This window comes from Entelurus aequoreus, linkage group LG04 (genome assembly GCF_033978785.1).
Source record: "Entelurus aequoreus isolate RoL-2023_Sb linkage group LG04, RoL_Eaeq_v1.1, whole genome shotgun sequence".
Classification (NCBI taxonomy): Eukaryota; Metazoa; Chordata; class Actinopteri; order Syngnathiformes; family Syngnathidae; genus Entelurus; species Entelurus aequoreus.
In genome coordinates this window covers 65,005,070-65,077,158 of record NC_084734.1, presented here as the reverse complement: position 1 = coordinate 65,077,158, position 72,089 = coordinate 65,005,070, and the positions used below count along the sequence as shown (strand labels likewise).

Sequence of the window (72,089 nt, the reverse complement as noted above, 5' to 3'; positions counted from 1 at the left end):
CAAATGCCTATGGTGGATCTACACCTAACATCCACTGTAATGATACCAAGTACAGTAGCGTATCTAGTCGATACTACTATGATTACGTCAATATTTTTTGGCATCACAACATCTTCTTTCATTTTTAAAAAAATGTATATTATGTTTATAAAGTCAGGAAATATGTCCCTGGACACATGAGGACTTTGAATATGACCAATGTATGATCCTGTAACGACTTGGTATCGGATTGATACCCAAATTTGTGGTATCATCCAAAACTAATGTAAAGTATCAAACAACAGAAGAATGAGTGTTTATTACATTTTAACAGAAGTGTAGATAGAACATGTTAAAAGAGAAAGTAAGCAGATATTAACAGTAAAAGAACAAGTAGATTAATAATTCATTTTCTACCACTTGTCCCTCATAATGTTGACAGAATAATAGAATGATAAATGACACAATATGTTACTGCATATGTCAGCAGCTAAATTAGGAGTCTTAGTTTGCTTACTTACTAATAAAAGACAAGTTATCTAGTATATTCACTATTTTATTTAACGACAAACGTGCAATAAGAAACATATGTTTAATGTACCCTAAGATTTTTTGTTAAATAAAGCCAATAATGCCATTTTTTGTGGTCCCCTTTATTTAGAAAAGTACCAATAAGTATCGAAATAATTTTGGCACCGGCAACGGTACCAAAATATTGGTATCGGGACAACACTAGCTTGTTGAATCACTGTAATAAAGTAGCATAGATATGCTGTTAGCATAAATAGTTCATGTATTTACTAATTCAATGCTAAAACTCACTCCTGTTACTTTCAGTCCTGTAACTCAAACGAGTCAACTTCAGCGTAGGAACCGTATCAAAAATGTATTGAAGTTTCCTGGGATAGACCAACACACATTTAGTAGTTTAATGTGCGTGTCATCAGATTAAGGGTTGAAAACAATATTTTGAATGTAAGTTAGCATTAGTGGAATGTCCCATTTACAAAACTGCCATCAGTGAGGAGGTCTGGCATCTCTTCATCGTCCTGCTCGCCCACTGACCCACCTTTAACAACACAAGACATTTTTATAGGAAGTGTCAGCTGCACCACTGTCAGATGTTTCCACAAAGAAGCCGTCAGCTGTTCTTTGCCCATAGCCAAGCATGTCTTCATATAAAGTAGCACCACATTCTTGCAGCAGATGACAAAACAATCGAGATTCTCTGCATTCATTGGATACGTAAATAGAGGTTTATGAAATTATTCTGAATCCTGATGCGAGAACAGTAGTTCACCAAGTACCACTTCAGAAAACACTTGGCTCTCCCAAGCACCACCATAATGACCAATGTTAAAACCCAGTAGCGAAGTAGGCCCGAGTACTCGTTAAAAACAAGGCAGAGATTTTATTTAACAAGCATATTTAATATTTTTGGCCCACTGTAACATTGCATACAATTTGAACAGTAACACGGGTATGAATATTTAATTAGGTGATACTTTGGCGTGCCACTAGATGGAGCTTGTGTACGCCACAGTTTGAGAATCATTGTGCCAGAATAAACATGAACTCAAAAACTAAATATCCTCAGCTAACGGTCCATAATTTATTCAAATGGTAGGTCTATTTATTAATTATAATACCACTTTTACTGACTAAAAGTCAATAACAGCCAAATAACCGTAGATACGCTTATATGATACTACTATATGTAAAATGTTACATAATAATCCAAGAATGTATGTAATATTTAACCTTGACTGATTTAAAATGATATATTATATAATCTCCATGGTTTACCCCGGGGGTCGACAACGCGCGGCTCTCGAGCCACAAGCGGCTCTATAGCGCCGCCCTAGTGGCTACCTGGAGCTTTTTAAAAAATTTATGAAAATGGAAAAAGATGAGGAAATGTTTCGTTTTATATGGTTTCTGTAGGAGGACAAACATGACACAAACTGTCCTACATGTTAGAAATCCCACTGTTTACATTAAACATGCTTCCCTGATGAGAGTATTTTGTGCCCGCCATTTTGTCCTAATTTTGAGTCCTTGAACGCACCGTACTTTGTTTGCATGTACAACTTTCCTTGACGCTGCCACAGAAAGACGTGTTTTATGCCACTCCTTCTTTGTCTCTATTTGTCCATCAAACGTCTTATGCTGTGCGTGAATCCACAAAGGTGAACTTTGTTGATATTATTGACTTGTTTGGAGTGCTAATCAGACATATTTGTTCACTGCATGACTGCAAGCTAATCGATGCTAACAAGCTATTTATGCTAGCTGTATGTGTAGCAATAGGAATTGCTTGTATGGCACAGAGGACGTACATGCAGTGAAACATGCGACAAAAAAAGTCAGGATTAATGAAATATCTTGCAAATACTGTGGAAAAACACATGAAAGGCTCAAGAAAAAGTGCCCAGCTTTTGGGAAAAAATGCAAGAAATGCGGCAAAGACAATCATTTTGCAGTGGCATGCAGAAGCAGTACTGGTATGAAAGAATACAACAAGAACAAAGTTCACACAATAGCAGAAACTGATTCAGATTCATGTGAAGAGATAATGACAGTCACAGCAGCAACAACAAAAGCAGCAGAAGTGAACCAAATAGCAGAGAAACAAAACGGCAAAACAGAGCAACTGAGCAGAGTGAGGTCGCTGTGGTGTTGTCATTTTTTTCTTGTCTTGCCTCTCACTTTCGTAGGCACATGCAGTATTCAGTTTCTCAAACAGGAGTTCATCAGAAACACGAGCTTGCTCTAGATATGGCTGGAGATCCCGTTTGATATTATCATTCTGCAAGCCAGTCATAACTGAGTGAAGGAACATGTTCTGCACTAGCACTGGGTCGTACCTTAAGCCTGACTCCGCCTCCTGTGAGGCAAACCGAATCTTCTGTCTTAGATCGAGAGCACGGATGAGGAAGTTTTGAGAAGTCTCTTTTGTGCCTTGGACTTCAGATGACAGCCGCTTATATAATTCTGTGGCACTCTTTTGTTGGTAATGACAGCGGAGTATTCTTCTCAAAGTCGGTAACGTGAGGTCACTTTTCCCCTCTAAGTAGCTGCGTAACTGCATTCCCGGAACAATGGCTCTTATGACAGCATCAACAATTTCAGTCTCTGGGAAACCTTTGAGGAGGCCATGCTCAATCTGTCGGGCTAAGCTGGAAAATGTGAGGCGGTCTTTTTGTCCTGGTTCTCCAATTTGTCCAGCTATTTTAAATTATTTGTGCCAGGAGATAGGTGTTTGACCTGGAACTGGTCCTTTTGGCTCTTCCTTTGGTGCTACCTTATTACAGATCTTGTCTACTTCGTCTTTGAAGGAGAGGAGCTCTGCCATTCCCATATCCTTGAGTTGCTCTAACTCCTCTCTCTGCAGGTGGTTACTTATCATTGTAATTAACAATGCTCTATTTTTTCCTTCCACATGTTTAAGAGCATCTCCAGCAATAGCAAGAGAGACACATAGTTCTTTTAGATTGTCTGCTGACAGTTTACATAAAAGTCCAATTAGTTCCAACTGCATTGTCTCAGTCTCAGTTGACTCCATTATTGCTGTGGCAACGACTCAGTGTACTGTTGCAGTGGTAGTTTGTGTGCTAAACCTTGGCAATGGCGCTCCTGGTGCCTTAAGTTCACCTCAAATTGCTTATGCTGTGTTGTAGACACTCCAACCGTCACCGTTTCAGTCACTGAATGCTGCCTCCCTGGGTAAGTTGAACGGGATGAATGAGAGCTGGGGACGTCTGTCGCTGGCAGAAGTCGAACCTCGTCTCACCCGATCCCAGCGGTGCCTCCAAAATGTTACACCCCTGTAGAGGGGGGAATATTGAACAGAAACACGGACACGATGTTCACGATCAGTGACTAAAACAACAACTAAGCATTTTTCAAATGCAGGTACTAAAGAAAAACAACATAAAACCAGGAAGTATTTTCCAAACAAACATTAGAATGTTTTTAACACAGATTACTATTTTTTTCATTTGTCTTTTTAGACTCTTCTGCACCAGGCAACAGTAATAGATGGCAGATCACCTTATCACAGCTTTGTTTGTCTTCATACCCTTTTTTAAACTTTGTAAAGTAATTAGTTATGATGTTCTTTCTCCCGTTTTTCTTACTTTGACCAGATACCATAATGAATTAAAGCTTTGTTTTTCTTTCTTCCTGTTTACTGTCTGCATGTTCACATTTACAGCAATTTTATAACTACTACAGTTGCTTACAAGGTGAATATAAACTGGAAATCGACGCAACTGTGCAGCCCGTCAAACTTCCAAAACGAAGAGTTCCAGTGGCAATGATGAAACCACGTAAAGAGGAAATCACAAGTCTTGTAGACAGACAGATAAACGCACCAGTGGAAAGCAGCACCGAATGGATCAGTGGCATGGTGTCGGTACAGAAACCCAATGGCAGGCCCAGAATTTGTATCGACCCAAGACCACTCAACAAAGCTCTATAGAGAAGCCATTTTCCACTTCCGACAATAGATGACATTTTACCAGACCTGGCAAAAGCAAAAGTTTTCACTGTGTGTGATGTGAAGCACGGCTTCTGGCACGGGACACTAGATGAAGAGTCGACCTATCTGACGACATTTGCAACTCCCTTTGGTCGATTTCGGTGGCTGAGAATGCCAATGGGCATCAGTCCAGCGCCTGAAGTTTTTCAATGTAAACTAACGCAGGCAACTACATCATCGCAGATGACATCCTGATTACAGGAGAAAGAGACACAAAAGAGGATGCAGTCAAGAACCATGACAAGAACTTGAGACTTTTTCTAGAAAGGTGCAGAGAAAGAAACATCGAGCTGAATGCGGACAAATTCATGCTCAGGAAACAGGAAGTACCATACATTGGTCATCTGGTAGGACTAGTGAATTATTTGTCCAAGTTTTACGAGCATCTGGCAGAGGATTGTGAGATACCAAGACAACTCACACACAAAGAGAGTGTAAGGGAATGGACAGACGTGCAGGAAAATGCATTCAGAAGAATCAAAGACAAGATAACACAAGTTCCAGTGTTGAAATACTACAGCCCGGAACAAGAGTTGACGTTACAGTGCGATGCAAGTGAAACAGGACTAGGAGCAGCTCTAACACAAGGAGATAAACCAGTGGCATATGCAAGTCGTGCTTTGACGATGACAGAAAGAGGCTATGCACAAATTGAAAAAGAATGTTCGGCATGGAAAAGTTTCACCAATACACCTATGGCCGTCTAGTCAGAGTGCAGCCTTTTGATACAAACACCTTATGAAGAAAGGCTACAGTGAGCACTCCACTTGGTAACAGATCCTATGCAGTGGAGCTGGACACAGGCAGTGTTCTCAGAAGGAATCGTCCCCGTCTGAGAAAAGCTGTGGATACGCAACCGGACAGGTCAGAACAATCCCAATTTGAGACGAGACTCGACCCAGTGTCTCAAAACACTGAGAGCTCACAAACCACTACACGGTCAGGACGTGTGGTACAGCGTCCAAGGCATTTGAATGACTTTGTGTGTACTGAGCTTCAGAGAAAAAAAGAAAGAAATGTGAGCTGAAGTTTAGGTATGATGAGTAAAGGCTCTTATGGTTATGTTCTGAAAATAAGCTAAAGCTAAGGTACATTGTTCGGTAACTTAAAAAAAAGAAAAGTTATGCTCTGTGAAACTGAATGTAATATTTGTTTTGCACTAAGAATGTTTTAAATAAGTAGCAATTTGAAAATGCATACTATTTTGAGTTTGTATAGTAGAAACTTAAAAGTTTATTTAGTTTGATTTAATATTTGAAAAGAATACTTTCTTTTTGAAAGAAAAGGGATGTAGCATCAGGAATTGCTTGTATGTGTTGTGTTCCTACCCGGACGTTTTAAAGAGATGCACCGGGAGAAGTGTGCCGTACGTGTTGAATGGCAACTGTTGAATAAAAGTTCCCTGTGAGTAGGATAAAGCTCAACCGTCCAGTTTGTATAGTCATTGAAAGACAGAACAAGCTGAAACTGGATGTACATAATGCATCATTGTGCCTCGTATTTTAGGTTTCCTTCAACTTGAACACACACATCTTTGATTGATTGATTGAAACTTTTATTAGTAGATTGCACAGTACAGTACACATTCCGTACAATTGACCACTAAATGGTAACACCCGAATAAGTTTTTCAACTTGTTTAAGTCGGGGTCCACGTTAATCAATTCATGGTAACCTTTGGCCATCGTAAGTCAGTAATTTCCAGGAGTTATCACAGCCTCTGAAAAGCCTCGGTTATAATAATGTTTTCCAATGTTGTAAAAATGTGTAGAATAAATATAACATTTCAACATTTCTGTCAAGGAATATTTGCTTCAGCCTGCGACACAAGTCATTTAGATAGTAGGCTAATATAGACACTTACATCATGTCTTGCCTTAATTTTAACACTTATATAAGGCTTTACATTTTTGCTCCAGACAGATTTTTTTTTCTATTTTTGGTCCAATATGGCTCTTTCAACATTTTGGGTTGCCGACCCCTGGTTTACCCACAACTCGGTCCAGTACAAATTAATTAACTTGCATTATTCTGCTTGTCCACTAGATGGCAACCATGACCCACTGATTTCAGGGAGTGTTCCGGTTCTAAAAACCAAGAGAAGAAAGCGCTTCAACTAAAACAAACAAAAAACAGGAAAAAGTTGTTAAATAAATGTCACACCTTGCAAAAAAATATATAATATAAAAGGCAGGGGTATTTTATAAGTGTATTCATTTGTCTTCAATTCAATTTATTGAGCGATGCTGCACATTTCGGTATTGATATGATATTAAGTAAATACAGGGTCAGTATTGCACATACCGATACTAATTATTTTCTAAAAAGTACCAATGGATTATATTTGTCTTTTAACTTGATGATTTTGATTATAATGAAAGTAGACGAAGATTTTAGGCAAATAACTTTTATTTTAAATCAACCGTTTTATTTGTGAACAATTGAATACACACGGTAAATACAATGAAATAATGTAAAGCCAACCGTACAATTATTCCCCTTTATGCTTGTTTGAACATAAAATAATGAACACTCATTTTTAAATAGTGGGCCATGTCACAGTTATGGCTGCCTTCAGAGGCTGCTTGACACTGCAAAACATATGTAATACAACTATATAAATGTGGAATGTAATCGCCTCATGATAATAAACAATTACCCCTTCATTGTATTATTATTGTTATTATTATTATTGTTTAGCAACAAACTGATTTGGGATCACAAGTTACACACGAGTGACAAGCAGAAACTATTGTGGAATTTAATTAAAAACGAATAGCTAGTTGCCTCAAGCAATGAAACAATATTCAGTTAAGAAGAACTGCAGCCGCTTGCACCACACGTTTATTTCAAAACTGAAATGAATTCAGCGAGAAAGGTGAAGTCTCATTACCGGGCCGGCAAGCCGAGTTTGACTCCTGTGACGCACATTGTTGAATAAACCAATAAATAACACAAACAAAGCAAAAGAAACAATTTATTGTCGATTAACACGTCATCATTATTAATCTGCTTTTGAAAATGTAACAAAATTAATAGATTTGTAGCACGGAATGACTCAAACTTCCTTAAATGTATCTGGCAATACGTGCCGTGCAGTTTTAGTCCATGCAAGTAGTGTCCTGTAGTGCAAGTGTCAACATGCAGAAGCAAACAAGTCACTATGGAAGACACTAATCAGCATGTTGGTCCTCTCCAGTGACAATTTAAGACAAATAAGATAATGATGAATCTTACATAAAGTATTATGAAAAATTAATTGTCTTTTCACCGAAGCCTTTTCCTCATAAAATAGCACATTAATAAGAGAAAAGGAGTAACAGGTCCACATTAATGTTGTTTAAATGCATTCAATAATTGCTTAGAAAAACAGACGTGAACTTGAGAACTTCCATTTTCTTTCTTGGGTCTCTTTGCACACGCAAAACGAAACACCATTAATTAATATCACAGTAGGACGTCAACTAAGAGGAGTTAAGAGCTGTGTCTCGGCTAATTGTTATCCTTTAAGTTGCAAGCAAAAATTGGAGTTACAAACATCCCCGCCGTCAGCTGGCGTAGCAAATGTGAGAGTGAACCCTGTGAGATTTGACCAAAACATCCTGCGTTTCATTCGCTGGCATTAGCTTATAGCTAGAGATCGACGAAAGTGAGTGTGAAGGACGGTGATGAGATGATATTCATTGAATTAAAGAAATAAATCATCAAAAATATGACAGCGTGTAGTCGACTTGGCGAGTCTGCGCCATACTGAAGCAGAATGAGTCCAACGCCAGCCAAGAATGTTAAAATGATATCTCACTGGCAGACATGTATCCATGAAAATATGGAAAAGCTGCTGACGGTGTGTTTGATGGAGAAGCAGCTGGAAGTAGATACTGCAGAAGTCCACTCTCCGAGGTAAATGTTGTACATTATTATTATTATTATTATTATTATATTACTTCATGAAACTACTGTAGTTCTTTACAGAAGTTATATTTTCAATCGTATTTGATATGTATTTTGTGTCGTGTTGCTTTTGCGCGATGAGAAAAATGCCACAAGATCACCAAAGAGGCTTCGATCAAGCTGAGCTGATCTGACAATAAAATTGGACCCTCAAAATCTTAAATTCGTCATAGGATTATCTTTATTCTTTCATTATTATTTGTATTATCATTATTATTACCATATTATTATTATTATTATGAATAACATCATAATTCTTAGAGCAATATGTTTTTTATATTATCTCAACTTACACAGTAGGCTATCAGAGCATTTATGTTATTCATCTCCGTAATATCGCTAAAATTCGTCCCATTTTGTCCACAAGCGATGCTGAGATCATTATCCATGCGTTCGTTACATCTCGTCTCGATTACTGTAACGTTTTATTTTCGGGCCTCCCTATGTCTAGCATTAAAAGATTACAGATGGTACAAAATGCGGCTGCTAGACTTTTGACAAAAACAAGAAAGTTTGATCATATTACGCCTATACTGGCTCACTTGCACTGGCTTCCTGTGCACCTAAGATGCGACTTTAAGGTTTTACTACTTACGTATAAAATACTACACGGTCAAGCTCCTGCCTATCTTGCCGATTGTATTGTACCATATGTCCCGGCAAGAAATCTGCGTTCAAAGAACTCCGGCTTATTAGTGATTCCCAGAGCCCAAAAAAAGTCTGCGGGCTATAGAGCGTTTTCTATTCGGGCTCCAATACTATGGAATGCCCTCCCGGTAAAAGTTATAGATGCTACCTCAGTAGAAGCATTTAAGTCTCATCTTAAAACTCATTTGTATACTCTAGCCTTTAAATAGACTCCCTTTTTAGACCAGTTGATATGCCGTTTCTTTTCTTTTCTTTTCTTTTCTACTCTGCTCCAAACCCGGGGTGGACCGCTAGCCTGTCCATCAGATGGGGACATCTCTACGCTGCTGACTCGTCTCCACTCGGGATGGTTCCTGCTGGCCCCACTATGGACTGGACTCTCGCTGATGTGTTGGACTTTCACAATATTATGTCAGACCCACTCGACATCCATTGCTTTCGGTCTCCCCTAGAGGGGGGGGGGGGGGGGGGGGTTACCCACATATGCGGTCCTCTCCAAGGTTTCTCATAGTCATTCACATTGACGTCCCACTGGGGTGAGTTTTCCTTGCCCGTATGTGGGCTCTGTACCGAGGATGTCGTTGTGGCTTGTACAGCCCTTTGAGACACTTGTGATTTAGGGCTATATAAATAAACATTGATTGATTGATTGATTGATTATTATTTATTGGAAGCTGCATGTTGTTGTCTGATGTGTGTTATTGACTGTTTAATGATTATTCAGTAGGAATACATAAAGTTATTTTATTCGAATTTAATTCAATTGTATTTTTTTCATTAAATATTCATCAAAATGTTTTTTGTTTAGTTTCATGTTTGATTGATTTCAATTCACTGCAATGGCAAATGTTGATTTGAGACACAAGTGTTTTGAGTTAAGAGCTCCGTCAATTAAGCTCCTAAATTCAGGTATCACTGTATATTGAAAAGGATTTATAACATATATCTTGCTGTTTGAAATGCACAACACAAAAGTATTTGCAAAAGTGAACAATATGTGGTGTTGATCCAATAGCTGGTATCGACACTCCAGATAATTGGAGCGATCCACCTGGTTTCCTTCTTGCATAGAATGGAGGACGAGGAGAACCAGAGAGGTCAGTGTGAGGCCTTCGAGGATGGAAAGACCTTCCGGAGAGACAACGAGTAACAATTTACTCTCAAAGAGAAGAAGACAAGGGTGCAAAGTCGCTGATTGGAGACGTAAACCAGTCTGGTCTTTTCTCGGGTGTTCTGTCTGCTGTGAGTGACTTTTAATGTCGTCAGGCCCTCGGTTTCCCACTGTGAGGAGAAACAGACTTCTGCGGCCTTGAAAACTTTTATCAGGCTTTAAAAAAAAAAAGACACAATTGCCGTACCAGACACTGAAAGACAGACTAAATACGCCCATGAGCCATGGCCACGCTCCAACCCTCTCCACTGTGTTTGCTTGACATGAATATACTACTCCAATTTATCAAACTCCATAACTTTTTCCTTTTTTTTTTTTAATCTGGGAAGCATGCCTCCTGAAACGCTTGGTCGCCCTCCAATGCCTCTCTCTGGATTTGGGAGGAACTACTCGGTGGAAATATGCGGGTCACAGCAACCTGTGGTCGCCTTAGCAACTACGAAGGAACGTGGAGTTGCCCTGGCAACAGATGAAATGAGGGGGTTACTGTGACAAAAACACTACAGGAACTCATTTAGCAGGACCTCGCTGTCCTTTTGCAGGCGGACGGCAGCAGACCTGACGGGCGCAGGGTTTGTAGGATGTAAAGAACAATGCTGTTTCATGTTTAGTATGCAGGCCACACCCACCGATGTACAGCTCGTCAATATGTCAGTCACCCATTTCCTAATCTGCTGACATCTTTGGGGTCTGTGAGGGTAGACGAACGGTCTAATTTTTATCAAATGTAGCTAGCGGGGGAGGGTCAAAGATTAATCTTGCATTCAGGGATGATCCAGTCATTGGATTTGCTCAATTTAAAAAGCACATTTTGCACTGTAAAAACGGTAAAAGCTTGGTAACTCACTAGCCAACATTGTTCAGTTGTTTTTACTGTAAAAGGAACAATTGTACCACTGTTTATTTTTTTGGTAAATTTCTGCCGACTTAGATGCCAGTTTTTTTTTTTCCTATGGTCGTTTTTCCGTGAAGTACGGCAAAAGAAAAAACGGTATTGCATAACATGACATTCTGGCAACTAGTGATGTGGATCGATACTGAAATAATCAATACCACCGACTGCAGATCTTTCTGCTCTAATATCGATTCTTAAATCACAATATTGATACTTTGGTTCAAACTTTTCCCACCAAGGGCCGCAACTCTCTCCTGGTTGGTCTCCCTCACAAGTCACTTCACAAACTTCATGTTCTCCAGAACACTGCAGCCCGGATAATCACCAGAACCCCTTCAATCCAGCACATCACCCCTGTTCTGCAGCAACTCCACTGGCTACCCATCAAACATCGTATCCACTTTAAAATAATTCTCCTCACTTTCAAAGCCATCCATAACCTCTCCCCGTCATATCTCTCTGACCTGATCCATGTCGCCACGTCCTCACGTTCCCTAAGATCTTCTCCATTCATCCATCTCACTGTCCCTTTATTTAAACTGTCCACCATGGGTGCCCGAGCTTTCAGCCGCTCTGCCCCACATCTTTGGAACTCTTTACCACCAGACCTTCGTAACTTAGACTCAATATCCCTCTTCAAATCAAGACTCAAAACACTGACTGCTTATTCATTGTAATCATCTTATCTTCTCTATCTTTGTTGTTGTTGTTTTTATCCAATTTGATTTTATTGTTTTGATTTTGTACGGTGTCCTTGAGTGCCCAGAAAGGCGCCTTATAAGTAAAATGTATTATTATTAGTATTACTTTAAAGTCAAAGTATCATATTGATATTTTTTTGTATTTAAAAAAAGTGACATAACTTTTTGTCAGCTTTGACTAAGAATATTATCATTAATTATTAGTTAGAACATTTCAGCTTATTTCTAATTAAATACAGATTTTTTTTTTTGCTCTTTTTTTCTTACATATTATTTTTTGTCCCATCTGAGAATAGAAGAAAAATAATACGATTGTGTAACTGCATAACTCATTCATCCATCCAATTCCTACCGCTTGTCCCTTTCGGGGTCGCGGGGGTTGCTGAACCTAGTATGTCAAAAAATTCTGCCTGTAGGAAAAAGTTACTTTATTATTGTTGTTGTAATTCATAAGTTAGTATACTTTAATGGTGTTTAATTAAACGTTGTTTATATTTTAAATATATTTCATTATTTTGAGAGCTTCTAATATTTTAGATCAGGGGTGTCTTAACTTTTTCCACCAAGGGCCAGCTATTATTTTGATATTTTATAATTATTTTAAAAATGCTATAAACAGATATTATATATATTTAAAGACACAACTTTGCGTTATAGGTGACTAAGTATATTACTGTTAAATATCAGTTGAAACATTTCAGCTGTTTTCTAATTACATGCCGATTTTTGCTCTTTTTCTTCTATTTTTACTGTTGTTGTTTTTTCAGATAGACATGTAATGATTTGAAAACCCATAATTGTTTAAATGTTAGCAGACACATTACGTTTGTTTGCACAAAGTATCCGTATGTCGATGCAGGCGTAATTTTTATCCGGTATCAGACCGGAAAAAAACGGTGGTATCGCACATCACTACTGTCAACCGAGCTGCCAGCAATTGACGGCAATATCTACAGTCGTCGTCGTTGCATTGTATTACTGTGAATGGAAAAAGGATACCTCTTTAATTTTTTTAGTAAAATTCTGCCGATTTTTATTCCACCGTAAAATCTAGATCTTTGTTTTTACAGTGTCAAGCTTTTTACGTCTAAGTCGAGACCACATAATGTATCAATCAGGCACCTCATCTTTCTTACTAAATGCATTTATTTTTTAAATTTCAACAGAAAAGTTTCATGTTTTGCATGCAAACAAATGTCTGATCATGCCTCAAACATCCATCCATCCATCCATTTTCTACCGCTTGTCCCTTCAAACATATTTACATATATTCCATAAATAGTTCAATCTGCTTGTCACCTTGACTTGTCATTTTAATGCAAGTTATCCATCAATTTATACAAACAAATATATTAGTACAATTGTGTAAAAATACCATGATATTCATATTTATATACATAATGTATGTACTTACTGTTTCATGTGGCCCACAAAGGTCAGCCATTATTGCGATGTGGCCCTCAATGAAAATGAGTTTGACACCCTTGTGGAAATGGAAAAAAACGGTTCATTGTTATTTACATGGCCAGTTTTTTGTTGCTACACCTACAGTCAATGTTAAACAGTGCATTACTGTAAATGTAAAAAACGATACAAATGTTATTTCTAACAGTAACATTCTGGCGACCGAGCTGCCTGTTTTTTTTAACCGTAAAATCTACTGACTTTGTTTTTTTTATAGTGTAGTGGTAATTCACTCCAAACATTTTCCCCTGAGGGCCGCTCACTAAAACATCAAAGCAGGCGGGGGCCATTCTGATATCTTTCATTTTCAATACCAATACAATACAGCTCTGTGCTGCTGTCTGTCCAACTATTGTGACACAGCACTTCGCCACAATGATTGACAGCACACAGCTGCTGACCAATCAATCAGTGCGCAGATGCAGAGAAAAGTTGGCCTCCAAACAGCAATGTAAATCTGGAGCAAGTAAAAGAAGGAAAGCGTCAGAAGCAAGTAGACCCTTATGCTCCACGATAAGGGGGGCGATGTTGTAAAAATCCAACTTAGTGGTTTAAGTTTCCCGATGACACCATTAAGGAAGTAGGAAAACATTTTTTTGTCGTCGTCCCTGGTCATGCACTGGTTTAATTTCAGGCTTTTCCATGCAGGGCGATGAGTCAATCCTCAGCATACGAGGTAAACCGTAAACCAAATCATCAACCTTGGAAACACTTTTATTTTTCTTTCCACCGGTAAATGGAATAAACCAGGGTTTCTTAAATGTAGGGCGGCCAAAAAAATCTATTTCTAAACTGTGGGCTTAGAAATGGGCTGCAGCGGTACTCAGTTGTAATACACTTTTCCACCCCTTGTGGCAGTAATGACAGTATCAAACAGAAGAAGTCTAGAGCTAAAGTCATGAGTTTTTTTAAACGCAAAAATTATGACTAAATTAGTGAAGCTGTATTTTAATTTGCACTTAAATGTTATTGACAGTTTAGTTAGAGAAAATTATTCATTATTAATTTAGTGTATTCATTTTAGCACAACATGATTGTATGGACATGTATTTGTGGTAGTTATTTATGAGTACCTTCTTATGCGGTATGTTTGGTTCGTATATATTTTTCTAATCAGCATGACCTAAGCCTAAAGTGTACGTGTTAGATCAATAATAACATTTGGGATTAACGCATGATTTCATATAATAATTAAAAAAATCAAAGGCATAAGATTACTAATTCAGTTTTATTATTTGAGTGGACCAGTAGTGGAAAAGTATGGCCTCAAATTCAAAAAGGTTAAAAACCCCTGAAATAAATTATTTAAAAATGTGTTTCCCATGTACCGTATTTTTCGGACTATTAGTCGCAGTTTTTTTCATAGTTTGGCCGGGGGTGCGACTTATACTCAGGAGCGACTTATGTGTGAAATTATTAACACATTACCGCAAAATATCAAATAATATTATTTAGCTCATCCACGTAAGAGACTAGACGTATAAGATTTCATCGGATTTAGCGATTAGGAGTGACAGATTGTTTGGTAAACGTATAGCATGTTCTATATGTTATAGTTATTTGAATGACTCTTACCATATGTTACGTTAACATACCAGGCACGTTCTCAGTTGTTTATTTATGCGTCGTATCGTACACTTATTCAGCCTGTTGTTCACTATTCTTTATTTATTTTAAATTGCCTTTCAAATGTCTATTCTTGGTGTTGGGTTTTATCAAATAAATTTCCCCAAAAAATGTGACTTAAACTCCAGTGCGACTTATATGTTTTTTTCCTTCCTTATTATGCATTTTCAGCCGGTGCGATTTATATTCCGGAGCAATTTATACTCCGAAAAATACGGTATTTATATTACCGGTGGATCTAATCCCTTCATGCCATGCCCACCATACTCAAACCAGTAATGTAATCCCTAAAGAGTAGTCAGTGTACAGATGGGAAAGCAGTATAGATTTACTATCCTCTGCAGTGTTCTCTCTGTGAATACAGTAAACACGTCCAAATTGTACCCAAAGTATGAATATTACATGATTACCTAACGCTGTCTTAATTTCAGGTATGGAATTCGTCAGAGCTGCCCAGGTTGTTCCCAGAATCCTCTTCCACTCCTCCATGATGATCTCACTGGTGGATGCTTGAGGAAAACCTCCAGGTCATCTCAGTGGGAATGAGGTCTGGAGGAAACATCCTTGGCCACTCTTTCACTTTCCTAGCAAGACATTGGTCATCTTGGGAGTTGTGTTTGGAAATATGCCGTGCATCCCAGGATCTACTTCAGAAAGTCATGTTTAATGAACCACAGCCCGCCAGTGCCAGCAGCACTCGTGCAGCTACAGACTATGACACAATGAAAACAATGCAAACATTAGAATCCTCCAAGTTGTTTTAATCATTGTTCTTTCCCCATTCAGTTTAACATACCGTGTGTGTGTGTGTGTGTGTGTGTGTGTGTGTGTGTGTGTGTGTGTGTGTGTGTGTGTGTGTGTGTGTGTGTGTGTGTGTGTGTGTGCTGGCCGCTTTTTGCAGGTGTAAAAAGCATTTGTGCTCCTGTGAAGTCGCTCTGCCTTTGATTAGCAGTGAAGGCAGAATGTGTCTTGGAGCTGTGCCACTAGCAAGAGAACTTTGGTCTGGAGGCACAGCCTGACTGATAAAACGGAATACAAACCTGCCCAGTCCAAACAGTTTTTATCTCCAGGTTTTTCCCTTCGCTGGCTTTAAATAATAAAACATGTTTTAGTTAAAAAAAGAGACATTTATTTGTAATATCACTGTATTAAAACGTACAACACAATTTAAAGCAAAAGACCCCTTGGAGGTCTGTGGTCACTAAAAACACTGTAAACAACAATATCTAATTTAATGTAGCAATGAAACCTATTTTTTGGCACGAATCACAATACCATGGAAGCACGCATGCACAGAAATAGTAAATAAAATACAGTACGTTGACTAAAAATGATACTGAATGTTTTGTTAATGTTATTGCAGTTACACGGCTGAGGGGGGGGCTAATAGACCTAATGAGGAAGTCATACAGTTACATATTAACACGCCAATAGCACTGAGAGAAACACACACACCCCTGATCCTGGTTCAGTGGTAGGTTTAAAGCGATTTAAGTACTAATAATACATTTAGTCAAAGTTGTCCTAATGCGTTGAGCTGTCACTTCTGTGCGCAAGACAGATCCTGGATCAGCGTACTGGGTCTGTTAGTTGCGAACAGGGAGCAGAGTCTACTCGTCAGGCTTTCGTTTGGGCTTCTTTGGGTTGCGTGAGCGACTCTTGGCCTTGCACAAGGGGCAGATGGGAGCATTGCGATGAATCTGCTGGTGGCACGACAGGCAAGCCTGCAGGGGGAAACACAGGAGCTTAGGTCTAAGGTCCAGGGGTCATTTTCACAAGACCGTTATGGTTGTTTGTTTACATGACAAAAGTATGTTTTTAAAGACAAAAAAGGTCATTGTCACAGGTAATTACAGATGTCATTGTTATGTAAACATACCTTTAGGCTGGATTAAACAGAGCGTCTAAGTGCCCAATTCCAGTGTAATACCCATATCTGATATCACTGTTAAACACATTAAACAACCTTTGTTACTCCTGTTAACTTAATTTCATTTTCGCAACTGCTGGTAGTGATCTTGAGAGCACAAACTTTGACCCCAATATGACATCAGAGTAAAATAATGTTGTATAGTTTTTTATTTAAATAAAATAACCACCCTTATTTCCACAATAATGTGCATTTGCTTAAAAATTGATGCGGTTATTATTGAAATATGTATTTTTTTAATGTAATTTAGTGTTGACAATTAGCCTATCCCCAGGTGCATGTCTTTGGAGGTGGGAGGAAGCCGGAGAACTAGGAGAGAACCCATGCAGTCACGGGAGGAACATGCAAACTCCCCAAGCCCAGCAATTGAACCCAGGACCTTCACGCTCTAACCACTGCGCTATTGTCAGATTTGGGACTTTTAAAGACCATGATTAATACAGTTTAAGACTTTTTCAAATACATTCTGACAAAAAGTAGTAAGACATTAAGGAAAATCAGAGGAACGGAATAGATTCTAACTACTGTATATTAATTAATTCCCTGCTCTTTCACGTTGGAAAACAACATGCTTAACCTAATTAAAAACACTAGAAGACACACTATTGTAAATTAATATTTGTTTGGGGAAATTATTGGCAAACATTGCAACGGCCATTTTTCTAATTTTCCATTGAATTCCAGAGACTTTCATGCCCAATGTTCCAAAATGTTCTTGCCAAAGGTGCAGTGTGCTTCATATTGAGTGTTTTCACATAACAACAACAACCGGAAAGCCGGCCATGGTGGAGGATAAAGCACAACAATATATTTTGTGTGAAAAGACATCTCTGCTAAAAACTGAATGGGCAACTTTTGCAGTGTTTTCAGCTGTGTGAATTGAGCAAACAGAGAACAAACATCTAGAGTACCACCGTTTAACCATTGTTTTGTTAACAGGGAGCGCAGAGAGAACAATTGTCTTAAATGGAAGAAGGCAATTACGATTGCAAGGCTCAAACAGAATATTAATAGGAAGAATGCGGACAACATTCATACTTTCTGAGTTCACTTTGTATCTGTTAAGTATTCAATATTGAGTACTTTTTTGTGAATGGTTGGCATATATATTGCTAATAAACAAAAACTAATAATTACCGTACTTAAGCATGACAAGATAACATTCACATATCTTCCTAGCTTCCGGGTCCTCACCCAAAAACAAACTGATTGTAAGCAGACAACCTTTAAGGCTTTTAATGTCCGTTGTTGCTGTATAAGGCTTAAAGAAAACCCTAGGTTGTTTACAATGTCCAAGAATCTGACCTAAAATTAAGAGAATAATAGAAATAATAGAGAATAAAATTGTATTAGTCATACTGCTGCAAGGGCCTTATTCTCCTGTGTGTTGAAATGAAAAAAGGTGCCCAACTGCATGGATTCTGCTTGCGTAAAATTCTCTCGCACAACTTCTCTTTATCCAAGATGCGCACTATGGGTGGAGCAACCCTTAAATAAGGGCAATCTCTGTCATATCTGACTTTCCATGTTTTCTCCCATTAAGCTAAAGTACCAATAGAGTGGAAAAACAAACTGCCTCTATATTGAAGCTATCGTCATATATATCTGAAGTATGACAACGAAAAACTTCTAAATTTTGAGAGTAAATAGATATGATCAAAATAGTATTAATCTCAAGGAGATTCCAGAGCCATTTTGAGAGATAATGAGGAAGCCAGTCACGTCATCGCACGACGTAGGGTTAGGAACTGCAGATCCCTTCATCACCAACCACAATGCAAATCATGCAGACTTTGTGAGAGCCAACAACAATTACTTTGGGAAAAACTATGATCCAGAAACGTATTATTGTTGATTCTGAATATAAAGAGGATGAGCTATGAGTTTTAGAAACTCTGCTAAAACAGATCCAGCTTTAGTGAAACACTAAGCATCATGTGGCAGTGTTGCTAAGTGCTAAACAAGAAATACAAACTACAAACATAATAAAACGATAGCTTACTGTACAATGTCTGCTCTTACTTCGAGAACGACTGATAGGATGTCCATATCTTCCCGTTTAGATGAAGAAAATAACCATGATGCAAACAGAGGGTTAACAAGTAAAAGTCTCCCTGCAGACACTGTCTTTGAGTGTGTGTGTTTGTCTCCATCTCTGTGTATGAATGGAAGGTCACAGATGAACAACTTCTAGATTTATGGCTAAATCCTCTTAATATCCAGATGAGGGGCATGATTTATAATCTAGAATTACTTTAACGAGCCGAGACACAACGCTGCGGGAGCAGCAGGACATCGCGGACAGCTGATAGTAAAGCAGCAGAAGGCTACTTAGCTGTGGGTTATCAAACCGCCGATAAAAATAGTTTATCTGTGTTAGCGTTTATAATAACATCGCTAACATTTGGTTAATATTCAGGTCACGATATGTATATAGGGTAATGTTGGCGGGTTTTGGATGGTTATTTATGAGGGTTTTGTGGGCGGAATTGAGAGCCTCCATTGACTACATTGTTGGCGGAATTTTTATGTATTTATTTATTTATAGAATGCATTAAAAAAAAAGAAAAACATAAGTGTTCATGTCTTATATAGGGATTGTGAATAATAGACAGCACATCTCTCTCTAATTTTTGGCATATTTCCAGTATGACTGATCTGATACTATGGTCAGCGTGCAGAAGTGTTACTATAGGGACGTCAATCTATGTAAAATATCGAAGACGTTCGGTGCAGAATATTCAAAATGGCGGGACTGAATTTGTGGCATTTTGTAATGTTTAGACGGTATTTTCACATACTTTGCGAATTGTAAATTCAATTGGATATGGTTTAATATGGTTCAATTGATACAATGTAACACAATAAAGCATATAAAGGCAACTTATTTTTCCACTCTACTGGTACTTTAGGTAATTTAGTTCTTATGCGCTTCTGAGGCTGCAATAAGTGGAGCACCCCGAGAAGGTGAAACGTTACATCCCGCCAGGAAGAAGACACTGTTGTAGCATTTTTACACACTACATCCCCATGGTAACACTTGTTCACATGACAAGCACTACCGGTATTTGTACTTACCATCTTACACAAATAACTTTGCATTGCTGTGTGCTTTCATAATCACCGCTCGTTGCTAAACTCTGTTTTAACATACCGTTCCGAGCTTTGTAATTATGTGTTCATTAAATTCTGACCGGGCTGTAAAGCTACTTAATTAGTTCCATTTTGTAGTTATAAGTAGTGCCCTCATAAATGTAAACATTTAAAGCTTTCATGGTCATATTTAAGGCTTTTTATGAGATTTTGATACAATTTAAGACCTTTTAGGGCTTTAAATTCTAATTATTGGACTCTGTGAGTATTCTGTAATTATAGAGGAACACACAAACCCTTTGTTGCTAAAATCACAATTATTGAAATTCACCAATCTGTACTTTCAAACAGCTAAAATCACGCACAAAGCCAATCATGTTTTTCAAAGCCAAAATTTTTTTCAACACGAGAGGAGATATACGACCTAAGGAAAAAGTTTCATTTAAAACATCTGCACAGATGCACAACACTAAAAACATTTGGCATGTCCGTATGTGCCGTTAAATTATGGAACAGATTGACTAAAGAACTCAAACAATGTACTAACATAAGCCAGTTTAAGAAACAGTACAAGCAGATGGTGTTTACGAGGTATAACAGAGCTGACCATTATCTTGAACTTAATTGATGAAAATGGCATTATCAGTTAATCGATTGCGTTAATCATGTCTTCTTTGCACATTAGTTAGAAATGTCCTGTGTTCGTACAAATAATTGGAGTAACAAAAAAAAAAAGTGTACTCCATAAACATACGTTAACACCAGACAAGAAAAGTGACGTCATCTTTGAGATCTGATCATGCAATAAACCATATCGGAGAAACCAGATGAAAATTCAGCACCCGCAGGAAAAAAAAAACATCAAAAAGAATGTGAGACTAAGACAGTTGGAAGCTTCACCAGAAGAGAAAAACAAACATCAGAACAAAAAAATCTGCCATAACAGACCATTGCAGAAGGAACAACCACATCATGGACGAGGGGAAAGTCATCCCATCAGAGAGCAATAAATTCAAAAGATGGATCAAAGAGGCCGTAAAAATAAGGAGGCATGGGAGCTGCCCCATCAACAGGGACAAGGAGGATTACATGATCCCTCACACCTGGGACACCATTTTTACTACTGAAACAAAGGTGGAGAACGGACACGGCAGGGTAAAGGGAGCTTTAAATTTTCCGGCCAGACCAGCTGTTTTAGACACCAGGAAGCAGTGACAGCTCCGATGAAGGTTGAAGTCACAACAAAAACTATCAGCAGGGAAGTAAACATATTCGCTTAAATATTTTTGTCTGAACAAAAGAAATCTCAAACTAATATTTTTAATATTCTTGTAAAAGCGATCTACACATTAACTTCACTCGTAATAATTTTAAAATAGGTACATATTATGCAAAGAAAATGAACTAATTATTAATACATCCTGCTACTGTGCTATACTATCCTTTATTTTTATGTACACACTAATTTCTAAAAGGGGTTTGGAGCATAATATTAGTTTTACAGCTTTTTTATATATCATTTTTCAATGTACAGGTATAAAAGTTTTAAGGTTGTTTTGAAGGAAATTTTAAAGATCTGTCCAAGGACAACGGATGAAAGCATTTTTTAGGCTACTTCCGGTGCATTTTAAGCAATGCTAATCAACCCATACATAAATAATATACTTTTTGCGGACAGTAAACTGTAGACAAGATGTTCTCCAATATAATCTTGTACGCATATTCCTATTTAAATAAACGATTACCTTTGCATACAAATACAATGTTACTTTAGGTAAGTAATTAGTAGGAGCGTGAATCTTTGGGCACCTAACGATTCAATCCAATTCCTAGGGTGACGATTTGATTCAAAATCGATTATTGTTTCAATACAAATCTTGATTCAAATCGATTTTCGCAATGTGTATTATTTGGTGTGATAATTATAATGAAACATTTTCAGAACAGATTACAGGTTAGAAAAAATCATTCGGGTTACATGGAGATGGACTAAAAATAGATCTTTAAAAAATGTATTCTTAAAAAATAAAATAAAATAAAATATATATATATATATATATATATTAGGGCTGCAACAACTAATCGATTAAATCGATTAAAATCGATTATAAAAATAGTTGCCGATTAATTTAGTCATCGATTCGTTGGATCTATGCTATGCGCATGCGCAGAGGCTTTTAAAAAAAAAAAAAAAAAAAAAAAAAACATTTTTTTTTTTTTTAAATAAACCTTTATTTATAAACTGCAACATGTACAAACAGCTGAGAAACAATAATCAAAATAAGTATGGTGCCAGTATGCTGGGTTTTTTCAATAGAATACTGGAAAGGACAGAAATGTAGTTTGTCTCTTGTATCCGATTATTAATCGAAGTAATAATTGACAGATTAATCGATTATCAAATTAATCGTTAGTTGCAGCCCTAATATATATATATATATATATATATATATATATATATATATATATATATATATATATATATATATATATATATATATATATATATATATATATATATATATATATATATATATATATACATACATACACACACACACACACACATACATATTTATGTTTTTTATTCTAAATCGATTTTTGAAAATTATTAATCAATTGAGAATTGGGATGAAGAAGAATCGCGATTCGGATGTAAATCGACTTTTTTGTGCACTCTTAGTAATTAGCTATAGTTATTTTACCCCAAAATTACTCCTAATAAAATGTATTTACAAAGAAAGTAATTGTTACACTATGTTTTAAAAAACCCTTTAATCCATGGACCATCTCCCAATGGCACACATGTTTTGATTACATCATGTAATATTTGAGTGTGTGCCTTTAAAAGGTGGTGCTTGTCAAAAAATGAAAGTGGAGTTTGCATTCTGCATTTGAAGTGACTATCAATCAACCAATCAAGGTTCATTACCTTGAGTTGTGTTACACAGCAGCTCCTGTTAAATATATTCACTGCGTGCTGTTACAAATAGTAAAGCGATTAAAATGCATTAGTGGCAGTCTCTTCTTGACAAGTAAAACACCACAAAAATGTAGACGTTGATTATACTATAAAGTTATTTTCCATTTAACTTCACCAGTTTTAGATTATTTTTATTCAAAATCGCTGAATTTTCACATTTGCCGTTCAAATACTGAGAAGAGACGGTGCGGTGATCAGCAGCCAGTTGAGGCACGTCACTGCGTTGTGCCTCAACATGGATTGCAGACTCGGCTAACTGCTGGCCTGCTGTGCAGTGAGACCATATTGCTATATGAACTATATTATACATTTCCATAGTTTAGTTAGCTGAGGTATATAATGTACAGTGTATTTTGTCAACAACTGTATGTGTGTAAGTATTTATTGTGCTGAGCAATCATAAAACGGCTGCGAAGGCGCACTGGCTGAGACTCGCAGTAATCCCGCCTCCTGGTGGTAGAGAATGCACCCCCGCTGTAGAATGCACCCCCTGACGGGAGTGTTATATCAACTAAAGCCCACACTTAAACTTTCCACGTGCAAGATTGAATCTATTTAAAAAAGTTATTTAATAAGAAGCCAAAAAGTGCAAAAACAATCATGTTCGTGTTGGAGGAGTTGTGAATGACTGCAGGGCCACAACATTAGGTACACCTGCAGAACGGATTTCACATTTCATTCATTCACAACTCCTCCAACACGAACATTAGTTTTTTTGCACTTTTTGGCTTCTTATTAAATAACTTTTTTAAATAGATTCAATCTTGCACGTGGGGGTGCATTCTACGGCGGGAGTGCATTAATCCAGCACAACAGTGGCGCATGGACTTCATTTATATGTAAAGGTAAGACCATAATAACGTTTTTTTTATTAAATGTGCTTTTTTGTGTGCTACAGTCTGTATGTGTAAAGTTAAAGTTAAGTTAAAGTACCAATGATTGTCACACACACTAGGTGTAATGAAATTTGTCCTCTGCATCCCCTTGATCACCCCCTGGGAGGTGAGGGGAGCAGTGGACAGCAGCGGCGCCGTGCCCGGGAATAATTTTTGGTGATTTAACCCCCAATTCGAATTTGACAACTATTCTATGTATAGACTTCTGGTCTTTTTTTAATAACAAAGTCAAGCTATTTTCTGGTTGTTGCTTGCCCTGTTAAATAGCATCTTCAGAAAAACAAAGATGAAGTGTCTACGACAATCATTTGTTGGCCAAATTTTTGGTTTGTTTTTGTCTTTAAAACAGAAAATCTATGACTGGGTAAGCAAAACAATCATAATTTTGTCACTTGTACTTTGAAGTGTACATTGCCATTGTGGACCAGCATGCAAAATACATCTTTATAGCTCATACCTTTTTATTATTGTTGTTAATTAAAATCTTTAAAAACATGTTTTACTTATATTTTAATGAAGGGGATCAGAGTTAGTCCTCCTTGACACAACCAAAATAGCTCAAAAGAAGCGGAAACATACACAACTAAATTAATGGTAAATGGGTTATACTTTTAAAGCACTTTTCTACCTGTAAGCTACTCAAAGCGCTTTGACACTATTTTCAATTTCACCCATTGACACACAAATTCACACACTGATGGCGGGCCCTAACCACGACCCATCGGGAGCAAGGGTGAAGTGTCTTGCCCAAGGACACAATTGACATGACTAGGACGGTGGAAGCTGGAATCAGACCTGGAACCCTCAAGTTGCTGGCACGGTCGATTTACCATCAGAGTCATGCCGCCCCCACTAAAGTGTCCTTGGGTACCGTACAAGGCACTATATAAATCGTTATTATTGTTATTAACTCAGCCTTTAAAGCACACACTCATGATACCTTCATAGGTGGCGGTTGCTGTCTGAAGGTGGCTGTCTGGCGGGCGTCTTGCTTCCGGGAAACCTGAAGCTGCTGTGCCGCAGCTGCAGCGGCAGCAAGGGATTCTGGGATAGCGGGCTCATGTGGCTCCTTCTGCCATTCTGCTTTTTGCTTCTCAAAGTAACTGTTGAAGATAAAGACAAGAATGAGAGAGGGGCCGCGTGTGAGTTTCATTTGCAGCAGAGCAGAAAGCCCGTGCCATCAAGCATTAAAACTCAACACAAAGGAAGGAAGCTCCTGCATGCTTTTTAAAATATTTTTGTATGTACAACTCAAAGTTTAGGATAGTCATAGTATGAGTGTTTATCTGAGTGCATGTGAGTTTGTCTTTATGTGTGGGTGGGAAGGGCTGGGAAAGAAATGTGGCCTTGGTTTTTATGCCTGACTAGCCAATTTCCCCCCCAAAAAAAGAAAAATGAGATCCTATTTCATTATGCTCTCCAGTTTCTCTCAGAATAGGTTTGTGAGGGGAGTGTGCATCCATTAAAGAATAAATGTAATGGCTCCGCTTTTTTGTAACCCCAACATAAACGTGGCACATACTAAAGCACGTTATTAACACATCCTAATATTCCATGGCGGCTAATGCAAGTTCATTCTTATCTCTGTTGATATTTCTGACTGATTTTCTATCACTGCAAGCTCCTTTTGTGCTCTCTTGTGGGGTTTCTGAAAATGTACCCAACACCCAACAGGCCTATGAGGTGTGATTTAATTTCCTTTATTTGACAGTTGCTCCATCACACCTCATATACAATTACAGCGGGCACTTACTGAAAGGTAAAAAAGTGACTATACAAATGATTTATCTCACAATTAGAAGTGCCACAGATAAGTCTGACAGCCTAGAGAACATAACAGCCGAAACCAAGATTTGAGTCTAACATCTTTGTGAAGCAGTAGTGCTAACCACAATAAAAGTATATCTGTAGATCATCACAGTCAACACTTCCACTGAACCTGGCACACATATGGGTCACACCATTAGGAACACTTGATAATGATTCCACAATTCCCAGCACGTCCTTTTTTGTTAACCAAACATCTTTATGCAGAAATACTGTAAACTACAATGATCGCTCACCGTTAAGTGATTAACACATTAATTAGGGTGACAAGGGGGAGGAGGGGTCCCTTACAAGGTGTCTCATTGTTCCCATTGGGTTGAGTTTTTTCTTGCCCTGATGTGGGATCAAAGCCGAGGATGTTGTTGTAGTTTGTGCAGCCCTTTAAGGCATTTGTGATTAACGGCTTTAGAAATAAACTTTGAAAATCAAAGCCGAGGATGTTGTTGTAGTTTGTGCAGCCCTTTAAGGCATTTGTGATTAACGGCTTTAGAAATAAACTTTGATTGATTGATTAGTGCAGCCTTTCTTAACCATAGTGTTAGTGAAGGAAAGCCTTGCGTCGGAACATGGCGGTGAACTGCTCAGAGATGCGCTTGAACAGCTCCTGGATGGCCGTGCTGTTCCTGATGAAGGTTCTAAGAAGACAGACAAATAGTTTCCACGAACCACACCATTGCCGTCTGGGTAGACTTTCAGTCTCCAACAGAGGCCTTGAAAATCCGGGGGAGAAGGTGTAAATCTCGCGCCAGGCCGTACCCATATCCGCAGCATGTCTCCAAGGTGAACAGCCTCTGGCATGTTAGAACATGCCAAGAGCTCCCTGATGAAGATTCTGAGGAGGATCCAGACTATGAAGTTAGTTATTGCACTTTACTTTAGGGCTCTCTGAGATCCTAAACTGTTGAATGGGATTTGTCTTGTGAGTCCGGAGCCTACAGGATGGCCGTCTTGGACACCATCAAAGTCTACTTGACTGTTACTTGCCTACTTGACTGTTGCGAGCTAGAGGGCCACGATAAAAAAAATTCTCAGCTGTGGCCCAGATAGTAGTGTATGTAATATACTTTTACACTACTTGTGGCAGTAATGACAACATTAAATAAACAGAAGTCATTGAAAAGTTTCTTAAAGGGGAACTGCACTTTTTTTAAAATTTTGTTTATCATTGACAATCATTATAAGAGACAAGAACACATGTTAATTTTTTTGGCTTTTAACGATGATAAAAAAAACTCTTGGAAGATGTGGCTCGTTATAGCCATCAAAGCCCTTCATCAACATGTTGCATACACACCGCAAGTATATATAACGTAGTGACAGACACATTCATAACAATATGTACAATATTTACCGTATTTTGGTCATTTTAATCATGGCCGGAACTAATTCTTCTGCGCATGTATATCCGTTTCCATAGCAGCACACTTCCGACTTCCGGCAACAACTGTGTGTCCTACTTCCAGAAACAAAGACGTGTGTATCTTCTAATTATGGCAGATTTGGTAACAAAAAACAAAGATTACTATTTTTGGACAAATGAGGATTCACAACCTCATCTTTTTTAAGCTGAATTTATGAAGGATGAACTACGGCTTGTAGAAGCCAGCACGAAAAAAGAGTGAAACGTTGGAGCAGATGGAAGTCGAGAGAATGAGGTGAAAGTCACTCGAAGTTGCAAAATATGGAATTTGGAGCCATGCTATTTCGACATAAATGGAGTGCTTAACCAAATAAACCGGAAAAACGTCACTGGCCAGCTGGACCAAACTGTTCATCGTGTGAGTCACACTTTTTATTGATCATGATACACAGCACGTCATGCATGTATCATGACCGACAGCATACGCTGTCTGGGTATCGGTGCACAAAGAAAACATTAAATACTTTACAGATACTGTAATATGATTGTTCATGTTTTTCAGTCAGTACAGATTGTTGTCTTATCGCAGTGTGTTTTGCATTACAAACTCAAATGCGTTTTGTGTGGACACAGCTGCTAGGTTAACTCTTTCTGAAGATATCTTTTACGGCTAACCGTAGCACATCGATATGTTACTATGCTAGAAAAAGAGTTCCTCAGTGTTTGAGCTTAGAATAACAATGTTGCTACAGGTTGGTTATTGTAAAGGTTATGGAATGTAAATGAAGTATTGTTGATGGTTTTTGAATGCATTTTCACAATTTCCAAGTGATTTAGAAGTAGAATTGATTGCTCCCATTATCTTCATTGCTCGCCACCAAGAACAAGACGAATTTTACATGTTAAAACGCAAAAAAAACCCATTTTGTCTTGTCTCTCATTAAGACTAATGACGGGCAAAAGTCTAATAAAAACTGTAGTTCCCCTCTAAGCCGTATTATTATTTACATTTAAACTTTGACAGTTTATCTAAGAAGCATATATTATTATTATTATTAATATTAGTATGTATTGTTATTTAGTTAGAATTAATTAAGTTTAGCACAGCGTAATTGTATGTTAATGTATCCTGATAAACTGTAAGGATTAGGATAGGATAGACTTTTATTTATTTATCCCACAATGGGGAAATTACGTTGTTGCAGTGCAGGTTTTTACATACAGTAAGAGAAGTAAAACGTAATGAAAAACATAAAAACAGTAATTAACACTACATATTGCTCACTTATATGTATAGACACAAGATAAAATACAAAACCCACTAAGATCCGTATTGACACCACGAAAAAAAAACATAGGAACTCCTAGATTAGTGCATACAGTATGTGTGTGTGTTAGGGCTGGGCTGAGATAGATTTCAGGTCGATCACGGTTTTCAGCTGTGAGCATACGTTAACTATCATACATGGCAGAACAGCCAATCGGAGTCAACCTTTTACCGCCCACTTCCGGTTACAAGTTACGCAGAAGTAATAGATATATACCAAAGGAAAGAACTTGGAGGTAAACACGCAAATGATAAATGATAAATGGGTTATACTTGTATAGCGCTTTTCTACCTTCAAGGTACTCAAAGCGCTTTGACAGTATTTCCACATTTACCCATTCACACACTGATGGCGGGAGCTGCCATGCAAGGCGCTAACCAGCAGCCATCAGAGGCAAAGGGTGAAGTGTCTTGCCCAAGGACACAACGGACGTGACTAGGAAGGTAGAAGGTGGGGATTGAACCCCAGTAACCAGCAACACTCCGATTGCTGGCACAGCCACTCTACCAACTTCGCCACGCCGTCCCTATGAGGGCAGCAAAATAAATGCCGTAATTTGGGAGTTATCTAGGGCCCTATGATTTACGTGTCATCGAAAACGCGGAATCCAAGAATAGTTTACTGAAAACATAATCCACTATTAAATGTGAAAAGTCGCAGATATTGGCATAACGTGACTGAGATGCTGTCGTTGTGAGCAAAAAAGGAAATCATGTTTATGGACGCTGTGCACCTGACAAACACTTACCTCCATGGAGCCTGACAGGCCAGGGGCAAGCACACTAGCCGGCAGCCCTACACCCTTCTCAGGCCAACTCTGTGCCTGCCTTTGGGACACGCGGCCACCTCAAACTTTGAAACTAACTCCAAAATACAGAGCCGAACAGTTCCCAAAATACTTCTATGTGTCAAGTGCAAGGCCGCCTTAATGCACGGGCTTACCTAAGCTGATGCCCAGGGGCCCCACCCAATCGGGGTGTTGAGGTTGGAGTGGGGAGGGCTCCACCTTAGGATACGTCGGCCCTTGTCAGGTGATATGTTTCTTTGGCAAATTTAATGACGACTTGTCGTCCAAAAGGTGTGTGGAAAACAAATGCTACCACTGTCAAGTTGTGGGCGCGATTTCCATTCTTTAATGATATATTAATGATAACTTCACAGCTTCTAAATTAATTTCCCATCGGGACCAAAAAAACTATATCTAAAAAATCTAAATCTAATACTGTAGATCAGGGGTGTCCAAAGTACGGCCCGCGGGCCAAATCCGGCCCGCCTGCGTCTTCAAATTGGCCCGCGACACGTCATGAGGTTGTTGTTTTTTTTGTTGTTTTTTTGAAATTATGAATTTATTAATCAATCAACAAAACAATACACAACAACACCACAACAATGCAATCCAATTCCAAAACCAAACCCGTCCCAGCAACACTAAGAACAACAATAAACAGAGCAATTGAGAGCAATTGAGGACACACAAATCCAAATGTAGTGAAACAAAAATGAACATTATCGACAACAGCATCAATATTAGTAACAATTTCAAAATAGCAGTGATTAAAAAACCCTCATTGATATTATCATTAAAAACATTAATAAAAATAATAAAAAAATTAGAAATGAACAATAGTGTCACAGTGGCTTACACTTGCATCACATCCCATAAGCCAGACAACAGACTGTGTCCAACATTTTCCACAAAGATATAATAAGTCATATTTTGGTTCATTTATTAGTTGAAACAAATTTAAATAATGGATCCCATATTCTAATATATGACTCATTATTATCTAAACTAAATGCAGTTTGTTCTACTGATATCATCTCCATAGCTTGTGTGTACCAGTCAGTATGAGTTGGACTATCAACAGCTATCCATTTTTTAAATATTACCCTTTTTGTTATTATGCATATTGAAAGAAAATCATTTTTACTCTTTGATGACACGTTACTAAATTGATATAGATCCCCAAGAATACAAGTTTGCAGTGTCATTGGGATGTTTATATTAAGGAATGTGATTGCTTCTTTTGTTGTTTTCAACCATAACTCTTTTATTCTCTGACATTCCCACAATAAATGAACAGGAGTTCCCTCAGCTGCCCGACACTTCATACATAACTTGCTATCTACTACGCCAATTTTAAACAGCTGAGAATATGTAAAATACAATCTATTCAATATCTTAAATTGAGTCAGCTTATCTTTAATGCTTTTAAAGGGCTTATTGGCATTTTTCCAAAAATCATTACATGATATGTCTCTTTCATCTAAAATGTTTAAGTCCATCATCCATTTCCGAACACATGCATCATTTGCATTTCTAGTGTGGTGTTCATTTATTATTCCATAAAATAGTTTAATAAGGAATCTTATATTCATTTTAAAAGTATAACACTTCAAATGCTGCTGTTTTGACACAATTTAGTAGACAACATGAGTTTTTCCTGGTGAAAGACTTTTTATGTTTGGAATGTGCAGCATCTATTTATATGACCGAATGCAAACAACCTTCCCTAATCATGGTGCAAAAAAAAAATCCAACCAACACAAAATGTAAACAGACATGGTCACTGAACTTTGTGGATGTTATAAAAAACGTCCTATCACCATCATTTTTTTTTTAATTACAAAGAGTAATGGGAAAATGCTTAAGACTCTCCATACCTATCCATGTTTGCTGCATTTTAGCTGCTCGATAATTCTGATTGATTACAAAACTTTAAGGAGGTTGTCACAGAAGTAAACAAGGTAGAAGTCAAACTTTCGCATACCCTTAATATCCAATTATATTACAATTAATATAATGTGTGTGTGTATGTATATATACACACATATATATTTACACATGTATATATTTATATATGCATGTATGTGTGTGTGTGTATATATATATAGATAGATATGTATGTGTGTGAATATATATATATATATATATATATATATATATATATATATATATATATATATATATATATATATATATATATATATATACACACACATGTAGTTACTTTACGTGCAATCGGCTTTCGGCCCTCAACCACATTTTTTTAGCCTGATGCGGCCCCCAAGTCAAAAAGTTTGGACACCCCCGCTGTAGATGGACTGATGCATCTTTGTGTGGGCTTTCTTTTACTTGAAAGCATGTAAACTCAAATTGATTGGTACATTGTAATGTTACTGTGATTTTTAAATGTATTTCCTTTATTATTTATTCAGTATGTTAATGAAATGTTAAAGTAATCCATAGTGTATGTGGGTTTTAGTACAGATGCTTTAAAACTTGCAGGTTAAAAACAGCGTATAAAATTGCAATAGTAATCAAGATCAAATGATATGAAAAAAAAAAAGTGATCTTTTTTTGCCGTATCGCCCAGCCCTAGTGTGTGTGTATGTGTACAGTATACTAACTCCAGCGAGAGCTTCTCCTCTTCTTCGTTCAGATTAGGGAGTCTGTGTAGACCCAAGGTCATCCTCAGTGCATCGACGTGCTCCTTCAGAGGTTTGTACTCATCGTGCAGGCGCCGGGTTGTTTCTAGCAACTTGTTTAGGTCGTTCTCAGATTGCTTGATGGTGCTTTCCATCTGTGGATATACAACAAACACCCCTAATTTAAGACAGTAAAAACAACAAAATTAATTATTTGAAAATGTGAGTGTGACGCATTGCCTCTATCTAATTACAATGTTTGCCGCCACAAACAAATTCGGACCGCCACTTATAGATTTGGCACTACCTGTTAAGAATTTTCCAAGTTAATGCAAAACTCTTATTCTGAATTAGAGCATGACAAAAATACATGTGGCTACCCGGTTAAAGTGCAGTTGAAATACAAAACAATATATAGAACATCCAACCATCCATCCATTTTCTACCGCTTATTCCCTTCGGGGTCGCGGGGGGCGCTGGAGCCTATCTCAGCTACATGTTAGAAGTATATTAGAAGCATTAATGATGTCTCCTAATCCCAGGTATATATTGAAACAAGTTTTTTGTTTGCGTTTTAAAACATTAAAACAATTCAAGTTATTTTCTCCTCTTGCTACAATATATGTATGCCCATATGAGTTTCCCCATCACCCTGTTTCCTTAACAGAATGCTTTGCATGTATCCCTGTAAGTTATGGCATTGTTTGAAGCTAGAGATAAAAAAACAAACATGACAGTTTGTGTTTTTCTTCAGATTCAGAATAAGATAGTTCCTTGTTAATGTTTTTGAAAATGGTGTAGCTTTCAATGTGCATGTAAACAAGCTGTCTCCATATAAACTACAAAGTGGTTTTTTTTCTTCCTTTTTTTTTTAACAAAAGAACAGATGACATTTCAATTCCAGGAGGAAAATAGGGCTTACTTTTGATCAAATAAAAGTAATCTTGTTTTGAATTACTTCTGTCGTTTGTACTTTTTGAGAAAAGGGCGAGAATTGTAAATCTAATATTTTATTAACCAAAGTGTGTGTAATGTTTTATTGATGTTCTGATAACAGCCTTAATGCCAGCTATTTTTATTTAGTCAATAGCATCCGACTGCTAAACAAATTAGCTATTATGGCTAACCTGCGCATGCTAATTTCAGACTCTAGTGTAAATATATGTATGTATATAAGTATTTTTGCTGTTATTATTTATATTATTATTACATCTGCATATGAGATGTAGACATTGAGTTTATTTTATTAGATGACAGAATAATAACAAAACCTTGTACTAAGGATGGGCAGTATAGCGGTATTAGTTATTACAAATATATTTTACAAAGATATATATATATTTGATACAATACCACCATACCAGTATCTTTTCATGTGCCTTTGTTACAGCTGTTTTCCCCAAGGCATTCTCTTTGGCTCATTCCCGCCCCTTGCGTGTTTACGTTGGCTTTCCTGACGCACAACGATGAAACAACAAACTTTTCAAAAGAATATGGTGGCTCCGGTGCCGACTTCTTTACTCCGTGTGATGCAATACTTTGGTCACCGACTGCATTTAGCTATTGGTGAGTGCCTACAACTTTATTTACAGATACACCAAATTGCTTGAGAACCTATTTCTCTCCTTGTAGCGGCTTTATCACTAATCTTATTTGCTTATGTGGTTCAGTTCTGTTAGCGACATAGCAGAGCAGCTGGTGATAGCTACTATTTGCTGCTAGGTGTGTCAAATGTTTAGCTACTTACTCCTCGTTTTGAAAGTGACTCTCCCCATTGCCTGTGCAGACCAACCTAGTGCAGCAGCTGGGTGGCTGAAGAGTAGTTTCAAACTGAACAGCCAGTGGCCTTCATTGCAGTGAGCGAAAAGAAGCTCCATCTATTCCCGAGCACAAGCGTGAGGCTATAAACCTTAGATTAATGAACAAAATTAACAAAAATCTACTTCGGATAGGTTAATTGGCAACACTAAATTGACCCTAGTGTGTGAATGTGAGTGTGAATGTTGTCTGTCTATCTGTGTTGGCCCTGTGATGAAGTGGCGACTTGTCCATGGTGTACCCCGCCTTCCGCCCGAGTGAGGCTGGGATAGAACCCCCCGCTACCCGAGAGGGAGGCACAAGAGGGACAAGCGGTAGAAAATGGATGGATAGATGATACGACATAGTAACGACTAACTAATTACTTTATAAGAATAAGCAACACCTTACGTTACTACTTATAATAAAAAGTAATCTGAACACTAGTTATCTAGCCATAAAACACTTAAGCAACCTTAACCATTTCACACGTTTTGTTTTAGGATACCGATATATATTGTATATCGCCATTCGGCCTAAAAATACCGGGATATCAGTTTTGGTCCATATCGCCCAACCCTACCTTGTACTTGTGTATTTCAGATACCTAACTTAAGTAGTTTGTGTCTGTTATTAAGCATTTTCCATTATGTAAATTAGAGCAATCCTGCACCACATAAGTGTAGTCCTATGAGAAACTCTGTATGTCATTAGTTTTTTTGACTCGATTGAAAGTAAATTAAGGATACTGCTTGCTAACAGATGCTACAATGAGGATGCTCCTCTATAATTGCGGCATAGACCTCACCACATTGATATCTGCATGGATGAGCCGCAGCTCCTCCACATGCGCCATCTTCTCCTGCAGGAGAAGATCCATCTCTTGCTTGTACTCTTTTAAATGCTTCTCCTCAGACTCCAGAGCCTCGAACTCAATCTTGAGGCGAGACTTGATCTTCTGCATCTGGACTGTTTTGTTCCTGTTGAAACATAAAGAGGACACATTGAGTTGATGAAAGAAAGCCAAAATAAAAAATGTAAATACTTATGGAGTGGAAACACCCCCGACAACATTAGGTACACATAAGACAAGAGCCTTATCAAAAACAATGCACAGTCATAATGACACTCTGTATTAATTCAACAGCACATTTATCATAATGGCTGCAGGTTGCAGTAATATTGATCTGCAATGCATCTCAGTGATATAATATTTTAATATATATCTTATTGGGTGGCATGACGTAAGTTGTTATGGTTGGTTTATTTAGAACATACAAAAGGAAAAGAAAGAAACATATCCTATTTAATCCTACCCCCTTTCTCCTTGCATTTTATACTAGTTATCTCCTTCCATACACCGCAGTTTAGAGCTGCAAAGCACATAATACTAAAATGAAACAGACATCAGTCAAGACCTATTTTGGAATAATAGCAATCAGATTTTGGTATGATGTCACCCAGGGGTATCCTACCAAAGCATCAGCCTAACCTAAACCCAAGTGTACAAAAAAAACATTATTTTTAAGAGCACAGTAGTTACCTTGGAGATGAGAACACGTTTGCAACGTTGAATGATCAGTGGTTTAAAAGAAACTGTCAGATAATTACCCATCTTAGCCACAGCTTTGTTTTGCAGCTCACATCTGGAATTTACACATCTGGGATGCTAACAAGCGTATGGTTAATGGCTCGTACCATGAACATATCAGCTACGACCTTTGTGTACTATTATGTATTTGCATGCAATGCTTGCTGATGAAAAATAGGCTTTAAACTACTAGCTAAACAGCTTAGAAGACGAGCTCAGTAAGCTAATGTTAGCTGGCGTTAGCTAGCAGGGTAACAAAGCAGCCAGTGGGAGCTCATCAATGTGTTGCATTTGCTGACCTTTTTTACCCCCCAACACCCGGCGTGTTTTATTTAAACTCATTTACCCAGGCTTACCGGACTTCCAAGATGTTTTCTAATTTGCACATAATTTCTTGTTCGTCCGTCATTGTGAAGAAATCCCAGGCGTCGTCCCCCAGTTGGCTGCTGTCGTGCTGGCGGGTGGTCTCCTTGTTGATGTGTAAAAAAACAATAGTCGGCGTGACCGCGCACAGTGGCGCGTTCCCGCAAGGTGAAGCTGTATGGCTACTTGTGACGTGTGCTACGTCCCGGAAGTACAATACTTTCAACCAGAGGTACCTAGACTTTTTTCCAAAGGAGGGCCTCAAACATATAAATGTAAGTATGTGGGAGCCACTTTGAGACATTTTGTACATTAAAGATACTCTAAACAATACACTGTAGGTCTTTCAATACATGCTTAACTATCTGAATACAACATCCACATTTAGCTTTGTGTTATCAGCAACAAAGCATCCATCCATCCATTTCCTACCGCTTGTCCCTTTTGGGGTTGCGGGGGGTGTTGGAGCCTATCTCAGCTGCATTCGGGCGGACAAGTCGCCACCTCATCATATTCTACGTAATTCTGTCCTAAATTAAGCATTTCAAGCATATCAATGGCTAAATGAATTAGACATATCAATATAGTACAGACGTATTGGCCACCAGACGAGACCAAAACAACCAGACCGCGCTGTTCAGTATCGTGGCCCCTGATTGGCTCAGCCTCAGGCAGCTTTACGAACATTATCATGTTAACATTTTAGCCAATTTTGCAGCCAAACGCCTCAGAGTCATATAACCTGGTACTTGACACATGCTAACTGTTGGCATGACAATATTAAATGGTAAATGGGTTATACTTGTATAGCGCTTTTCTACCTTCAAGGTACTCAAAGTGCTTTGACCCTATCTCCACATTCACCCATTCACACACACACTGATGGCGGTAGCTGCCATGCAAGGTCCTAACCACGACCCATCAGGAGCAAGGGTGAAGTGTCTTGCTCAAGGACACAACGGACGTGACGAGGTTGGTAGAAGGTGGGGATTGAACCAGGAACCCTCCTGTTGCTGGCACGGCCACTCTCCCAACGGCGCCACGCCATACCCTACATTAGCATGCTAACTTTTTTTTTAGCTAATTTTACAGCCAAATGCCTCAGAGTTATATAACGTCGTAGTTGACACATGCTTACTTTTAGCATGCTAACTTTTTTTTAGCAAATTTTGCATGCGTAGGCCTATGCTTCATAGTTATAAAACTTGGTATCTGATGCATTGACGCATTCTAACCATTAGCACACTAAGGCCCCGTTTACATTAAGCCGGATAAGGTTATCCAGGGTAAAGCACACCTAACCTTATCCGTGTCCACACACAAAAGTGCCACCGTTTAAGACCCCCGCCCCCTCCGTCCGCCGGCGCAACGCAACCTAATACGCATGCGCGGAAAATGCGCACGTCATAGTCATCTCCAGTGTTGCTTTGTGTGCAAGTTCTTAAATGTAACTTATCTGAACAATATCCAGTGTTGTGGTATTTCAATTAACTGGAATCCAGTGGGCTGTGGGGCCCTATTGTAGTGAATCACACCTGAGACATCATAAATTAATACAATCTTTTTTAGACACGTAAACAATGTGATAAAGAACATTTTACATCAATCAAACTAGGGATCTAGATATCTGGTCAGGACACTCCTCACTCTTTTGCCTTCACCTTCATTGTCCATTCGTTTTTGGTGACTTTATATACTCTGGACCTAGACGTTGAGTCTGCGACATACATGGCGGACAATAACTGATACAGTCTGCTTTGCCAGTCCAAAAGCATTCAATGTTTTCCTCGACGGCCAGGTAATACAGAGCACACGCTACCATTTGTATCACATCCACGGTAGCCTGCATTCTCCTTGTCTCTCCTTCTACACATGGACAAAGATTTTCGCTAAGTAGAAGCACAGCTGACCCGGCTGGACATTGGAAAGTTCTCTTGCCGTCTGAGAAGTGTTGTATCCGAAATAGCTGCAATCGCTTTCTCTTAAGGTATTCATGTATGACTTCCACAAGCGTCTGTACATGTAGAAGAAGGAGAAACATGGGCATGTCTGGATGACTCTCCTCCATATTTCCAGTGGTTAGCTCCGAGTTACGAAACCGCTTTATTATGAAGCTGGCTGTGGCGCGTTCTTTCTGACGTCACTTCCTGTGTGGGGCGCGGTCTTCCTCTCCGAACTCAGTTTGTAAACGATCAATGAGTCCATACAAAGCTAAGTGCCGGAGATTCAACAAATACACGGCGTACTTACCCGTGTAAAAATTTGTCCGAGGAGGGGGACCTTAAACGCTGGTTTAGTGTGGCTGAAACGGGGCTCAGGCTTAATAATTATTCGTTTAAGGGGTTAAACGACTTAATGTAGACATGGCCTAACAATAGCATTTAATTAGACTTGTGCATTTCAGCTGTTAAATGTGCATTTTAGTTTTTTGCATAGTGTTCTAACCAGGGATGTAATTATTTTGTCTTTATAATGTGTTGCAAGCCAATAAAAAACAAGGTGCAGCCCACAAATGGCCCCCGGGCCGCACTTTAGATCCCTATCATCTAACATTAAAACACAACATAAAAGTATCGGTACGTAACGTCTAATTACTCAAAGTACCACCAAGCAAAGATAAGGACAGCAGCCTAAGCGATTTGATACTGATACTACAATCATTTCCACAATCATTTTGTGATGAAACGGAACACAATGTATAACTTTAAAGCAAAATAAGTGTTGAGTAAATGTCGTGGCATGTGCAATCATGTTAAGAGTAAAGCTTTGGTCCAAAACCTGATAAGGAGATGTGTTCTCAGATGTGTTCTCAGATGAAGGCTGCCTTTCAGCAATGCGTGGGCTCCAGGCTGCCATTGGATTAAATAGGAGAGAAGTACTTGGGAACAATACAATGGTCCTTTCTCACTCAGTCTAATCCTTGTTGGTATTGCAAGCAGTTTCATATGACTCCACAGAGAAAAGGCGACAAGCGTCCCTTAGATGAATCGTTTCACTACAGACTACAGATAACAACTAAAGAGAAATGTCAACTGTGAGTAGCAATTTTTTATTGTTTAGTTTGTATATTGAGGAATTGTTTGCAGTAGTTTGGAATATATACATGTGCCTGGATGTTTGAGGTATAAAAAGAAGGAATTACATTTTTTAAAAATGGTGTAACATTGTTATTGATCATGAAAGCCAGAAATGTTGCAATATTTTTGTTTGTCATGATTATTGTTGTTATTGACAGCAGGGTCTTGCTTTAACAGGGATGGAAGAAAGTTTGTTCTATGCTGTTTTTGTTCTATTAAATGGTATCTTGTCCGCCCTAACACGATGCATACACTTTTAAATAAGTGACATTGTTTAGACTATGGGTGAGAATCATAGAGGAACTTAACATGGCATATTTTTAACAACAACGACATAATTATCATAAGTGACTGTGTGATAATAATTACTGTATAGTGTAATACTGTATAGCCTCTTGACAATCACTGTCCTCTGCAGTATACATATATTTTTAGTCTTTTTCTATTACTGGAGTTACACAATTCGGGAAAAAATAGGCCTGTTATTCAAAACACAATAGGACGATGGTGGTCAGAAGGATATGTAAATAATCACAGCAGTCATTTGGACACTATAAAAGTGAACAGAACAAACAAAATGAGAAACATTCACAAAAAAAGTAGCAACCAAATTTTGGTGAGGAGATCTAGATTAGAACCTTTATTTAACCAGATAAGAGATTAAGTGATTAAGGCGCAGACAAGGTAATATACCATTATCATTTGAGTGGCATAAAAGGACTGGTCCACTCCCCAATGTCTTTCACCATCTTCCATTAGCTATGATGCACAGTATAAACAAACACCAATATTAAGCGATTGTTATTTTCACCGTTTGGTTTTGTTAACTGTCTCAATTCTGCAACACTGGAGTTCAATATGGTAGCTAAAGTGCATCTAATGGTGGCCTAAGACTCTTGCACAGCACTGCATATATAATACATGAGGACACCCCTTATAAACATGTCCATTGCTCATATAGATAATCACAATTGGTACAGTACATGGAGGAGAATGCGGAGAGTCACATTATGTTCAAATCATTGTCTTGAGGTGTACAACTGCGCATACATGGTTTTCATGAGTCAAAATACCATTTATGTGGTGCATCCATACACAAGGCCACCTTAATGTACTGACTTACCTGGGTTGAAGCCCAGGGACCCCACCACCTCAGGGGGCCTGATTTTGATGGCAAAATGCAATGATTGGTGTTCATAGCTGTCAGTCACAAACAGATCATCCTCGTCTAATGATTGTGTACTCTCCCTCTCTCTCGGCTGCGTTGTTTTGGTCTCTTGTTCCGAGCGGGGCTCAAACCTACATAGCCCGTGTGAAGACCAGCGTACTACTATTGAACTAAAACACCAGCAAAGCAGATGTATTCATGAACAAAAGGATTTAAACATTTTTAATGGGTGATATTTTTTGCATTGTTGCTGTTCTGTTAAGTGAAATCATGAATTGTTTTTTAACCCCCTTAGGTTAAAATAGAACTGCATTTGTTTTGGAGTTTTGCCTAACGTTCACAGTCAGTAGGAAAGACATGACGACGGATGTATTTTTTTATGCATTATAAACAGTTAATAAATGCGATCAAAAAGTCTGCTTACAATGGAGCCTGTGGGAGCTTCGCTATTCTGCCTATAAAGCCTTTAAAAAAACATGCAAACACCTCCATTAAGGTTGTACAAACATGATGTAAGTATATATGTAATGTAGTAACAGGCACATTCATAATAACATTTAATATTTACATATTTTGATAATTTTAAGCATACACTGCGCATTAATTTAAAAAACGCAACACAACTTTCGCTTTTTTTAACAAAATCACTGATTACTGCTCACGGCAGACTTCAGGAGAACCAACAAACATAATAAAATATCACTTACTGTACAATGTCTGCTGTCATTAGGATGTAGATTGCTCGGATGCTCATATATTCCCATTTAGATGAAGAATGACTCATAGTCCTTGCGAAGAAAAGGGTGTGAAACCAAAAGTCTTTTTGTGTTGTTCTCGCCATTTTCAGGTCTAAATTGGCTGTCAAAGTGTACCAACTTGTCGGCACATGCCCTTGTCCTTCTACTATCCAAGTGAGAGGCATGATTTATGATCCAAAATAAAGTTTGACGAGCAAGGAAATGAGGAAGCAGCTAATCAATCACGGCACTGCTATAAACAGTTTGTCTGCGTCAGCGCTTATAATAACAATATCACTAATACTTGATTAATATTCAAGTCACAAAATGTAAATGGGGTATTGTTGGCGCCTTTTGGATGTTTTTTTATTGGGTTTAATAGGCGGAATAGAGGACCTCCCATTAGCTCTGCTGTAAGCTGAGTGACTTTTATGTTGTTATTTGTCATCATGTCTTTCATAATGGTTGTGAACGATAGGCAAAATTTTAAAAAAGTGCAGTTCCCCTTTACAGTATACAGTATTGTAAAATAAAGTTGTACCTCAGTTTTTCGTTAGTAATCTGTTCCAAATAGTCGGACCCATAAGTTTCTCATACCAGAGTTCCCATAAGAAATCATGTAAATACAATTAGTTTTTTCCAGACACCCAAAAACATGAACACAAAACCCCTTTCATAGCAAATAAATATAGTTTTAGATATACAAAAACATTTGAAATAAATATCAACGACAGATAAAATGGATAAACAAACATTCAACATCACTTTTATGTTTATTGAAGACTTTTGTTGGCAAAGACGGAGATGAGCGGATCGGGAGGAGGGGTGGGGAGAGCCACGCGGACACCATCTTTGTATTTTTATTTTTTTTTGTAATTCACTAGTTTATACTTTATCAGAGCTAACTTATTTTGCATTTGCACTCTTATAAAACAACAAAGAAATTGAAGCACCAACGGGGGGAGGTCTTTGTTTTGGGACTTGATTCCTCAAAATAAATATACGCAGGCTAATTTTAATTCTTGCAATGTTTGTCCGTACAATAATTGAGGCAGTGTACAAAAACTAGAACATGATGTAGGGAAACATTTTAATCAAACACTGTCCCATATGAGATACCTACTGTATATTGTTTACCTGATTCTCACCTTTTTTGTAAGGGGAGCCGGAAGTTAGCAGACCTGTCAGCGATCCTGTTCTTTCTCCCTGTAATGTTTGTCTGATCTTGAATGGGATTGTGCTGAAAATCTTAATTTCCCCTCGGGATTAATAAACTACTTCTGATTCTGATTCTGATTATACGTCATAATATCCATATTTTGTCCCATCCCTAGTTTTGGCCTTTTATCAATATTACAGTAACTGCATCATTGAAATATTCTAATTTCACTTCCTTTGAAAATATACTGTGGGCTTCATTTTTTTTATTGTAGTCCCCACCAACCTCTTGTGATTGGATGCTCCTGGTTGAACAAAAGAATGTAAGGAACACTCTTTTTGGTCTTTTTTTTCCTTTCCGAAAAACAACAAATGTATTTTCAAAGAGCCTAATAAATAAACAGTCTTATTTTCCACCAACTTGTTGCTCTCCGTGTTTCTTGAAACCTCTCTAGTGATAAATACGTGTCTGTCTGTGTTTTGTACTAGATAAATGTTCGCGTTACGAGCATGGACGCTGAGCTGGAATTTGCCATCCTTCCCAGCACCACTGGCAAACAGCTTTTTGATCAGGTACGCTGTTTTGTCATATACGCTTACTGTATGGTCATGTGATGACTTTGTTATGTTTAGATAGTGAAGACAATCGGGCTGAGGGAAACCTGGTTCTTTGGGCTTCAGTATCAGGACAGCAAAGGCTACTCCACTTGGCTCAAGCTCAACAAAAGGGTGAGGAGAAAGTTTGTGTTGTCGCCCAAACCCCACCTGCGACAAATACTGATAAATGAAGATCCAACAGTGGTTATGATTTTGTCAATCCATTGAGGTTAATTAGCTCTTTTCTTCATGAATCCCTCGGCTGTGGGTTGCCGATCTCAGGTGACTGCTCAAGATGTAAAGAGAGACAACCCTTTGTTGATTAAGTTCAGGGCCAAGTTTTACCCTGAGGATGTTGCAGAAGAACTCATCCAGGAGGCAACGCAACGTCTCTTCTTTCTGCAGGTTAGTGATTACATACAATACATAACCAAGAGAACTTAACATAAAGACTGCATTTCTTTATTTGTTCATTGAAAAAAGTTGCACCATTGACACATTCAAAGGTATTCCAAAATACTTTAAAACCATGTTAAAACTACAAGCTGAATCAAAAGTACTTGTTGGGCCTTGAAAAACTATTTTATGTTGTAGTATGTGATTTAAAAAATGCTGCTTTACATAGTAAAGCAGCATTTACATAGTAAAGCAGCATGATGCGTAGAGAAACCTAGAATATCAATCAAAACAAATAACCTCTGGGGTTTTCATGATGACTCACTAATTCTCTAAGGTTTTCCACGAGGGAGTTTATGTGCACATAAAGCCACTTCATGTGCATCACATAAACATTAGAACAGACATGATTCTTTTCTATTCAGTAAGTTGAAGAAATATGAATACAGTGGGTACCTCTGTTTTTGCTAGTAATCTGTAGGTCTGGGTGAAATGGCTATAAACTGGATCACCATGTAAGTTTTTTAAATTGGTCGATATCGAAAATTATTTATATTTTTTGTGACTTATGGAAAATATAGACAAGGAGGAAATTATATTAAATGTTACCGTTTTTATTTCAAATGTAACCTTCTTCTGATTGTAAACAAGGCAGAAAGGAAAGGAAATGTCAACACAACCATGGAAAACACTCGATCAATCAATGTAAATACAATTCTAAAAACACAATAAACCCTTAACTATAACCTCTGGTGCAAAGATAAGTAATAAGTAAGACATGCTTAATGAAGTGTAACATTGGTGCAAAGTGTGAAAATGTAAACATAGAGAAACCTGAGAAAAAAATGTTTTGCAAGTTTACTGCCAGAAGGTTACGTGGTCTGTGTAACATTTAAGTTGGACTGTTATTCCCATTTAAGTATGGAAGTTAAATTATGTTGTGCAATAATTATTATTAAAATATTATTGGACCAAATTATGATTTTAAAGTAGCACATTTGTTATATTTTGTTAGTAATTTTTTCATAAAGTCCTGCACTTTAGTTCTTACCTGTTGTTTATGTATATCAAAATAGAGAATGGACAAGGACTACTAGGGTCTGTTAGAAAAAAAAAACTGTTATACTGTCGCAGTGACTTTTCCTGTTTTAGCAACAATTTAGCACTCATTTTTAGTTTCTCTTAATGCAGAGAATCAACAGAGAGATAGAAAGATTGCCCGACCTAGCGTAATAGTTGATACTGTTAAGCGAGTGGCTATATAGCATGTCCCTCTCATTGCTCACTAAGCACTTCCTGTTTTGCTGGGTTACAGACCATGAGCATGCTTCATTATTTCCGGTTTCTTCTGACCAAAATATGCATGTTTATATATCGAACGTTTTATTGAACACATTCTTAATTTTTAGATTACGTGTCTATCTCAATATATATTGATATTGTTTGATCGGCTCAGCCCTACTAATCTGTTTCAAAAGGTCCAACAAAGAATTATTCAAAGCAATTTTTATCTTAAGAAATCTTGTAGATCCAAATAGATGAAGTATGTTAATGCTGTGAATGCTCCAATGTTGAAGCTAAACTAAAATGCTGATAGAATGTAGAATAAAGGTAGAAATAGTTTAAATGTTGAAATGGTTTTAATGTTGAACAGCTGAAACTGAAGGGACGGCGTGGCGAAGTTGGTAGAGTGGCCGTGCCAGCAATCGGAGGGTTGCTGGTTACTGGGGTTCAATCCCCACCTTCCACCATCCTAGTCACGTCCGGTGTGTCCTTGGGCAAGACACTTCACCCTTGCTCCTGATGGCTGTTGGTTAGCGCCTTGCATGGCAGCTCCCGCCATCAGTGTGTGAATGTGTGATTGAATGGGTAAATGTGGAAATAGTGTCAAAGCGCTTTGAGTACCTTGAAGGTAGAAAAGCGCTATACAAGTATAACCCATTTATCATTTATTTATCATTTAATTGAAATGCTAATGTAATGTAAGATGAATGCAGAAATGATATGAAGGTTGAACTAGTTTGAATGTTGAAAGGGTTTTAATGTTGAATTGCTAGTGAAATGTGGAAAGTTGCATAGCAAAAGGTGTACTGAAATGTAGTTTGAATCATGAAATGCTAAATGTTGGTATAGTTAGAAAAGTTAACATACTTTCAAAAAGGTACAAAGTAACAGCATCCATGATTTTAGCTCTAAATATTAAAAATGAGCTAAAAGTAACGAAATCCATGATTATAAGGTTAAAAAGTACAAGAATAGCTAAAATGCTACCAAAAAACATTGGCATGCTAATGTTAGCGAGCATGCTAACAAGGGAACAGCTAGTATACTTCTAATATGGTGCCAAGTAACGAAATCCATGATTATTAGGTTAAAAAGTAAAAGAAAAATAGCTAAAAATGCTAGCAAAAAACATTAGCACGCTAACATTGACATGCTGACAGGGGAACAGCTAGTATATTTATGAGATGGTGTCAGGTAACAACAGTGATGATAAAATTAACATTAAACGTGCACTTGTATCTTTACTTAAGGGATTGGAATGGGAGAGACACGCGGACAGCACCTTTTTACTTTGCTACAAATTATTGTTGTTTTTTTTAATAGTGTTTTTTACCTTGTTTATTAAAAGGCTGGTACTTTCAAGTTTGTTTGGCCCCATGATGACTTATTTTGCAGTCATAGTCAATTTGTCATGTCTGTTCATGTTTTTGTTTTGGCCATGTGTTTGTTTTTTGGACTCTTTTTAGTTCCCGGTTGCACTTCCTTGTTTGGTTTGGTTTCCATGGTCACCCATTAGTTTTCACCTGTCTTGTCACGCACCTGTTTCACGTTTCGAGTCACGCACCTGTTTTCACTGATCACGTCACTATTTAAATCTGTCTGTTTCTGTTGTTCGGCCTGGCGTCCTCACACATTCACACTCCTGCCACATTCATGCTCCACATTTATGCTCTGCACCCTTTACGATCACGCTTCTTCATGCCATGTTCACAGTTCCTTGTCACGTAAGTTTTTGTTTAATGTTTATAGTTCTCCGCCATTGTGCGCGCCTTTTGTTTTCCTAGTCAAGTTTTTTACCTCCGCTGTGAGCGCCTTTTGTTTATACCCTTTTGAGCCTTTTTAGTTTAAATGTTAAACATGTCCTCACCTGCACGTCATGTCCAGTCAAGTTGCTTTGCACCATGGAAAAACAATCCACGCCAAGGACCAAGTTGTGACACAATTAACAAAACACAGACACTGAGACACAAACATATGGGATTCTTTGTTTGGGCGCTCGATTCAGTGGAGTGAAACAGACTAGTTTTTTTTTTACATGCAATGTTTGACCAAAAGATAATGGAGACTTTTGGCAAAATATAGGAAAACTGAATATTGAATAACTGCATTTTCTGAACTTCAGGTAAAAGAGAGCATCCTTAACGACGACATCTATTGTCCACCTGAGACCGCTGTGCTGTTGGCCTCTTATTCGATTCAGGTCAAACATGGAGACTTCAGGAAAGATTATCATGTACCAGGATACCTAACAAGAGAAAAGCTGCTACCCCAAAGGTAGCTATAGTCCATCCTCTGGATACAAACTTTAACTTGATCCTATCATCTGAATTCTAACCGGTGTGTTGCCTTTGCTGATAAAACCAGGGTTTTAGAGCAGCACAAACTGAATAAGAATGAGTGGGAGGAAAGAATCCAAGTGTGGCATCAAGAACACAAGGGAACGCTGAGGTAACCCAGTCAATACATGCCTTCTTGCAAACAGGTGTTTTAATGCACACGAATCCTCATCACAGGGAGGACGCTATGGTGGAGTACTTGAAAATAGCTCAGGATCTCGAGATGTATGGGGTGAACTACTTCAACATCAAGAACAAGAAAGGAACTGAGCTCTGGTTGGGAATAGATGCTCTGGGCCTCAACATATATGACAAAAACGACAAGTAGGTTTTCCACTCCAAAGGCATGATTACAAACGACTAAACAAGAGGTGTATTTTCACACATTATCTGTTAGAATTACGAGCACATTTGATGAAACTGTGACTGACACACACGAAATCCTGGGTAGTTAAAATTGGTCACACAGTGTGACCAATTTTAACACTGTTTGCTCTAATTTAAATGGGTTGCTTGTCAACGCTGGATTTAGAGAGAGACAACATTCACACTAATTCTATTTTGCCTTAAAATTGTTTTTTTTTTGGTAGTGTTCTTCAGCTGCACATTATCCAAGCACCAATAAGCATACCTGAGGGGTTCATTCACAGTCAAAGAACATGCGCAATGTGCAACTTTTTTGTGACATATTACTTGTCCAACCCAAACACTTATAGTTTCTGTAATATTGGAAGGTCAAATGTCAGTCAATTAGTTAATAAGAAATAAGGTGGTAATTATGGTATTATGGTAAATGGATTTGTTTCTGACATGCTCAACAATGATTACATTCAGAAAATGACAAAGCATCCAATTAGAAAGCTCCATTGACATTCTTATACAACTTGCAGCCTCTAAGTGCATATTTGCATGATATCTGGGGATTGATATGATATTTTATGATGTATTAACAACTGTTATAGCCTCTCAGCACAAACACATGAAGGCAAAACAGTTTATAGTTTTCAATTAATTAAACTAAAATAGGACGAACACATTCTAAACAATAACCATGGGTTTGTTTTTACCATGTAACATGTTGTTTTTCTGGCATGTCTTATAACAAAGTATTCCAATCTTCTACAGGTTGACTCCAAAGATTGGCTTCCCCTGGAGTGAGATCAGAAATATTTCCTTCAATGACAAGAAGTTTGTCATTAAGCCAATTGACAAAAAGTCTCCGGTATGCAACGGTGCAGTAGAGAATTATACAGTTTATATGCAATACATATTTACAGCCTGGTCAATTAGGATTAGTTTATTGCAAGGAGAAATAACAGGTAAATAAAATGTGAAGCTCTGAGCTGTGTTAAGTGCACAGGGTTGAATGTTTAGTAGTCAGTATCTGATCATGAATATTTTTATGACATTTTAAAAGCTTTTCACAACTACAATCAGAAGCCTAATGACTTCTCTTCAGACATGCTAAGTTATTTGCTGTGCCTATAAACAGGTGTAGCATTTTACCAGGGGAAATGATCCGTTTTCAAAATGTATAAATCACAGTTTAAAATGTCATTATTGCATTACAGTAATCAGTATTTCTACTTTACGGAGACCTATTCATGTCCAGGAAATGTGCACTGAACAGAACTTTAAAGTGTGTCACAAAAGTCCCAGGACTGATGTAGAGTTAGGCATTGTTTGAATTTGGACGATCCCGGTTCTGATTCCGGGTCTTCATTTCGATTCCGGTTCCTAACAATTCTCGATTCTGATTTTTTTTAAGAGGCAGGGTCAAAAATGTACTATTGCCATTTGGTCTGTTTTCAAGCAGTATACAGTATAAATATCAATTCTTCGAACTTGAATATATGTTATGAAGTTTCTGTTCACAAGAGTACACTTTCACCAAAGTTTCACTTTACTGTTGACAAATCTAAGAAGAATTTACACATTCACAGACAGAGATATTCCAATCAGGGTTTTATGCTGCCGATTCCGATCATCTGTGAACTAAATATACAAATACCGATCACATATAATAATCTTAATTTTTTAAATGCATTTATAGTGAATGCTATTGACAGTTGAACAATATCAACACACTATATAAATTAGGTACTTTTTTTTTTTTTTACATACAATTGTTTGTTCAAAACTAAGTCAATAGTTCATAAAAATAATAATTTAAAACAAGAAATTACTATCCTCTTTAGTAGCTTCTAATGTCCTCCTGGATCCAGAGACTTATTTCCAGAGTTTGTAAACATTCACCAAAACGAAAAAGTAAAAAGCAACATTTTGGGAAAATAAAAACATCGACCTCATCACTCTAGTATAAGTCAACACTACCATTTTATGGATCAATTTGTTTTCCCTTTCCTGTGCCTGGCAGCGATTGCGCAACAGCAACAGAGTAGCCTAACAATTGTTATATTATCCAGAGTCTCTCCAGACTCGTTTTAATTTACTTGTTATTTTTATAACTTCTTAATTTCTGTTGTAACACGGTTCCAGCTACACTTCTTAAAGTTTACTAATAACGTATTTCTTGTGTTGCAACTAGCTTATGGATTAGCTTGTCTGCTTGCTCTTCGTCTTTGTGTAACATGTTTAGCCTTATCCTACATTCCTTCAGTGACACTACTTGATGATACTTAAGAACTGTAGTTTATTTGCCACAATGGAGGATTATTTACTTAAGGAGTGGCTACACACGTTGTATGGAAATAGACAGTTATCTGATATCTTTTTTGGGGGGAAGCAAATTCTTCCGGTCGGTAGAACAAGCATCAAAAATAGTAATCGACGTATAAAATGTGGATGATTTCGGGGGAATTTGAATAAAAGACCAGGGTCCCATGGATGCAGGATAGCTCTGTACATTGCTGCATTCATCTTAGTCTAGTCAGGAAGTTGACCAAGAACCCGATGGTCACTCTGTCAGAGCTACAGCATTCCTCTGTGGAGAGAGGAGAACCTTCCAGAAAGACAACCATCTCTGCAGCAATACCCCAATCAGGCCTGTAGGGTATAGTGGCCAGACGGAAGCCATTTCTTAGTAAAAACATTTCCAAAATGCACCGAGAAGACTCTCAGACCATTAGAAACAAAATTCTCTAATCTGATTGGACAAAGATTGACCTTTCTGGCGTGAATGCCAGGTTTAGTGTTTGGAGGAAACCAGGCACCGTTCATCACCAGGCTAATAGCATCCCTACAGTGAAGCATGATGGTGGCAGCATCATGCGCCGGGGATGTTTTTCAGCAGCAGGAACTGGGAGACTAGTCAGGATAAAAAGAAAGGTGAATGAAGCACAGTACAGAGACATCCTGGATTAAAATTGATTTTAAAAACACTCCAAGCCTTCTTTGCCACGCCTTCATTAACTTTTCGAAAGATTCTTCCAGGATCCTCCACAGTTCTTTTTTCACTGTCATTTTGATGTCGACAACTTCTTTAAAGCACCCTCCTTAATGACCTCCTTGAGCTTGAGAAAGAGAAAAAAATCACACGGAACAAGGATAGATGAGTAATAAGGTTGCTCCAGCATGGCGATGTTCTTCTCGACTAGGAACTGTCGGATGCTCAGGACAATGGTGAAGCAGCCACAAGTTATGCTGCTACAAGTCACACCTTTTCTCGTGCACTAAACGAATCAAATGCAGCAAGATCTCTTTGCAAACGAGCCATTGATCGACTGGCCCTGTGACAAGAACTCCCAGTGGACAATGCCCTCATATTAAAGAATGTAATAAGCAGCAACAGTCCTGGAATTTTTCTGACAAACCCTGTGTTCTTGACTTTGTTCCTATAATGTTTTGTATCAAGCTATAACTAACTGATATATTTTGTGTCAAAGGACTTTGTTTTCTACGTACCTCGTCTTCGCATCAACAAACGTATACTGGTTCTATGCATGGGAAACCACGACTTGTACATGCGCAGACGTAAACCTGACACCATTGAGGTACAGCAGATGAAGGCCCAAGCAAAAGAGGAGAAGAACAAGCGGCAGATGGAGAGGTAAATAAAATGACAAGGACTTCTTTTTTTCTTCATGATTTGCAGTGTGTTCTTTGTACTTAAGAAAGAACCGTCAAGGGATGGAGTTGTTTCAGACACGTATTTATGCACAATTCTCCTGTCAGGGCTCTGCTCGAGAGTGAGAAAAAAAAGCGTGAAAATGCCGAGAAGGAAACAGAGAAGATTGCTCGCGAGACCATGGAGCTGATGGAGAGATTGCGACAGATTGAAGAGCAGACAAAGAGAGCTCAAAATGGTCTGACAACTTTCTCAATATAGCAATTTTTTTCTGTTTGCGAACATTTAAAAAGTGTCTTTCCATATTTAATATTCATGATTTGAGAATTCCCTCTAATACAGTTTATGTAATAACTGCATGGGTCCATGCCTGCGCTGATTGTTGTGTTTCAGAGCTGGAGGAGCAGACTCGCAGGGCCCTTGAGTTAGAGAAGGAGAGGACGCTTGCACAAGAGGAAGCTGAGAGCCTGGACAATGACCGCAGAGCTGCCATGCAGGCCAAAGCCGCCCTGCTAAAATATTCACCGTCTGAGATGAAAAGTCAGGAAGATTTGGTAAATGTCTACAATTTACCATTATGACAAATGTTTGGATAATTTCTACACCTTTTCTGATATACAGCAGTACCCCAATTTATGAGCTTAATTGGGTCTGTGAAGGAGCTCTTAACTCAAAACACTTGTATCTCGAATCAATATTGCCCATTGAAATTAATTATAATCAATTCAAATAGTGCTTGACCCACAAAACAGCACAATTTTAACATGTAACATGCCTTTAAAAAAGAAAAGTTTTAGATAAGTACTGTATACACGCAATATAGTAGAATGTACTACAAACAACTACAGTAGTTTTATTGAGCAATTAAAGATTAAAGTACCAATGATTGTCACACACACACTAGATGTGGTGAAATTTGTCCTCTGCATTTGACCCATCCCCTTGGGGAGCAGTGGGCAGCAGCAGCAGCGCCACGCCCGGGAATCATTTTGGTGATTTAACCCCCAACTCCAACCCTTGATGCTGAGTGCCAAGCAGGGAGGTAATGGGTCCCATTTTTATAGTCTTTGGTATGACTCGGCTGGGATTTGAACTCCAACCTACCGATCTCAGGGCGGACACTCTAACCACTAGGCTGAGATGGAGTAATATAATAATAATGTAAAGATTTTACCTTGGAAAGGTAAAATCCTGACTTCTATGGTATTTTCTTACAGCTGTTTCTCTTTCAAACACACCTTCAGCAGCTTTTCCATAATTGTATGGATAAATGTCTGCCATTTAGATATTATTTTAAAATTTTTGGCTGACGTTACACTCACTCTGCTCCAGTATGGCGCAGATTAGCAGCGATATGCACGTACTGCTTCGCCAAGTCGACTATTTTTGATGATTTTTTTCTTTAATTAATATTATCCACTTCTTCTTCTGAGCACTGTCCTTCACACTCACTTTATTCCTTCCAATTGTTGGAAAATAAAGTTATGTCGATTTCTAGTTGTAAGTTAATGCTGATGCGTAAGACTGGATGTTTTGGTCGGATCTTACGGGTTTCACTGCGGCATTTAACAATAACAATTATTTGAGAGACAGCTCCAATCTCAAAACACTCTTAAATTGGGGGACCCTTAAGTTGAGGTACCACTGTCATATAAACATGGTCACACCTGATGATGTTCCTTCATCCACATTATATCATACCCATACACATCTGTCTTGCACATGGCCCTCATTTGTGGCTCCCAAAGGTGAAAAAACACTACTAATAACAACCAGAGCCGGGCTTCTCTCTCTACCGTGAAGGATCTCTTGAAAACTCATCTTTTTTAAGAGCATCTCCTACCATATCCTAACATTCTAGCTAGTCCTCACTACGCAGTGCACTGCTTCAACAGCGACCCATTTGTGTTTCCGCCTCCATGCAAGAAATGATGTCAATCTGCAAAAGGACTAAAGGAAAGTTTCATTTGTATGTAAAATGTTATTTCGAGGTTATTGAAATGAAAAGACATACATGTATTCTGCTTTAGAACCCATGTGTGCATGCACACACACACACACACACACACCTATCATCACGACAGACACACACGTGCACACATGGAGCACAGTGACCTTAGAACAGGAGCACTCTTAACTTTTCCCCCATTTGTGTGCCCATGCGGATAGGCCATTGAGCTGGCAGAGCTTACAGCGAAAATCTCCCAGCTGGAAGATGCCAAGAAGAAAAAGGACGAGGAGGCAATAAGATGGCAGAAAAGGGTGAGAATTAATGATAGAACCAAGAGGCAGATAAAGGATGAATCATAAATGAGCGTAGAGGGGATGTCTGGCACTACAAAGTGAACAGACTGAGTTATAAGATGGAAGGACTCAAACGCATGATGAGAATTTCTTATTAGTAAGTCACACCGTAGTAAAACTATTGAATGCTTTGTAATGCAAATACTGTAATATATCATCTTTGGGGACACTATTTAGTTCAAATGTTATTTTATACATATGCCACTTTTAGAAATGTCAACACACAAATTGATCATACACTCACTCTGCCACATTAGATATACTGAGGGACGCCAACCTGTTGATTGCGATCGACCAGTCGACCTTGGGGACTCTACTGGCCAATCCAGAAATGTTTTGAAAAATATGAATGCATTCATATGACATCAGTGCCACCCCCACTTAGAGAGTGACCAACAGACCCACCAACAGGCACACATTGTAATCCCTTAACACGCCTGTATGCATGTACCCGCTCTCTTCAGCCCAGGAACAGCTGTACACCAGGGCTCGCCCCAACAGAACTCTGTTTTTCCCCAGTTGAAATCCCAAGCATTTTAGGGCTCTTTTATGCAAAAACAACTTTTCTTACCCCAAAATTTGAAATGAAACCGTGGTAACATTGCGGAGATATTTATAAAACAATCTTGACCTCCTCCTCCACACTTTCGCCAAAGGAGCTATTTAGAATTTGCCCCATTTGTGACATCCCACTGGTGACATTTGCAAATTATCCATACATGATTGAAACAAATAATAAGACCACCCACAAAACGGGATAGCTTCGTGGAAGTCAATCGTCGTGGGTCCATCTTTCCAAACGCCGAGTTAAAGCCCAGATACATTTATTTGGCCACCCAATCACAGCACAAGTATGAACTTATTTGTCATGCACCGAGCAAAGCCCGTTTTTCCTAAAGCGTACCACAGTGTGGCTACCAATCACAATGTGAATGCAAACTTTTTTCGGCCGGTTCCTCCATAGCGATCATTTGTAAAGTGAGCTATTTGCACTTATCGTTGCGGCAATGCGGGTGCACTTTGTAGCCTATAGACCTAATATAAATTTCACTAATAAGACTTTCTCAAGTTATTATGTTGTGACCTGAAACAATATTGCCAATGTATAGTTATCTGTTTTCATTAATTATGCATGTGAATGAAAACACTTGTTGTCGCACTTTGGATGTAATGTCTGGTTATTAGCAGGTGCATGAGTGCTGTTCGTTGATGTATCTGTCACCTTTGCACTTGAAACATTTTTGCTTTTGTTGCGTGTGTTTTGTTTAACTAGTTTGTTGAATGTTCGTTGGTCAAATTCAGTTGAAACTACATTTATAACGAACATGCTTGCGCTGTATATCATAACTAATTTTATTGAGAATATGAGAACTGAAGTCATTTAAATCAATTATTTTCTTAGCCCCCCCACGAACCAGTCAAGCCTGCGAAACTGGTATCTAAACACAGAAGTGTAGCTCCTTTCCTCTGAGTGCAAGTGCTCCAACAGCGGGTCATTTGTTTTGTGTCATTAAATGCATGTTTATTTCCATTTTGTGTTGAGCTTTTTAAAAAAGCAAAATGTTTAATAAACATGTAATTGAAGCAAACTAGTTGTGTAGTCATAGTTTTAAAATCTTAAAAATGATACACACAAAAAATGGTACTCAAAATGATATCTATCTGCGATTTAATCACGATTAAATCTTTTAATCGTTTGACAGCCCAATGTACAGTATACAAAACAGTATACTGTATACCATAGACAGTTAACTATATCAAACAGTATACTATATCAAACAGTTGGCAAAAGGGTAGAGCTTTCCTTGTTTCATGGCTGAGACCAGTGATTGGGGGCTCGAAAAGGGCTCACTCAGACACACACACACACACACACACACACAATTGACATGCAGTCTCAGAAAATGTGCTTGCCTCATTGAAGGTGAGTTCACATGTAAGCACATTTAAAAGCATGTTAAAAAGTGACACGTCCACAACATTGTGTAAATACTGTACCTAAGCTAGTTGTATTTGTATTGCATCAGAGTTTAAATGTGCACTTAATGTTGAAATTTAAAACAATAGATTTTGTGAAATATTTCACTGCCATGCCTCACTTGTGTTTATGTTGGTTGACAGGCGATGATGGTAGAAGCTGATCTGGAGAGAACCAAAGAAGAGCTGAAGACTAAAATAATGGGTATCCACATCCAGGATTCGGTTCAACCTCACATGCATGATCATGATGAGACGGATGAGGGCAGCGCAGAAGCGAGTGCTGAGTTGATGGCTCCCGACACGGTCCGTGACCGCAGTGAAGAGGAAAGAGTAACAGAGGCTCAAAAGAACCAGAGACTGCAGAAAAACCTGAAGGTAAGTACATTTTAATATTGAAATATTTTGAATAAGTCTGGCACACTGTTATGGATATTTACATATTTTAGTCCATCGTTAAAATGTGTTCGAAAAGATTGGCTTGTCAATTCAAATTCTATCCCATTCAGTATTATTTGCTGAAGGTGAATGAACTTCTTCTGAACACAAAGCCAATATATCTATTAACATCCTGCCCACGTGACAATGATGCATTGCAAAATATTCACCAGGTCATGTCCCAGCAATATTATTGTCAAAAAACTGCACGCGACACTAATGTGCAAGTGCTTTGTGTCGCCATTATGCACTCTTTCTCGTAATTAAGTTCTTTACAATCATATTTGACATATACCATATACACACAGTAGAAAACAAATAATTTACTGCACAACAAGCTGTCTAAATGTGTGGTCCCACAAAATTGCAACACAACACACAAAACAAAGGTAAGTAAAACACACACTAACTACTGCGATACTGTGAGGTGGGAATAATAAACATTCACTAACACTATATATGTCATAAAAAAACTGTGTACTGTACAAATTCTGACGCAAAGGACGATGGGAACTGGAACTGCCTTGACGTGGCTATGTTGCGGCCATCTTTGTCAGGGCAACGTTCAAATTCAATGCGATGCATGTAGAATGAAAATAAATCCTAACTTGCTGATTTTTCGACCAATTTTGATGCGGTTTACTTTATTGTCAACATCAAAAGGTGTGCTATCATTAAAAAAACATGTAATTAAAAAAAATTCAAAAAATTATTCTGACCGATGAAACTTTATTTGTTATTATTATTATTATTATTTTTTTTTTTTGTTGAAACTTTATTTCTATCCTAAAGGGGCTCGACTTTAGTGTCCCAGGAGTAATTCCTGAATAAACTGTTGTTTTTTCATGCACGATAATTACTGAAGTTACATGTTTATTGTTTACATAAACAGTGTAGGCTGTTCTTTGTTCCCCAGTATAGAAATACAGTAGTCTTTGTGTGTGAGTATTTTACTTACCGGTTTTGCGCCCTATTATCTATATTAAACCGTCAGTGAAGACAGTCTTGTGAGTAACGTCTCTCACGTCTGTCTTCACGGTAACAATCAGGTTAAAGCAAGAGCAACAAGCATTGTCACAAAAACCTAAAAAAGACTGTCACATAATTTAAATGTGTTAGATATATATGTTATAACAGTAAATCGGATCATTGGGATCTGAGCCTAGGATGTCGTTGTGGCTTGTGCAGCCCTTTGAGACACTGGTGGTTAAGGGCTGTATAAATAAACCTTGATTGAACTTTGATTGATATTATTCTAGCTCCAGTAATGACTTACAGTTTTTTTTTACAGTCGCTAGGACACATTTCCCAATATTTAGGTCACTTTTTCAAAACTCTTCACACAGTTCTCCAAACCAACTTTCAGCTCGTCACATCAGTTCATTTCACTTTCAAAATGCACTAAAACTACCAAATCACTTCATACATGTCTCAAATCAACTCATTCTTCCAGAAGACTAACAAAGATTAACAGACAACAAAACACACTTTTTCACCCACAAAACAATTACCCAAAAAACACTAACAACTAGGGCTGCGAATCTTTGGGTGTCCCACGATTCGATTCAATATCGATTCTTGGGGTCACGATTCGATTAAAAATCGATATTTTTCGATTCAACGCGATTCTCGATTCAAAAACTATATTTTCCCGATTCAAAACGATTCTCTATTCATTCAATACATAGGATTTCAGCAGGATCCACCCCAGTCTGCTGACATGCAAGCAGAGTAGTAGATTTTTGTAAAAAGCTTTTCTAATTGTAAAGGACAATGTTTTATCAACTGATTGCAATAATGTAAATTTGTTTTAACTATTAAATGAACCAAAAATATGACTTATTTTATCTTAGTGAAAATATTGGAGACAGTGTGTTGTCAAGCTTATGCGATGCGATTTAAGTGTAAGCCACTGTGACACTATTGTTCTTTTTTTTTTTTTTTTATAAATGTCTAATGATAATGTCAAGGAGGGATTTTTAATCACCGCTATGTTGAAATTGTAACTAATATTGATACTGTTGTTGATAATATTAATTTTTGTTTCACTACTTTTGGTTTGTTCTGTGTCGTGTTTGTGTCTCCCTTCAATTGCTCTGTTTGTTGCTGTTCTGAGTGTTGCTGGGTCGGGTTTGGTTTTGGAATTGGATTGCATTGTTATGGTATTGCTGTGTATTGTTTTGTTGGATTGATTAATAAAAAAAAATAAAAAAATGAAAAAAAAAAATAATAATTTAAATGAGAATCGATTCTGAATCGCACAACGTGAGAATCGCGATTTGAATTGGAATCGATTTTTTCCCACACCCCTACTAACAACAGGTAGCATTTTACATTTTTTTCTTGTGTAAAACAAGGACATCTCTGTTTATAATTCACAGCAAAATATATGTTACTGGAATTAATCTGACATGATGCAGAATGCTTACATATATTTTATGTCTTATTTTATTTTTTATTTTTTTGCACTGAGTAACTTCAAAATACAATAATTTGTATACACACCATCCACTGATACAGATACAATAGTAATGCTAATCTACTCAGTCTACAATCTACAATGAGAATCAGCTGTGGTTGGTCCAATTGTTTTTATAGCATCTAATTTTACGATTTAAAATATGTTTCATTAAAATATTACTGTAGAATTGTAGCAAATTGCTGTCTTATTCAAGTTTGTATTATGTTATTGTTTTGAACTTAAGTTTAACAATTTTGAAAACTATGTAAGCATGTGCAAATTGGCCTGTAAGTACACAGAGTTTTGGCGTTTTTTGTGTCGAAGTGAGAAAACAAGTAATGTAATTTGAAAGATGTAGTCATTGAATGCATTTTTTGCCAAAGCAATGATAATTGATCCTCAGTTTAGCCCATTTATACTCCTGTTGTGATCACTGTGTGAAGAGTTTTGAAAAAGTGACTTAAATATTGAAAAATGTGTCCTAGCGACTGTAAAAAACTGTAATAGTGTCAATCAGCCCTTTGAGACACTTGTGATTTAGGGCTATATAAATAAACATTGATTGATTGATTGATTGAATGACTTGGAAGGACTTGGGAAATACCAAGTCAACGACATGAGACTCAACTCGACCTGTCTTGTCTTAGACTTGAGCAGACTTAAAGACTTGAGACTCACCAGAGACTTGCAACAAATTGACCTAATCTCACCTCTGGTATGAGATGTGTTAAGCAGTGCAGTTATGATGCATAGCACTACCTAAGAGGTTGCACCAAATCTACAGTATAATGTGGCAGTCCAAATGTATTCATAGCGAGCTGACAGAAATAAATGAATATATGGGAAATGCTGTGGTGATGCTTGGTAGTGCTTTGTTACGGCTATTCCACCTTATTATGGTGTGCAGTGTTTCCCATAAACTGCCAAGATACCTGTGGCGGTGGGGGCGTGGCTATGGGCGTGGTCACCATGACATCATCGAGTAATTTGCATAATTTACTACAATGATATGATTTTCTCTAAAAAGGCTCAAAAAATGTATACTTACTAATTAATAATAACAGTTTTGTTTTAAACGTCCATCCATCCATCCATCCATTTTACAATATAATTACAACACTTTATGTACATATTTATATACAGATTTGAACAATAAGTTATTCACTGAAATATATTTATTAATTGTGGTTCTTACAAAAAATATATCTTATAAAATATAAAAGCTAAAATGTCTCTTAAAGCTCTGCCCCTTTAATTAGTGCATACTAAATAATTTAACTTTAGCCTACTACTACAACCATATTATTTACCAGCAACATAAAGTGAAACCGAGGCAGAGGTGTCCTGCCACAGTCAGTAACAAATAAACAGAAAACAGTAGTGGTCAAATACAAATAAGGCAACAAGAGAAGTATCCTACACTTCTCTTTTGTAAAGTAAATCTGAACAGCCTATATGGGCATCTACATCAACTATATGATTTGCCTGAGAAGCTGGACAGGACAACAAAAAACAAAAAAAACATTTGTTTTTATTTTTTTAATTTTATTTGTAGCGGACGTAATTCTTTCGTGGCGGGCCGCCACAAATAATGTGTGGGAAACACTGGGTGTGTACTGTGTGCTTTTGTGTGTATTCCATGTTTACACATACTGTATATGGTTTTGAAATTGGCTGTTAAATATGCAGCTTAATTGCTTCAAAAAGTAGGAACCAATTAATAACTGAGTGCACTCTACTTAATAAAAGATTGATGCAGGCACATTGTCATTCACTTGGTTTCATTGATGTTGCATATCTCATCCGCAAAGTCTATTACTCCTGCAGTACAATTGGATTCTATTTCCCAAGCAAAACAAGATGCTGTAGGACGTTGCATAGAATCCCAGACACAGAAATGGATTTAATAACTATGGACAAAGGAATGTTTTCAAATTGGGAATGAGTGGAGAACCGTGTAGGGGTAAGGCTTCTGAATAGTCTCAGCTGTGAGGATTTCATTCGGTCTGTTTATGTTCTCTTTCAGTTCCTGAGCACTGAGCTTGCTCGAGCTGTAGATGAGAGTAAAAAGACCCCCAATGACCTGATCCACGCTGAGAATGTGAAGGCGGGTCGTGACAAATACAAGACCCTGCGTCAGATTCGTCAGGGCAACACCAAGCAACGCATTGATGAATTTGAGTCCATGTGAGAGAAGTCCAATGAATAAGGAGGATGGCTAATTGAATTGGATCAAAAATGTATAATCACTATTAGTAATAATGTATCTAAGAGACGGATGAAGAGCATGAACACGACAACAAATAATATCATAACATTTAATATCCTTGATTTTCAATGTTTTTTTTAAATTAATACTTTTCTTACAGTATTAGTCAAAACTAAGCATTATAGTTCCATTAAAGGCATCATTTCTCATACAAGTCTTGTATTGGATCTTTTTGTGTAAGTGTATGTTATTAATTTTGAGGTTTTAGACTGTCCTGACATTTAGTGTTATACTTGTTCTTCTCACTAAATGCTAATTGAAATGTTTTTTTTGTCGCCAATAAAATCTGTTTATTGACAGTGTATCACAGTTTCCATATGAACGGGTTCGCATCACCTTTGATGTGGCAAATAATGCGCAGTGAAATTATCACCTTCGAGGAGATGTTTGTTAATATAAAACTTATGAGTAACTTGTTCCGTCTTTGTTGTTGTAAAACTCCAAAGTCCAAATTATTGCTTGCGCTCTTTGAGTTTGAGTTTGAGTTTATTTCGAACATGCAAGCATACAACATGATACATCACAATTTCCAGTTTCTTTTCAACATGTTCGAAAAGGAGTAGGAAGAAGCAGAGCTTATTTAATCCTACCCCTTTTCTTTACATAACAGTTGCAAAACTTTTTGTTCACTTCCTGTTCCCAATTTTTTCACAATAAACTCCATAAGTAATCACAATAAAAATAAATAATAGTAAGAATTTAATAATAATAATTGGTGAAGTAAGTCATATTTCATATGATGAGATAAATAAGATTACTTTAAGAATGAATGAATGGATGGATGAAATAAATTGAGAATGTTTGTAGGGGACATTCCTTACCGGCATTAGGTAACCCTTGTTTTTGCTGAAAAGCTCGTTTTGTAGTTTATCATCTTCCTGTGGTCGCACTCTTTTGCTTCCTACAATCTTTCCTGTTTGATGGTTATGAGCATTTATTATCAACGTTGAACTTTTAAACTTCTTACTGTGCTAATCTTTCATCTTAATGTGCAATATTTCCAGTGTTCATTTCAACAGTGATAGCTATATGTACAGTTCCCTGGCTATTATTACCAGTAACGAGGATTAAATTGCATGTGTGTTGGTCACAAGCATCAGTCAACAAAAAGTATCACAACACTCACAGTTCAGCAACCATCTTTCATCAATCTTCTCAAGGTACAATTCTTTAGAAAATGAAACTGGTATACAACTTAATTATATTAAAGTGCACATTACCAGTGTTCTGACACTTACTTGAAAAAAGTAAGTAATTATAGTTACTCCTTACTTTACCAAAAAGGTTATTGAATTAATAACTAAATTACTTTTTAATTAATGTACTGTAATTAGTTATTAGAGCAAGTAATTAATATGTTACTTAAAAAAAATACATACATAACTATCTGCCGTCTGCATTTGAGAGACGTTTCATATGAGATCACAGAGTGTGTGTGTGTGTGTGTGTGTGTGTGTGTGTGTGTGTGTGTGTGTGTGCTTTTAAAAGGCGGGGCCTGTTGACTAGTGACGTGTGACATCATTGAGGGTTTCAACGAAGCTGTGTTTGTTAGCTTTAGCAGTTAGCAGGGGCAGAGTGCAGTTTGTCAACTCTGACGGCAGCTTTTTTGAATCTTTTCACCGGATTGTGTTACTTCTGGTTAATAAAGAGATTTAATGTGCTTTGATGGCTGTCATATTTTCTTAACAACACACGGCGTATTGTTTGGATGGCCAGTTTGCACTTCAACCATTTAGTTGTTGTTCATTATTTTCATAAAGTACGCGTGCATATGTTGTTGTTTGTGTGCTGTTGCCTCTTCATTTTTTCACATCAAAGATCATTTTAGTAAGGTCTTGAGGGGAGAAAGACTGAGTCAGAACCTGCAGAAAAATGGAGAAAGAGGAGCAGACCTGGCGCTAAAAACAAGAAAAGAAAAAAAAAAGGTAAGCTGCGAGTATTCTATTTTTCATCCTCTTCTACTGATGTTTTCCTCAAGATTCTTGAGGAAATGCAAAAAACGAATGGGGATTCACAGTCTATGTGTCAATGGGAGAGCAGGGAAGTCAGATTCTTTTTTAGTCATAATTTTAACCATTTCAGTTTTGAAGTACCCATGGAACAGGACAACAAAAATATGCAATGAAGTTATCAAAACAATATATTTTAACATACTTTTATCCACACTGTCTATGCGGGGAAATTGGTTCCAGTTCTGTAGATGATGTCAAACCATATCGAGCTATCCACTGATCACACAAAAACTAATTGATATTGTGGGGAATAATATTTGCCTGTCGTTTTTAGGAGCTGTTTTTTCCTCCTTAGATTACAGTTTGTTTTTCTGTTATCATTGAAACTAGTTGTCTTACCTTCTGTGGCTGCAAAAAAATCTCATTTGCATAAGTTCCGTGAGCCTGGTAAATATGTGTTTAATATCATTGTGACTGCTGACTGTAAGGTACAACACTTCCTCCCGTAGGTGAATAACTGATCAAATCAAGACACACTAGTTCCTTTTTTTTCCCCTTTCACAGTCTTTATCTTTTCAGTCTGTCTGTCCAGCTGATTAATTTAACACGTTTTATTTGTTAACAATTGCAGCAAATTTGTCACATCTCCCCCACAGGGTCTGTTGTGGCTCTCTGTTCCGAGTTCTTGAGAGGCATCTGTCTGCAAGGAGACCTTCTTCACATTTGAAATCTTCTGGGAGACTCGCTGAGCTGCTGCTGTTGCTGCCGTGCCAACTAACTTCACAGTCTCAACAGACCGAGAGCTGCTGTACATTTTCTTAAACTGGAATGATACCGTAGTTTAGCCTGCGCCTCCATAATATATCTTTGCTTATTTCTGCTCAAAGCTTCAGTTTAAACAGCAGAACCACTGCTCTTTGCACTTATTGCTCAACTGTAGCTGAAAAGACTGCAGTGAACACATCCTGCAGTCAGGGCTCTGCGTTTACTAAATATTCTAGTAGTGTCAGGATGGTGCTGCTAAAAAGTCGTTTGCTCAAATTTATATGCAAGACAATCAATATGTTTTCACAGGAATTTAGAAGAAAATCATCTCAAACATTACCTTAATTGAACTTTTAAAAAAAAAACAGTTTGCATCAAAATAAATATAATAATAACATTGCATAGAAACTAGGGTTGTACGGTATACCGGTATTAGGGGAAGGAGTATATTTATAGCTAGAATTCACTGAAATTCAAGTATTTCTTATATATATAGACATATATATATATATATATATATATATATATATATATATATATATATATATATATATATATATATATATATATATAGTACAGTACACAGTAATGAAAACACAGTTGTTCTATTAACTGTACTGTACTTGTTGCTTACTTTCTTTCTTTCTTTCTTTCTTTCTTTCTTTTAGTTTATTTCGAACATGAACACATTTACATCATAATACATCACACAATTTCATATCATTTCATTTACATCATGCCCGAAAAGGAGAAGGAAGAAGCAAAGCTTATTTAATCCTACCCCTTTCCCACTTCAAAGCATTTACAATTATATAAAATCATTTACTGACCTTTTTATGTAATAAAATAACATCTATGAATTAGTATATACAACAGTTTGTAATATGTAATTAATTAATTCAGTCATTATTAACATACTGAGATGAAGAATATTTTCAATAAGGTTGGAAGTTTTTCTCATAATTCTTCTTCTTTGTACTTTGTAAGCACTATTAATTTAAACAACCTCTTAAACTGGATCATGTCAGTACAATTTTTAACTTCTTTACTTAATCCATTCCATAATTTAATTCCACATACTGTTATGCTAAAAGTTTTAAGTGTTGTACGTGCATATAAATGTTTTAAATTATTTTTTCCTCTAAGGTTATATTTCTCCTCTTTAGTTGAGAAGAAATGTTGTACATTCTTTGGTTGCAGGTTATAGATTGCTTTGTACATCATTTTAGCTGTTTGCAATTTTACCAAATCACCAAACTTTAATATTTTTGACTTAATAAATAAAGGGTTTGTGTGTTCTCTATATCCAACATTATGTATTATTCTAACTGATCTTTTTTGTAACATGGTTAACGAATGTAGCGCACATTTGTAGTTATTTCCCCATATTTCTGCACAATAAGTCAGATATGGTAACACTAGTGAGCAGTAGAGAATATGAAGTGATTTTTGGCCCAGGACGTGTTTTGTTTTATTCATTATTGAAATGTTTTTTGCTACCTTATGTTGTATGTTTTGTATATGAGATTTCCAGTTCATTTTATCATCTATTAATACTCCCAAAAATCTGGTTTCTTTTACCCTTTCGATGTCTACTCCGTCTATTTGTATTTGCGTATGATGCTCTTTCCTACTATTTCCAAATAGCATTATTTTAGTTTTACTGAGATTCAAAGATAGTCTGTTTTTGTCAAACCATCTTTTTAATTTGTTAATTTCTTCTGTTATTATTTGTATTATCTTCTGTGTGTTCTCTCCTGAACAGAAAGCAGTTGTATCATCTGCAAATAAAACTAACTTTAAGTCCTTTGTAACTTTACAAATGTCGTTTATATAAAGATTAAACAATTTTGGTCCCAGTATTGATCCCTGTGGCACACCACAGGATATATCTAGCCGTGTTGACATATTTTCACCCATCTTCACATATTGCTTCCTGTTGGTTAAATAGCTTCTTACCCAGTTCAATACCAAACCTCTGATGCCATATCGTTCTAATTTTTGTATTAAAATATCATGATTAATTGTATCAAATGCTTTTGTTAAGTCCATGAATACTGCTGCCGCACATTCTTTACCATCTATTGCATTGGTAATTTCCTCTGTTATTTTAATTAATGGTATTGATGTTGAGATATTTGCTCAAAATCCATATTGGTTCTCCACGAGCGTCCCACTTTTGTTAATAAATAAATCTAATCGACTAATGAATAATTTTTCCATGATTTTGGAGAATTGTGGAAGTAATTAAACTGGTCTGTAGTTAGTAAACTGGTGTACGTCTCCATTCTTATAGATTGGTACGACTTTTGCATTTTTCATTTTGTCTGGGAATTTTCCGGTTAAAAATGATACATTGGTGATATATGTCAGAGGTTCTGAAATGTCTTCTATAACCTTTTTTATCGTTACCATATCTATTCCATGACAGTCAGTTGAAGTCTTGTATTTACATTTTTTTACAATTTTGATTATTTCTTCTTTGGTTACACTTTTAAGAAACATGGAATTGGGATTTCTGTCTATGAGCTCACTCAAGTCCTCAACTGACCCATCATCTGCATTTGGAATTCTTTGATCCAGATTTGTTCCGATATTAACAAAATAATCATTGAAACGTTCAGCTATTTGGTTCATATTGTCATTTTTTGTATGTCCATCTAGAAAGTACTGGGGGTAATCTTTCTTAGCACCATTTTTAATGATGCTATTTAGGATGCCCCATGTTGCTCTCATGTTGTTTTTGTTCTTGTTTAATAATTGACTGTAGTATTCTTTCTTACATGTTCGTAGTATACTAATGAGCTTGTTTTTATATTTCTTATACTTATTTTCTGCCTCTATAGATCTTTGTGTTATAAATATTCGATACAATGTGTTTTTTTTGTGACAAGCATTTTTCAGTCCTTTTGTCATCCACGGTTGGTTGTTTTTCTTTTGCTTCTTACTACGTTCTTTCCATGGGCAATGTTTATCATAGAGTGTTACAAAGGTGTTGACAAAATTCCCATATGCATCATCTACATCATCTTCATTATATACATTGTCCCAAATTTGTTTCCTCAGATCCTTCTTGAAGAAAATCATTCCTTCCTCTGTACATAGTCTTTGAAATGTCTTTTTGTCAATGTTCTTCTTCCTGTAGTTCCCATCATAAATAGTAAAGACTGGCAGATGGTCGCTGATGTCGGTTGTTAACAGTCCACTTGTTATATTATTATCAAAGACATTAGTGAATAAATTGTCAATAAGTGTAGCACTGTGACTTGCAATTCTGGTTGGCCTTGTGATTTGAGGATACAAACTCATACTATACATTGTATCTGTGAAATCATTAATGGACTTTTGCTTGTTGGGGTTCAAGAGATCAATGTTGAAGTCTCCACATAAAAAGAGTACTTTTTGACTGATTCCATTGAAAGTTCCCTTAATCCAGTCTTCAAATCCTTCAATACTTGAGTTGGGTGCCCTATATATACAACTGATCAATACATTTCTATTTCTTTCATGACATATCTCAATGGTTATACACTCTAAAACATTGTCAATAGCCAGTGACATGTCTTTTACCACCTCGTAATGGAAGTCTTTCATCACATATACAGCAACTCCGCCTCCATTCTTATTTACTCTATTAATATAATTGAGTTCATATCCTTCTAGTCCAAAGTCCATTCCTTTTTTTTGGATCCATCCATGTCTCTTTAAAACTTAAAAATAAATAAATAAATAACACTTACCTTTCACTATTTGAGTAGTCTTTGTTCTGCCATTTGAGTACTGACGAGCGATCTCTGAATCCGGGAACATATCCTTCACGGATTTGTTGAAAACATCCACAAATGAGAACGGGATGTTGCTTGCAGCTATCAGTATAGCCATCTTTGTCTCTGCATATGTTACACCCTCGGGTCTCCATTTAGCAAGTATGATCTAGTCCATACTACTATGATTACGTCAATATTTTTTGGCATTACATCTTCTTTCATTTAAAAAATGTTTATATTATGTTTATAAACTCAGGAAATATGTCCCTGGACACATGAGGACTTTGAATATGACCAATGTATGATCCTGTAAATCAGGGGTGGGCAATTAATTTTTACCGGGGGCCGCATGAGCAACCCGAGCACTGCTGGAGGGCCACATCGACAATATTTCAATTAAATTTTGCTCAATATTATTTTTGATATATACCGTAAGATAAATAATAATAATAATAATAATAATTAATAATAATAATAACACTTTCATTTAACCTAACTTAACTTTATACCAAAAGCACTGCTTTGGAAATCATTTGTACCCCTTTCAGAGATCACATTTAGTTCCCCTTAAACATCCTCATGTTGCACAATGAAATGTAAGCATAGGATGAAGTGTGCATTCCTGTAACTTTCTCTAGTAACAGCATTCCATGATTAATATAAATAAATTAACATTAATAATAAATGACAGTAAAATAAGCACACGTATGACTGAGAAGTTATAGTGTAACTTTGTGTGGTGTTTGAGTTGTCCGACTTTTTGTGTGGCCATAAACGCACCAGTGGTTTAGTGGTATGCGTGTTTGTGACAGATGACAAGTTGGTTTTGGCCTGGTTTGTACGGCAGAAAATGACTAGTTGTTCGAGATAGAAGTGTTTTACTCATGTTTTTGGTGTGCTTATGGCCGAATATAAACAGTTTTGCTCAATAAAGTGATCGATATAATTCCTGTCCTCGAAGCATCACGATAAGTGTTATAAACCAGGTAACATAAGAACTCCATTACCCAGCATGCCACAGTGGTAAAGAGCATGCGCAGTAGCCCTGTTTAGGTTGTTAAATGTAGAAATGCCGGCCGGGATGTTTTGTGATGAGCACCTGTAGAGTAAACTTTAAGAAGTCAGCCAACACGTCTCGTCTGCATCTTTTATCATTAGATAAGACAACACATATATTTGCCAGGCCATTTTCAAGAAGGATATTTAAAGAGAAACTACATCTTGTGAGAACATATCGCTAAGCTGTCCCGGTGATGAAACGTGAGTTCAGATATTTTATTTCTTTATTTTTTCACGTTTAAAATGTTTTTTGCAATTTAAATTTTGACAGTACCACATAAGATATGTTTTAATTGCTGATGCGGGTTTATTGATTTTTAAATGCGCCAGAAAATAACCCGTTTTGTACAATGTCCAGTAGAGTGTAAATGTGTTTCTGTATAGTGTTTCTCCAGAAATGGACATGTGGTGACATAAATTATAATATTTAGAGAGGTAATCATTAAAGTCGGACATAACTGAAGGCCTAGGTGGGAAACGCACGGCCCGCCACTGTCCAAAACTAATGTAAGGTATCAAACAACAGAAGAATAAGTGATTATTACATTTTAACAGAAGTGGAGATAGAACTTGTTAAAAGACAAAGTAAGCAGATATTAACAGTAAATGAACAATTACATGAATAATTAATTTTCTACCACTTGTTCTTAATAATGTTGGCAAAATAATAGAATGATAAATGATACAATATGTTACTGCATACGTCAGCAGACTAATTAGGAGCCTTTGTTTGTTTACTTACTACTAAAAGACAAGTTGTCTATTATGTTCACTATTTTATTTAAGGACTTAACTGCAATAAGAAACATATGTTTAATGTACCCTAAGATTTTTTTGTTAAAATAAAGCCAATAATGCAATTTTTTTGTGGTCCCCTTTATTTAGAAAAGTACCGAAAAGTACCAAAAACTATCAACATATTTTTAGTACTGGTACGCCTTCCGCCCGGATGCAGCTGAGATAGGCTCCAGCGACCCCCCGCGACCCCGAAAGGGACAAGCGGTAGAAAATGGATGGATGGGTACCGGTACCAAAATATTGGTATTGTTACAACACTAATAGAAACACTTTAAATGAAATCACCTATTTGTTTAATCTATTAAAAAAAATAGATTAAACAAAGGGAAGACATATGCACCCTCCTGGAATTAATTTAACTCCTCCATGTGTGTAACAAGGAATCCATAAAATTAATTTTGTTTCCCTGAGCGTGCATCCCTTTTGAAGGAATCTTTCACGTCAATACAACCTTTAGCATGTAAACACTGACTATGTTTCCATGCACTAAATTAGTCTAATTTCTCAAATAGTTCAGTTTTTCTTATTTCACACTTAGTGAAGTCCAAGTGTCCATGCACTCTCTAATTCGACCATTGATCATACGCTATGTGCCTCTTGTACACTGGAGGGTGCTTATTTCTTTTTAGCCTGGATTAAAGTATTGCTTTTCCGGTGGACCTGTCCTGTGATGTCACACCATTACAAGGCATCTGCGTCTCCTTACAAGTCAACAGCTTAGCTCTGTTGTACCTGATGTCCGCTGTAATATTGGCACAGATTGGAACTATTACGTCTATAATAGCTATGCTGATATTAAATAGCAGACAGCATCGAGAAATTATCTTAGATTGCGCTATGAACACGATGCTAGTAGTGGTCTGCGTTGTGTTTGTGATCTTCCTATACTGCCACCGCTCAAACATGTTTTTAAATACATATAATATAAAAAAACACAATTAAAAATAGATTTTACCTTCATTAAATTAACTTTCGTAGCAATGTACAGAATATGTTTGTTCTATTGGATGCACAGCATGAGTTTACATAGTAGGTTCTGTGAAGCTAATTCAACCCCAAACTAGTGCTATCGATCAGTGTTTTTCAACCACTGTTCCGCGGCACACTAGTGTACCGTGAAATACACTCTGGTGTGCCGTGGGAGATTATATCATTTCACCTAATTGGGTTAAAAATATTTTTTGCAAACCAGTAATTATAATCCACAAATGTGCCTTGGTTGAGTGTCTGTGCTGTCTAGAGCTCGGCAGACTAACTGTGTAATACTCTTCCATATCAGTAGGTGGCAGCAGGTAGCTAATTGCTTTGTAGATGTCGGGAACAGGGTTTGTCGTGATCACAATATGCAGACGACAGTGGGAGGCAGCGTATAGGTAAAGAGGTATCTAATGCTTAAACCAAAAATAAACAAAAGGCATTGAAGCTTAGGAATGGCTATGCAAAACTAAACTAAAACTGAACTGGTTGCAAAGTAAACAAAAACAGAATGCTGGACGACAGCAAAGACTTACAGCGTGTGGAGCAGACGGCATCCACAAAGTACATCCGTACATAACATGACAATCAACACCAAAATAGGAGTGCAAGACAAGAACTAAAACACTACACAAAACCTCAAAATAAGTCACGGCGTGATGTGACAGGTCGTGACAGTACACCTACTTTGAGACAAGAGCTATAGTGATGCATGCTTGGTCATGGTTTGAATTCATAATATCCAACAATTGCGAGAACGACTTTTTACTGTCAATCAATATCGGCTGCTGAGTTTAATTTTTTAAATGTTTTCTGCTGGTAGTGTGCCTCGGGATTTTTTCAATTAAAAAAATGGAGCTCGGCTCAGAAAAGGTTGAAAAACACTGCTATAGAGAAGGCCAGCGTGCAATGCCTCTGGCTCAGCTATTGTTTGTGTGCCTCGGAGGGAGGACTTTTAAATTGACTGTAATTAAAGCCTAATTTTACCAAACATTCAGAGAGCTGTTGCTGTGGTCACATGCTTCCTAGATGGTTGCTTGTTTTGGATGATCTTGTGTACTGTAGTAGTCTGTTACATTACCTCGTGCCGGAGCAACCTCCCTACTCGCCAGACATGACTCTGTGTGATTGTTTTCTCGCCCGAGGGGGTCATCAAGAAGACGCATTTTAAAGACGTGGACAACGTCAAGTTAGAGGAATCGTTCAGGAGTGCAAGAAGCCGTGGCAGAGGTGAGTGGGAAAGTGCATTCGACTCCAAGGGAATTTTGAAATAATATCTTTCAGGACCAAAAAGTCATTTTCCGGCATGCCCTGTAAATACAAAAACAAATCAATGTGGCAGACTTGAGGCATGCTAAGCAGAATTTTTTTTAGCAGAACCTCCCACAATTACACTTTTTTGCACTCTGTTTTTTATTGATGTGAAATTATTTTTATATTTCTTTAATGCATCTTTAATTTATTTGATGCAAATTTTGTACTAAAAAGATACAAGGGGAAATAAAGTGTTCAATAATTTATTTTTTTCAGTGCAAAGTTACGGTGGCCTGGAAGTGTGAAACATGTTTACATTTCATGAAACAAATTACAATTACAGAAAACTAATTAACAAATACAAATTAAATTACAATTTTATAAACCAAATTAACAAAAGATAAAATAATTTACAATTACACAAACCAAATGAACGAAAGAAAAAAACAATTTTAAATTACACAAACCTAATCAACAATTAATTTCGCTGTATATGCTTGCCCCATAACACTGCTCGCTCAAAGCTGTGTGCTATCTTTTTATCTGTGTGCTTATAGTTGGTTTGCAGCTTTCTTTAGCGCTTTTTAACACATTTAGTAGTCTTATCGAGCTTGCAAAGCACCCACTCTCTCTGTTTCATCGCTTCACTTTCGGCTAGCTTGTTGCTAAGTTAGCAAAGCCAAGCTAGTCCTGAGTCGAAGCCCCGGTGCTCTGAAGACAGCAAGAACTCGATTCGGTGAAAGAAATAACGTGAATATGGCTTTCTGTTCTTGATACACTGTACACATGGATAGGTTTGCCCTGCTAGAGGGCCGTGTCTGCCAGTTAGAGCAGAGTAACTCGATAACTTTAGACACCACAGACACGTTTGCGAGCATTAGCCATAGCAAGCTAAATAGCCCAGTTTGTAGCAGCCCTAAGCGAACTACAAGTTACGGTGAGCCGGTTATAACATATTACAGATTTAGCCCTTTAGCTAGTCCTACACCCCAGTCAACTGGCCACCACACCTTAGTTATCGAGGACTCCAACACCCGAAACATACAGCTTGGTAAACCAGCCATAATTAGGTGTATTACCAGGGCCTGAGCCCCTGACATTGAAGCTAATCTGAGGGAGCTGACTCACAACAGGCCGAGCAAACACGTACGTAAGGCTAATAAGCTACTCGAACATAGTTAGACAAGTAACCTCCAATGACACTGGAATGAGAAAGTCAGATGTTACAAACCCCGTTTCCATATGAGTTGGGAAATTGTGTTAGATGTAAATATAAACGGAATACAATGATTTGCAAATCATTTTCAACCCATATTCAGTTGAATATGCTACAAAGACAACATATTTGATGTTCAAACTGATAAACTCTTTTTTTTGTGCAAATAATCATTAACCTCAGAATTTGATGCCAGCAACACGTGACTAAGAAGTTGGGAAAGGTGGCAATAAATACTGATAAAGTTGAGGAATGCTCATCAAACACTTATTTGGAACATCCCACAGGTGAACAGGCAAATTGGGAACAGGTGGGTGCCATGATTGGGTATAAAAGTAGATTCCATGAAATGCTCAGTCATTCACAAACAAGGATGGGGCGAGGGTCACCACTTTGTCAACAAATGTGTGAGCAAATTGTTGAACAGTTTAAGAAAAACCTTTCTCAACCAGCTATTGCAAGGAATTTAGGGATTTCACCATCTACGGTCCGTAATATCA

The 72,089-nt window shown here is 37.4% G+C and overlaps 2 protein-coding genes across 8 annotated transcripts; one reads left to right on the top strand and one right to left on the bottom strand.

The window, feature by feature from the left end:
• Nucleotides 1-16,091: 16,091 nt before the first annotated feature.
• Nucleotides 16,092-35,772, bottom strand: zc4h2 (zinc finger, C4H2 domain containing). Its single transcript, XM_062045501.1, has 5 exons — nt 35,568-35,772; nt 34,429-34,600; nt 31,806-31,978; nt 24,820-24,982; nt 16,092-16,701 (listed from the first exon to the last, which is right to left on the bottom strand). The coding sequence occupies exons 1-5, from the start codon at nt 35,618-35,620 to the stop codon at nt 16,588-16,590; spliced, it is 675 nt and encodes a 224-aa protein (XP_061901485.1). The 5' UTR covers nt 35,621-35,772; the 3' UTR covers nt 16,092-16,587.
• LOC133648937 (moesin-like) lies at nt 35,503-60,105 on the top strand. Of its 7 annotated transcripts, none has more exons than XM_062045495.1 (16): nt 35,737-35,849; nt 38,376-38,608; nt 41,990-42,037; nt 42,204-42,287; nt 42,348-42,443; nt 42,594-42,716; nt 46,114-46,265; nt 46,356-46,439; nt 46,505-46,651; nt 47,453-47,549; nt 50,173-50,336; nt 50,462-50,592; nt 50,748-50,908; nt 52,524-52,616; nt 54,780-55,013; nt 59,561-60,105. In XM_062045495.1, exons 2-16 carry the CDS (start codon nt 38,600-38,602, stop codon nt 59,723-59,725), a joined length of 1,788 nt encoding a protein of 595 aa, XP_061901479.1. In that variant the 5' UTR covers nt 35,737-35,849; nt 38,376-38,599; the 3' UTR covers nt 59,726-60,105. The 7 variants fall into 7 exon arrangements, with proteins under 7 accessions (XP_061901477.1, XP_061901478.1, XP_061901479.1 ...); XM_062045496.1 differs by having other exon boundaries at nt 35,738-35,849; nt 38,532-38,608; XM_062045493.1 differs by lacking the exon at nt 38,376-38,608 and having other exon boundaries at nt 35,503-35,849.
• Nucleotides 60,106-72,089: the final 11,984 nt, after the last annotated feature.

Excerpts from the sequence above, each read along its gene's own strand:
- LOC133648937 (XM_062045493.1), top strand. The coding sequence starts at position 35,580 with ATGTTTTCTAATTTGCACATAATTTCTTGTTCGTCCGTCATTGTGAAG. Across the intron at positions 35,850-41,989 it reads AGGGCCTCAAACATATAAAT|TCCCCACCAACCTCTTGTGA; the intron begins GTAAGTATGTGG and ends TTTTTATTGTAG. Across the intron at positions 42,717-46,113 it reads AACGTCTCTTCTTTCTGCAG|GTAAAAGAGAGCATCCTTAA; the intron begins GTTAGTGATTAC and ends TCTGAACTTCAG.
- zc4h2 (XM_062045501.1), bottom strand. The coding sequence starts at position 35,620 with ATGACGGACGAACAAGAAATTATGTGCAAATTAGAAAACATCTTGGAA. Across the intron at positions 34,601-35,567 it reads GAAAACATCTTGGAAGTCCG|GAACAAAACAGTCCAGATGC; the intron begins GTAAGCCTGGGT and ends ATGTTTCAACAG. Across the intron at positions 31,979-34,428 it reads TCCATGCAGATATCAATGTG|ATGGAAAGCACCATCAAGCA; the intron begins GTGAGGTCTATG and ends GTATATCCACAG.